The following is a 72,089-nucleotide window of genomic DNA, read 5'->3' on the forward strand; positions in this document are numbered from 1 at the left end:
TGTAAAGTGTTGAACACAAGAGACATTCTGTCTCAAGTTACTAGATTAGGTACCATGTGGGTTGTAGGAACAGTTAATATCACTTCATAATTTTTTAGAGGACTTAAGTTTGTTTCTCAGAATCCACATTGATCAGCTCTCAACTGGCTGCAGTTCTAGGTCAGAGAGATCTAATGTTCTCTTCTAACATCCATGATCTCCTGCACCCACACGACTATGAACACACACACACACACACACACACACACACACACACACACATGATTGATTTTAAAAAATGATTACATGCTAATTTAGGAGAAAGTCTTTTAGTTAACTATTCCTCTGTTCCTAGTATAAAACTTAAAGATGTCTAAACTGAAGGGCATGATTTTTTCAGAATTACTTATGATTTGGATGCAAAATGGATATATTAGTAAACCTGTATGCTAGGAGCCTACTGACATGTAAATATCAATGAATTTATTTTTACCACACTTAGGTGGTGCATGTTATTGAATATGATACATTTTTTATTTTGGAAGGAGAAGAAATTCAATTCTATTAATGGATCCTCAGCCTGATAATATAACTCACCAAATTATGAATTTGGAGGCTTCCTAAAATTCAAACATTATCATTTATAGATTAAATGTAATTATGATTATAAATATAATCAATTTTATATGTAATTTTTAAATGAAAAGATATAAATACACAGTAGGTAAGAACTGATTTTATCTAAGTGAAAGGAGGCATTCCTTGCTTTGTTAATGATAAGAAAGGTAGAACATTCCGCTAAGTTTCCAGCTGTGTACTCCAGATCTCTCTTTGGCTTTACCTAGTTTAAGCACAGGACTTGGTTCTTTAGGCCAGGGGAACAAAGTTACAGATGAATGTTCTCTCAGAATTGCTTAAGATCCTCTTTACCTTGACTCAACCTCATATGAGCAACTTCTTCAGCTGTAATATCATCTAGGGGGATCATCAGTCTCTTTCCTTAGGGTATTGCTTCAAAATACTTGTAATTGAAATTCTTTTCCTTCTTTTGTATGAATCTTTTAAAAACTAACTGGCAAAGTTTTGTGATATGAAGTTATCTTTCCTGGGAACTTAGATGTTATTACTTTGGAAAGTAACCATCAAAAAATTCGGAAACACTACTTGCTTGTTTTTATTGGAGAACAGGAGTCTAACACTTCTCAGTGTCTATAATCACATTGGAAAGTTCTGTTGTATATTAAAGATACAAAAAGGTTTAATTTTCTCCTAAGTAAGACAATGTAGAACATGGTATGTTCTCATGCCCTTGCTCTTGATGTGAAGAATCCTTATCTTTGTTATATAACTAAAGGGTCTGGAAATGGAGAAGAAATTCCACTCTTCTTCTTCTTCTTCTTCTTTTTTTTTAATCTACTGGCTTATATGACTACATTTCATATCTAAATAGCATGCTGTATCATTCACTATATAAATTTTTTCTTAAGTAAATAAGTGGAACCACTACAAGTACACTGCATCATTTGGATATACATGCATTTCTGTCCTTTAAAGTGGAAGTACATGACTTTTAGAAATATATCTTATACATGAAAATTAACCAGTGGGTTCAAATCTACGACAACTAATTCCATTATAAAAAAAAAGAAAGAATGCATCTATTTACAAATCCGTGCTGAGACGTTGACCTTTAATAGCAGAACAGTGAAGAAATTAATATCTGGTACATGATCCCTTAAATTCTCCATTAACTTGTAAGGCAGCATTACTTTATACATTGTAGAATTTTAATAGACTGTTGTGTGATTAAATACACTCAAGAAATCACCATTCTTTTATTTACCAAGTCAAAGTATATAAAGAGGTTAAATACTCTTGATCTTGGTGGATGCATTTAACTTATGGTAGCTACACAACAGATGGAATACAGAGAATAAACAGATGTATTTATACATGGGTGCATTGATAGATGTTGGTTGTAGGCACCACTGTGGAGAGAGACCGTCACCAAGATATAAGCCCATTTTTTCCAAAGAAGCACTGAGGTTCAGCGTTCTTGTCAAAGACTTAAACCCAGCTATCTCACTTCAGCTACTTTATTCAAACATTATAAAAGGTTTATTTGGACTGGGAATGGTTCCAGCTACCAAAGTTATCTTGCCCTTGATAGCTGTGAGAGCAGACAATCCACAGGAATCTCAGTAAATTCTGACCATGGCTTGCCATAATTAAAAATAAGAATTCCAGGTTTGCCAGGAGTGTCTTAAGAACAAGATTGATGAAGCTGCAAACTCTCACATAACAGCGAGTGCAGATTCTCCAGAGAGATAGCATAAAGCTAGACACAAAGGCTTTACCATACATTTCACTTCACAAGTAAAAAACAGAATGATAGTTTTAAAGGTTTGTTCAAAATTTCTTTCTTTCTTTCTTTTTTTCTTTCTTTCTTTCTTTCTTTCTCTTTTTTCTTTTGTGTTTTTTGTTTGTTTGTTTGTTTTGAGACAGGGTCTCTCTGTGTAGCCTTGGCTGTCCTGGACTCACTTTGTAGACCAGGCTGGCTTTGAACTCATAGCAATCAGCCTTTCTCTGCCTTCTGAGAGCTGGGATAAAAGGCATGTGCCACCACCACCAGGCTATTCAAAATTTCTTCAAGGAAGCTCATGTGTTGAAAGCCTTGCTAGTAACTGGGAAATTAGACATAGTCATAATCAATAGGTATATGAATGACAATGCATCATGTGTGGAAGGTAAGATTAATACAATAAATAAGTGACTGAGGCTGGGATGTCACATGCAGTACTCAGGGAGCAGAGGTAGATGCATCTCTGTGAGTTCATGGCCAGCCTGGCCTAGAGATCAAGTTCCAGGACAGCCAGGGCTACACAGAGAAATCCTTTCTGGTTATACAAACAAACAAACAAACAAACAAAAAAAGTGACTAAATTCTTGTCCTGCAAAACAGAGAGTATCTCAACCCCATCTTATCTTGCCTTCCTTCTCTTTCTTAGATTCTGGGAATCTAAAAATATGAGCAAATTTCTCTGCTGCACAGTTATGTCACCATTAATTCTCACCAGAGAATCATAGAAGAACAAACATACTGAGGATTAAAACCTCAGAGACTATGTACAAAAGTACTTCTTTCCTCCATTGCTTATTATATCCCGTTTGTCACAATTCTGAAAAAATATTGCTAAGCTAGATTAGACAGTACATATAGACACATAAATAAAATAATTAGTTGACAAGTATCCTAGAGAGGTATATTGGGTAATCTTATAAGGTCTCCATATTCAAATTTCTAATAATCTTAGTATAATGAAACATAACTCTCACATACAAAGCTTAGAAATAGACATTATGAGAAGTATATTCTTCTTGAAAATAAACATTTGTATCAGTACATTTCAAATTTCCTAAACAATGTAAGCAATCATCATGTGACAGAGGAAGTGGTAAGTTTTGCTTACTCTATTGCAGATTGATTATAAGTGACTCATTGATTGTATTCTAAGTCCTATAAAATTTCAAATATTTCATAATACAATACTTTAATCCTACATATTTCTTCTATCTAAATTCACTTGAATATATATATATATATATGCATATAGATACTACCTAAATACAGAGACCCACTTCAATAAAAAGCTTTTATATGCCACAATTACAATAATAAGTGATTGAGACAATTATTTTGTTATTGAAGAATTATTATTGGTTCAGTGTAGAATATTACTGAGGGTCTACAAAGAAATTTGTGTTTTAATACATGAGTCTTTCACTCAATTATTAGCTGGTTGTAACTGCCCTCAGTGCCAAACTAGAAGATAATACATGTAAAATCTCCTCTCATCTGACTTATGCCATTTTATTATGAATTTAATCTTTATAATACTAGCTACCATGTATATATATATATATATATATATATATATATATATATCACATACACGCAAATATGTAGGCATATACATACAATACACATACATACACGGAGCATGGAGCATAGCGGTCCCAAATTGAACATTATTGCCGTTTTTATCATCCTCCTCCTTAATTTTAGAAATCAGTTCTCACAGTGAACCTAGAATCAATTTATTTGGCTACACTGGCTGGCCAACAATCCAAATCAGTTCTTCTCTTTCTGTTCGCACAGGATTGTAGTTATTGGTGAGTGATGCCATGCTTGCCTTTGTATGTAATAACTGCTTTACTCACTAATACATGTTGTCAGCTTAGCGAGAGGTCATAGCTTTAAATACTGCAAATACTAGCACTGGACAGTGGAGGGTGACTTACACAATTATCATATATAAAGAATCATACTGCAAAATATACAACTAGATCTGGGTAAGGGTTTGAAGTTTACGGACTGTATTGTCCTTGGCTGGAGCCATAGTTTGAGCGGGACCCCTGGGCCCAAATCTGCCTATCATAATGTTCTTCTTGTAGGTTTCTAGGACCCCCAGGATCCTTCTACTTTGCCATTCTCCCATGCGTCTCTCATCTAGAGTCCCAATAGGATGTCCTCCCCTCTGTCCCACTTTCCTGGTAAGTGAAGATTTTCATGTGACATGCCCCTTAGGCTAGTATGCAGATATAAGTGAGTATATACCATTTGAGTCTTTCTGCTTCTGGGTTAAGTCAATCATTATGATCATTTCTAGTTCAATCCATCTGTCCACAAATTTTGGGAATTCCTTGTTTTTAAAGCTGAGTAGTATTCCATAGTGTAAATGTACCACAGTTTTTTTTATCCGTTCTCCTACTAAGGGACACTTAGGCTGTTTCCATGACCTGGCTATGGCTCCAGCCAAGGAAAATACAGGCCATAAACTTCAAACCCCTACCCAGATCTAGCCAATAGACAGGACATTCACCACAGTAGAGTGGAAAGTGGGGTATGACTTTCACACGTACTCTGGTGCCTCATATCTGACCACATCTCCTGAATGAGGAGACCTGGTGGCACTCAGAGGAAGGATAGCAGGTTACCAAGAAGAGACTTGATACCCTGTGAGCATATAAAGGGGGAGGAAGTCCCCCTTAGTCACAGTGATAGGGGAGGGGAGTAAGGGGAATATGGGAGGGAGGGAGGAATTGGAGGATACAAGGGATGGGATAACCATTGAGATGTAATAAGAATAAATTAATAAAATAAAATTAAAAAAATAAAAAATAAAAACATAATTACTTTAAGTGAAAAAAAGTATACAACTAGAGTTCATATCATAGGTCTCTCCACAAAGGTGGCTCTAATGTAGAAACTACAGATAACTTGTTATAATTCACAGTCTGTACCTCTGCCAGTGTCCTCCAGACACAACTTGCCCTTTACCCTGGGAGCTGTGACTAGCACTTTTTCTACTATTGCATTAAGAACTTAAATTTGTGACAAGAAGAAGAGCCCAGCATTGCAGCTGCTATCTCTCTTGACCATGAGATCTTAAATATAAATCCAGAGCATGTTAATTCCAAGCACTCATATCAGACAGTTTATAACTGTAATTCCTTGACACATTTCTAAATATTACATTATCACTAGATAGCATCCCCCACCAAAAAGGACTCTGTTTATAGCAAAAGGAAAGCAACCCATAAAACTTCAACTGGACACAATGTAGAATCAACAAAAAATGGAAAACCCCACCCAAACAGATGTATCTATGTCCCAGCTGCTTCACCAATTAGATCAGAGAATGCTGCAAAACTGATGGCAGGAAGATGGTAAGAACCAGAAAACCAAGATGTCTATGATGAAGCAGTCTTTTTTAGTAATGGCAGATTTGATATGTCAATGCTAGTGTGCATGTTAATGTGGGAGTGGGAAATTTTTCAGAGTTCCACCCCTAGGAAAAGAACTATAGGCAAGTTATTGCTCCTAGGAAAGGATAATTATCCTTTTCAAGGAATGAGCCTCGCTACTCTTGTCCACTGCAGAGTGGTCAGCCTTAAAATAATATGAACCACCAACAAAAGCGTACTCAGAAGAATGTTTGTGTGTGTGTGTGTGTGTGTGTGTGTGTGTGTGTAGGTGTGTGTAAAAAGGCTATAAGCTTGAGAATTGGGGATCATAGAAGCAGTTTGAGAAGAGATAGCTAAAAGGAACATACTTAAGAAATAAAATTAACAAAAATAATTTAAATGTACAGTGTCTAATGATTTTACAAAATTAGAAATTCTGGATGTAAAGAAAGAGGATATAACCATTAGGAAATATTACTTTGTGGTAATTACCACAATCAAAATTGTTAGAATATTTCATCTTTAATTATATACACATTGATTTTACATTTTTGTTTTATATACTCTAAAACATACATTTTATATATTCTAAAGCATATTTATATACTCTAGAACATATTTACACATTGTTATGTGTGTCAATTATATATACAGCATTTGTATGTTTTATAAAAATAACAACCTGGGTACAATATCCTACATAAGTATGAAGATAAATAAAAGAATTGCTGACCCTATTTGTTAACATGAAATAATCTAAGTGTCGTTAATAAAAGTATTAGTTAACTGGGATCCAGCAGAAGTAACTATCAGAAAATGAACATGATCACACTTAAAAAGAAGCAAATAATAAAAAAAGCTCCACCCTAAACAAGCAAAAACACTTGTAGATTCTAAGTCTCATTAGGTAGGTCAATTTGGTTTTATATTTTCAAAGGTGAAATTTATTCTTTTTCTTACTGTTTTCAAACTGTTGCCAATAGCAGTGTGTGAAAAACCTGTAATTTCACAGTGTATGTGGATTCTCCCACATTCAAGACAGTGTTTTTGAACAAATGGTTCACTGAGTAATATTGGTAGAAAGGGCAACCATTTCAAGATTAAATTAATGCCCCTAAGAAGTGGTTGAATAAAATGAGATCCTTAGTAAATAAAATGTGTTTTTTCAGAATTCATTCATATTTTAAATACTACAATATAAAATAAAATATGGAATATTTCTTGAAATTCAGAAACTCAAAATGAATAATACAGATTCAGAAGTTTTGTATGTATATCACACACACACACACACATACACACACACACACACACACACACACACACACACACACACACATATATATATATATATATATATATATATATATATATACATACTAATACTTCCATGTGGTATATGTTAATAAGTAATGCATCAAGTAATTGAAATAATGCAGTATTGTCTGAGACATGTCTTCATAAGTAATAAAATAGAGATCAAAGCAACATATTAATGGGTCATGATAAAATGGGTCACTGATGGAATATTTCTCTTTTTCAATCATATAATTGAATAATTTATTTGTGTATTAAGCCATGGGCCAGACTGAAATCCTTCTGTCACTCAAACAAAATGTTGTATTTCTACCCTTCCCATATTGCAGTAGTAACAAGGAGGGTTGGGTAAATAGCCTGGCAGCTGTGAGGAAATGAGTCTGTGGCTTCGAGATATTTCAGTACAGCAAGATATTCCCTGAAGCTTTTAAATGAACAGATGTGAACTTTGAAAGATCAGGTTCCATTCCGAATAGAACCTTTTACTAACTAGGTTATATCTTGGGAATCTCATTATTTAATTTCGTGTAGGCGTTTTGAGACTGTCTGCTGAGTGGATATATATATATATGCTTGCCCAGGAAGCTCATAAAAACATGACAGCTTCTGTAGTTTATCACACTGTGTGGGTGAGGGTTAACGTAATGGCAGGAAATCTGAAATGAAATAAAATGATCATTTCCTTCAATTAAATTCTTGAGGTAATATTCACCGACTGAGGGATCAGTAATTTATAAAGTCAATAAAAAGCAGGTTTTAATACTACATTTTGTTATCTTAGCCAAACACAGCATCAATAAAAACGGCTAAAATTTCTTTGTCTGAGGCATGCATTTGAGAAGAGTTAACATACATTTTTCACTTCATTTTACAAATTACTTTTGAAAGTAATATCCATGGTGCACCTTGAAAAAAGGCCTAGGCTGTAAACTTTAATGGCTGCCTGAGTTGGCAATCATTTCATAGAGACAAGACACTGCAGTTGAAATTGCTCTATAAATAAGATCCCTTACAGAAAAATTAAAATGGAATTCATATTATTGATGTTCACTAGCAGCTTTAGGAAACACAAGGGGACTAAGAAATGGACCTTGTTCCAAATCGCTCTGTGAGGCACCTGAAGGACATCCTCAAAGTCAGCTGTTATCAATTGCAGCGACTGCCTGTCCAATATTTGGGGTGGTCTGTAATGTGTTTAGAAGCCTTGAAGAATTTACTTACTGAATAGAAATGATGCTGGCATTAGAAACACACAACATTTTTTTTTCCTCATCTATACTGGCTTCTAATTCATCACTACCTCAATTTCTAATAAAATTACACTTCTTTATTGTCCTCTCCAATGCTCTACGTCATGCAGCCCCATTCTTACTGGATAGTCTTTGCATTTCCACTCACCTTATTCCCTCTCTTTTTTACAATGTTCTGAACATTGTACTAGAGGAAGGGAGACCTGTATTGTATTGTTACGTTCTCTCTACATAGACATATAAAAAACTTACCCCATAAATACATGAAAATATAGGTAACTGACTGGAACAATAAGAAGGTGGGAGATGACGAAAGGCAATGACATAATTATACAGGACAGAGTAGTAAATGCAGTAACTAAATTGAAAAGACAAAACAACTGGTAAAGGAATGCCTTCTAGAAATATACAAAGAAATTATCATCTTTGACAAATAGCACCTGGAAATTGTTGAAAAGTGAAATTAATTAGTAAGTGCAACATACAGAACTAATGTAATGTCAGAAACTAACTTTAATACCACCAGAGGCTCAGACAATATTTTCCTCTTCTACAACAAATAGAAAACAATTCATATAAAATCAAAATTAATGTTAAATGCTGGGTTTATTACAGACTTAAGAATTCAGCTCGTTTTTCCCTCTTACAAGCTGTTTCCATCTGAAAATACATGCCAATGTGAACTGAAACTTCAGCAAAGAATCCGTACCTACCGTGAACACTATACAAAGACTAACTGAATAAAAAGTATTCATTCTCTACGAAGTGGGTAAAATGTGGCAGATTGAGAGCTAAATTAATTTATACTGTTTTAGTCTGTTTTTAATAGCTATGAACCTCAATATAAGACTTAACCATTCTGTGGAAAGCAGATAAAGTTTTTAGACTGTATGATAGGACTCAATCACTTTCACCATTCCAAAAGTTCACAGAGTGGGTAAATCCATATCTGAGATCCATAGTAACTATGTCTCCCTGTGGCTATACCCTGTCCACATGAGGATTACACCAATGTGTTTAAAACATGATTTATGATTTTGCCTGTTCTATTACTGTAAAAACCTCAAGAAACTGTTTCTACTTTGGGATCAGGAGCTTGGAGTATCGCATATCTGTGTCCTGGGCAAAGGATATTCACATTTGGCCATAAAAAACTATATCTTATCCTGTGTGAGGGGAGGGTCATGTTTGTTATTATTATTAGTTTGCTTTTTATTTGCTGCTTGTTGTTTCTGTATCCTTCCACACCATGGTAAACATATTAATTTCAGAAATTGTATGCCAAATACACAATGCAATATTTTTAAAGTAGTAAAGACCATTATTAATTTTTATCAGTATTAATGATGTAATTTAAATTCTAGTAGATTTTAATTTAGGATTCACTTCTTTTATAAAGGTTAAGAGACATATATAAAGATTAGAATGGACTGAATTTATAACAGAAATATGACCCAATCGAGAATTCACTTATCATAAAAATAAGTAATATATAATTTCTGAAGGAAATACATTTCTTTGGTACTCATATATTTCTTCTTCGGAAAAGTATTGAATTCACTCTCAGTGTATGATGAAATGAATAACAGAATACAAAATATAGAAAGTTATAAGGGGTTTATGTTTATCTTCATAAAAATCACAAATGGTTATAAATTCATTTCAGTGATACTGTGGACCATGTCCAGAGAATTCCACACACCAGGCAAGTACCCTACAACTGCACTACAGCTTCAGCTCTATAAATCAGATTTTCTTCCAAGAGTCATAAAGTTTACCACCTTGGGACTGTAAAAGTATGTGAAGTATAAAGTAGGAATCACATTCAATGAACAACAGAGCTTCATGGTATAACTCTAGGGAATCTTTTGGCATCTTTTTAGTCTGACATAATTATGGAACAAGTTTTATTTGTGACACAAGTTCCACAATTTACGTGTGTGTGTGTTGTACTTATTTATGTGTGTTTATGTGTGGGAACATGCATTAGTTTGAATTCATTAACAATCACAGTATCACCAGTAATGTGTGGGTACTACATAAAGAAATGAAGTCTAGTTTTTATTTTTGTCACTTAACTGAGGGATCATAGATTTTCTTCATTTCATTGTCCCTGTGGCTTCCATCATCCTGTTCTGTCTGTTACATAATTTGAATCCCTGCATACAGGAAGGCTGTCTTGCTACTCTGTCCTGTTTCTGTGTCTGTCCTTAACAAGGCTTCTACTCTTCTTTCTTTTGACCGGCACAGAATCACACCAAGAGACAAGGGATGTTTTACAAAAATCATTGACAGAATTTTGCAAGATATTTAAGTCACTGATTCCAGCTGAGCCACAAAACAAACAGCACTACAAGCCCTACTGTTTATCAACTAATATCTTTGTGGTACTTTCAGCATTCATGATATATATTTATTTTCATAAAGTTATGATAAAAAGGGATACTTCCTGCCAGGTAGTGATGGCACATGCTTTAGTCCTAACATTAGGGAGAGAGAAGAAGACAGGTCTCTGATGGTTATGCCACCCTGGTCTTCAAGGGAGTTACAGGACATCCACGGCAGGCAAAGAAACCCTGCACTGAAAAACAAAACCAAAAATGTCCCAGTCCCTTAGGTGATAACAGGTATTCCCACTCCTCCTCCTTCCCTTCACCCTCCCTCCTTCTTTCCTTCCCTCTCTCTCATTAACTTCTGAATTCTCAGAATATTAATTTTGAAAAATTATACCTGAAACTATTTCATTAACTCAGGAATGATGGAAGGATGTTTTTTCCCCTTTAATTCAACTCAGGATTCTAGAAAAGCCAATATTCCATCTTTGAAAGACATAATCTTCCATCTTATTTATTCATCTCTCATCTAGAAGATGCCTATATTTACTGTTATTCAATTGTGAGATATATTTTCCTATTCATACTTAGTTACAGGTATAATGTAGTATGAAGCCTAAAAACAGTATCTTTGTTTACTCACTGTATTCCAGTAAAACGTGTTCTTTTAATGTTGCATAGCACTAACTGAACTCAGTGATATATGTATGAATATTTTACACACACACATACACATATATACATATATATAAAAAGAAATAATATGACATTGGAAAGAAGATATTACAGTGGTTAGGAGAGTTGGATACAGAAATTGGGAATAGATATTTATCAACAGACATTGAACATATATTCAGAATGTTTAATGAATACATAAAATACTATTTAAAAGGACAAAATTAAAGAGTAATATTTTTATTTTTAATACTTTTATTTTATTACACATGGGTAAAACAAACTACATACAGGAGGGAGAACCATGTGAAAACTATGAGAATAATGAATTCTACACCTGTTACATTCATAGTGAATTGACCATCTGCATTCGTCCCATTTGTAGTAGTGATTTTCCTGTCTTGTTGGGTCTAAATTTGGGAGGAGATTCAATATCTATCCTATCTCAACTCTAATAGCTTAACTTCTTTATCTTGATCTAAAATGATCTTGTCCCCTAACACACTAAACTTGGTTATAAAACTATACTATCTTGTATTCAATGCCCCTCAGAGACTTGAGACAGAATAAAACAAATTCCTGAGTGAACCAGCATTGTGGGTTAGCAGCTTCCAAAATGCACAAATTGGCTTAAGACAGTTTACTGCCTGACCATTCACCCAATACACTTAATAACTTTGGAGCCTCACCTTCAGCCCTCTGGCCTAATATCTCTGCCAGAACTGTTCAAAGGGCAGGAACTGTTGAGGACGTGCTTACCCTGACTTGGCAGAGTGCGGCCTTCGAATCTGCCTGCATCTAAGTTGCACATTTTTAGACAGATTCTGTTTGTGGGAGGAATGAGGATATTTTGCCCAGTGGCTGGTTTGCCACCTTTGAAGCCTTCTCCATAAGGAGGTTCTTTGATGCTCATCATCTTCTTTGAGGCAGGCTGGGTTGTTGCATACATAGGCAAGGAGATGGGAGCTGAAAGGAAAGAAAGGGCGATTTAGGAACACAGAGTGAGGATAGAACAACAGCTAGATGTTTGAACCTACTCCTTAACTCAAGGCTTTAATTGTTACTTATAATGAAGGTTATGTCTAACTCATTGCTATACAATTTGGTATACTGATACAAACATGGGCATGTAAATATTTGGCAGATTTTAACACAAGAAAATGTATCCTGATTCCAATAGATAGATATGACACTATCAATATATGTTGTAAATTAGTTGAATGTGGTCTTCAAAAGCCTCAGAGACACACATAAAATGGTATTTAAAGTTGATCTTACAATTCTAACTTTCTTCGACAACAACACAAGTTAACTCCTGACAACACCCAGCCAACTTCAAAGAAGGTGATGAGTAATATTTTTAAATAAATATGACTTTTATGTGTAAAAATTAGGATGAACAACTCATGTTTTTAGGTGATATAATCAAAAGAAGTATAATTTTCCCTCTATAAACATATAATAATTATCTTAAGCCAGTATTTAGCCTTAAGTAGAATTCATATCAGTCTTTTATCTCTATGATATTTATGTGTAGCCTCTTACTACATTGAGAATTAAATTTATTTGCTTGGCTATAAACATATTGACAAAGTAAAACATTTAACATAATTTCTGCTATATATAATTATAAATACAGGTACATCATTATTCCGTAGTAGAAAGTAAGTAAAATCATTAAAAATATTGCCTTAATCTTGTATAGTTTGGGGATGTAGAATTCTAGAGTTTCTCATTATAGGAAAATTATGAAATTATTTGTAGATGTAAATCTGTTCTTCTGGGAAGTCGCAATCCTGTGTCTTGGCAATACTAGACAGTTTACAAGCAGTGGGAGATAATGTTCTAAAGAAAAAAAGTATAAAAGAAGATTCACCCAGTGTAGCTGGAAATGAAGATGAAATGAATATTCATCTGAGAGATGTCACTTCCCTAAAAGCAGCAATTTAAATTCTATTTTCAATATAATACTTATATAGCATTGCAAAACATTGTTTATTGCATAAATGTTATAACATCAAACATACTTGGAGACTTAACTTACATAACCCCAAAATATTTTGTTTAGTTTTGTTTAACTAAAGTACAGAAATGCCTCCCCCAAATCAGCATGCCACTATTAGTTGCAAATAAGAGGATCAAAACAAACGGGTTAAAACTCTACATCTTTCTGCAGTGAGAATTCTTTTTTTTTTAATTTTTTAATTAATTTATTTTTGTTACATATCAATGGTTATCCCATTCCTTGTATCCTCCCATTTTTCCCTCCCTCCCATTTTCCCCTTATTCCCCTCCCCTATGGCTGTTCCTGAGGGGGATTACCTCTCCCTGTATATGCTCATAGGGTATCAAGTCTCTTCTTGGTAACCTGCTGTCTTTCCTCTGAGTGCCACCAGGTCTCCTCCTCCAGGGGACATGGTCAAATGTGAGAGGATTCTTTTTTTAAAAATATATTTTATTAATTTATTCATATTACATCTCAATTGTTATTCCCATCCCTTGTATCCTCCAATTCCTCCCTCCCTCCCATTTTCCCATTACTCCCTTCCCCTATGACTGTGATTGAGGGGGACCTCCTCCCCCTGTATATGCTCATAGGGTATCAAGTCTCTTCTTGGCAGCCTGCTATCCTTCCTCTGAGTGTCACCAGGCCTCCCTATCCAGGGGACATGCTCAAATATGGGGCACCAGAGTTCGTGTGAATGTCAGACCCCACTTTTCACTCAACTGTGAAGAATGTCCTGACCATTGGGTAGATCTGGGTAGGGTTCTAAGTTTACTTTATCCACAACCACTGCTGCTCTACACATCAATGGAAACAGCCTAGATGTTCATAAATTGAGTAAGTAATAGACAAATAACAGATAATTGGAAAAATGGTACATTTACATAATATATGTTACTCAACCCCTGAGGAAATGGAAATCATGAAATATGTGATTAAATGGATGCAACTGGAAACAATCATCTTGAATGGGCTAAATCAAAACCAGAAACACAATGATCACCTCTTCTCTTTCACATGTAAATTTTTAGGTGTAATATTTTTTGGCTTTTGCTATTGTGTGTGTATGAGTATCTGCCTGCATGTATGCATGTGTGTTGTATGGTGCCTGCATTATTGAGAAGGAAATGTTAGGTACCATAAAACAAGAGTTATAGACAGCTGTGAAACTGTCATGTGGATGCTGGAAAACAAACCACCATCTTTTGGAAGAACAATAAGTACTCATAACTCCTGAGCAATCTCTCCGGCCTTCATATACAGCTTTTAAGCTTTAAGTATGTGTGTTTCGTTTATTAGTCGGGGTTAGGGACATGGTTAGATAAGTATCCATAGAAAAGATGGCACTCTTTCATTGCCAAAGAGATAGAATATAGTGTTATAAAGGGAGAAAGGGGAAAAACTCAATGAAAAGATTAAATGGGATGGTGGAGGAAGGAATATGAGGTGTAACTAGTACTAAAGACTTTTTGAAAAGTCACTGTGGAGATTTAGTGCTGTAAAAATCTTCCTAAAATTTTTCCATATAAAGAGTTTAAGTAGTTGTCCTACAATGGATGACAAGACCCCAAGTAGACATCAAGCACAACAGAATAAAATCCCCAGGACAAGAAATGGGTAACTTCTTTTGGAATCAGTGGACAGTATGAAGGCATAGATCCATGAATATTACAATATCTTTTCAAAGTTCTTTGTTAATCCCCAGAACTTGTCAGTAGAACTTTAGAAAAAGAAACACCATACCAGTTGATATACAGAACCTGGAGAATCTTGCTGCTTGTCAACTTGACTCATCCCTTCTGGCTATCTTTTCTAGTGCTGGAAGATTCTATTAATGCTGCCAGAGGAGAAAAGTAATCATTGTTCTGTTCTCTCCTAGTGATGAACCAGGAGATCTGCAATATGAACAACCTGTTAAGATATGCCCAATGATACAATAGTGGAACAAATATTATTAGAGTTTGCTGGTTAGTTTTTTTTTTTTTTTTTTTTTATCAAAATGATGCAAGGTATGGTCATCTGGGAAGAAGAAATGTCACATGATGAATTGCTTCTATCATATTCTCTTTTAGGAAAGTTGGTGGGTCAATTCCTTGATTTGTGTTTGATGTAGGAGTGCCTAGCCCTCTGTAGGCAGTGCCATCCCTGGAAAGGAGGTCTTGAGCTGTACATAAGATGTAATTGAGGAAACTGGGCGAGCAAACCATTAAGCAAAATGCATCCTTTGTTTCTGATTCACTTAGTCCCTCCAGGTTTCTGCTTTAACTCCTCTTCTGCTTTTCTCATCAATGTGGTATGATGAGAGAATGTAAGCCAAATAAATAATGATTTTTTTTTTGGTATTTGTTATCTTAATAATAAAAATCAAACTAATGTGAGGGCAACCAACAATTTTCTTGTTAGATTTATATCCCACTTCTACACATGGATCCTATACCTAATACTGTCAACAAAGCCAAGAACATGTGGATCATATGACATGGGTTCCAGAGGAGAAATTACTACCATCATACTGCTAAAAGGACATGGAGATAAAATGACTCTTATATGACTCATTGCTATACCCATGCATTTGTGTGTCTCTCAACCCTCATCAGAGACACTTGTACAGCAGATGAACTTAATACAGAGCTCTATTGCTTGTCAGCATGCAGCAACTGACTTGGGGTGCTTATCACTAAATATGCAGTTCACAGCACAGCCACACTCTCAAACCTCAGAGAGCAGAAAGATTGAGAAAGCCATGGTTGCAGGAGGTTTTCAAGGGAAAGTGATTTCAGGGAAAAACCAGGATGACAGTATATATGATCTCACAAAGGTTATGGAAGCACACACAAGGCCTCTTAAGCTAAAGTCAGAAAAAATAAAACTCCCAGTGAGGATAAGGGGAAGTCGACACAAATTCCCACATTTAGATGATAAAGAGGAGATATAGCTGGCCTATCAAGAGTCATTTCTCTTTAAGAGTGTGCTTTCTGGTATATCACCACAGTCACGATCCAGGATAGGTTTCACACCCAGTGTTGGGCAAAACAGCAGAACTGGATGAGTTTAAGTGAGAGGTTGAGGGAGAGAACACAGAATGTGAGAGGGAAGTGCAGTGGGGAGGGGTTCAGGAGCATTTAGATAAGATTGATAAATATAATCATATTTTTTTAAAGTTAACAATAGAGGAAATGCCTGGAATTGATTCTTGTTCTGTATACACATGTGTGTGCAAATCCACATACATTAACAAACATATACACATGCATACACACATTAAAAACAACAAGTAACAAATCTTTATTTTACCGAAATACAAATAACCTGGTTGCACACTAAAACATGTATAATTATACTATATTTATCCACATCCATTCTTCCTTTTCTCTTGGAAGTAACATTTTAAAGGAAATTTACTGAATCCTTGATAATTTTTATTGTGTAAAGATTAAAAAATCTTAGAAATTATTTTTGAGAGGAGTTAATAGTAGTAAATGGCAAAGTTTATTAGGACATAAAAATTGAAAAGAACTTAAAACTACCAATCACTTTTGCTACAGTAGTTCTTGGCTTCACTCTTTACCAGATATATAGAGAAGGGATCCCAGATCGTATTCAAATTAAAATATAAGTAAATAACTTTCTACTTCCCTTTCCTCCTCCAATCTTTCCCCTATACACCTCATCCCCTCAAACTCTTCATCTATATTTCATGGTTACTGTTACATACACATAAATGCATAAATCTATAATTACAGCCTGCTGAGTCATTTTAGTGTTATTTACAAATGATTCATGGGTGATCACTTCATATTGGATAAGCAATTAAGGGACTCGTGCCTTGGGAAGATTAATTTTCCCTTTCTCAGCAGTTGCCTGTTGCCTGTAGCTTTCCATCCAGGGATGGAGCCCCAGTACATCACTTCCCTCCTTGGTAGCATGTCTATTGCTGCTATTATCCTTCTGATCTTGTTTAGGCACCTGCTAATCACCAGCAGGATGGTCACAGAAGGTGTGGCGCTCAGAAGTGACTAAATAATGAAGCCCGAGTCTTTGTTTAGGGTATCAAGGTGTTTATGAAAAAGAATCAAAGATATATATTTTCTCTTCTCTAACAAAATGAATCATTGAGAAGCTGCCATCTAATGGTCATAACACAGTCCTTTGTGAGATTCCTTATTTGTGCCTTAACCTGTGATTCTTTGGCCTGCTTATCTCCAAGAATTCAGCTTCCATTTATACAATTTTTAACAAGATAATTTATAGAATTTTGTAAATGTTCTATATTTTAGATATTAATACAATATATAATTATGTTAGTATATAAAATATACATTATATATAATCATTGAGACTGATGAGACATAAATTTAAAGCAATTCATGCTTTTTTCATTCTCAGGTATTTTTATCTTCTCAAGTGGACACTCGGAAAATATAAATCTAAGGCCTATACGTAACTAGATTTTCCATTTTTAAAAAGAGACTTGATACCCAGGAATAGGAAAGTATTGATCAACTCCTATCCACACTTAAACATAAAAATCCTTATACTTTTTTTTTGTTTTGTTTTTGTTTTATGGGGTAAAATGGTCTTATATATGTGCATTTATTTCTTTTTATTAATTTTTTATTAATTTTTATACTTTTAAAATATATTTTCTTACTAGGATTCCAATAGTCTATATTTAAAAAGTGATGCTTATTTTCCAAGTAATCAATTTATGATGAAATTGGATTCACTTTTCCTCCCTATAGAATTTCCATCACACATTTTCCACTCATATTGTCAGTTAATCAAATCTGATTTTCCTCAGGGTTAGTCATCAATCTTGAATTTGCCATGGAGTTTTGCATTGCCGCTAAATCTATAAGATTTTTTTTTTCTTTCTAAGTTTCATAAAGCTGGAGAGTACCTTACTTGTTTCATCTGTACAGAGGACCCCACACAATCTTGTTTACCTTTAAATTTTAGTCTGGATTTTGATAAAGAGTGTCCTTGAACGTAATTAAAACAAGATAAATGACATTTCTAGAGTACACACGAAAAATACCGACATGTCATCATTTGCTACAATTGTTGCTACTTCAGCAATTATAACAGTAAATAAATGAACTGTGGTAGACATAACTGTTGTATTATTAAGTAATTTAGTGTTTCAGGAAGGGGATATCATTCTAGAATATTAGGTAGTACTTGAGATTTACCACAATAAGTAAATAAATAAATAAATTACTAATTAATTTATTGCCATTATTTTTAATACTTTTTCTATTTCCATCATGTACCTAATCTCACAGTTGTGAAGTACAGATCCTGCGCATTATGTAGTTGTATATATAAAACCAAACCATGGTAACATCTCAGCACTGTATAGTAATTAATTTGAGTTAATATTTTCCAATTTGTTTGTTAACGATGATCCTTCTGTTTGCCTAAAGGATGAGCTTCCTTAATATTTAAGATTTAAGACTGGCCAATATATTGGCTGTTTCTTCCTTTACTTTATCCAAGGATTTTTAAAAGAGGATCAATAACTTTTAATTGAAATAAAAGTATTTTAAAGGAACATCTAGAAGAAATATCACATGCTAAGAACACAGCCTCTGGGAGGTATTATCAATTACAAAAATTTGAGCAACTATAAGATTATAGTCATGCCAGACAAAATACATTGTAAATATATTGAGATATTTTATAATAAGAAATATATTTTATGTAGAATTGAATAGCTTTTAAGTTGAATAGACTTCATAATTATTTAATATATGAAAGTGACATATTGATAATCGTTAGATTTTAGAAATCATATAAAGAAATTTAGGTTCTATATAGTTGGCCCGTGTTAATTAGATGTACTGTGTATTTTTAAACTTTATATTTTAAAATATTTTCATTACTGCATAACGTATTTAATCATAAAAAGATAAATTTAGTATATATTTGCAACATGATAAAAACAATAATTCTTTTGAGAAGAATCTATCTATTTAAATTACTAACATGAAACATTTTTATTACTATTTCATGCTAATGGAATAAAAATGTGTTTGTAGGATTAATATTAATATTTTACTATGTGAAATAATGTAGGTGTTGTAATCTTAGGAATGCCATTTATTCTCAGTTTGTTTAAATATGATTGTTTCTATCAGTGTTATCAAGCTGTGACAGGACAAGACAAAGCAGAGGTTCCTGTATCTTATATTCTTGCAGAGACCATTTTAGGTTTAACTAGATTTTTATCTCCTTGATGGAGCATCTTGTGGAAATTACCCAACTCTACTTAGAAAAAAGAGTTCAAGATTCCATGCAGCTTATTTTACTTTTGTTAAACTGTCTACTCGTGTAAAACTCCTCCTCCAGCTAAGTGATTATATTAGCTTCTGTTTAACTGCTTGAAACAACCTCAGCTGTAGCTGCTGATCAGGATATCCGGATGTGATTCTTGTCTTTTAAAACCCCTTACCCTAAACTCTCTGTGCTAACCTTGGGTCCAAACCACCAAAGTGTATTCCCAGTCACCTGGAATAAAGATTTTCAATTAGTTCTCACTTACATAAGAACAGTCATCAATGGGAGGGAGGGAGGAATGGGAGGATACAAGGGATGGGATAACCATTGAGATGTAACAAGAATAAATTAATAAAAAAATATTTTAAAAAAGAGTTTATCTGAGAAAGGATGGTAACATAATTTGTGTATTATTCAATTACAATTATTGAGAGATATTTAAACATCCTTTCAATGTGTTCCAAATTAGAAGAAACATCTAGCTGTGTCATACACCTCTGTCTCTGGGCCCTCTGATTATCATAAGGCTTTTCTTAGAGAGAAATTTCATTTGAAACTATGGCTCTTCCGTTAAAAAAACAAAAAAACAAAAAACAAAATAAAAATAAGAAAGGAAGAACAGTCATCTCTGGCAGTATCTCTGTCACAAGGAAGCACCAAATTTGGTCTTTATTACGCTTAAAAGTAAACTAAGTTGGTGGAACTATAAATATATCCAAGCTGCTATGGGAAGAGGCTATCTATCACTATTAATAGATATTTTTTCTTTTCATCTAGATACTTCATCCTTTCCCAATTTCATAGTTTAGAAATAAATGTAAGATTTTGAAATTTAAAAGAATGATATATTTGACTATTAACCTGCTATTTTAACCTCATCCTTTCAGGTGGTCACTCCAGGAACATAAAATGAGACAAGCCGCTTCAGCAAACACTTGAAAGTGTGTGTGTGTGTGTGTGTGTGTGTGTGTGTGTGTGTGTGTGTGTGTTATATAAATTACATTATATATGTATGTATACATTATGTATGTATATATGTATGTATACATCATATATATGTATGTATACATTATATATGTATGTATATGTATATAGCTTTATAGCTCCCTCACCCTCTGTTTTTCTTTTACTTTTTTGAATTAACAGTAGAACAAGCAGCCCAAAATATTGGCAGGTAAAAATCCCTCCTGTAATTTTATATTTAGAATTGCTTAGGAAACCACCATGCAAAATACACTTTGATTCCCTATAAAGGAAAAAAGGAAAGATAAATGCATTCCATCATCTCAATAGAGTTACCCAAAGAATGTTTACTTTAGATTTCGATGTGTTTATGTGCATGTGCTTTGTAAGCCTTTCAGCATTTCCACAAACTCTAAATGACAAAGTAAACAAAGCCCTGAGGACAACATGGTGCAGAAAGGCTTAATGCCCTCTCCTCAGACTCTTAAAAGCACAGGTGTGTGAGCTGTGATTTAGATCCAAACTATACGAAGAACAGCAAGTATTCTCGGAGGGAGATTTAGAGCACTCATTTCTCTACGACATGGAGATTCAATTATCATTAGAGTCATGTGGAAAGGGACTTTCATTTACCTCTAGATGGTGTAATTTAAAATGTTTATCATATTTGTAACATTTCACACACTTTGTTTTGTTTATAGACTCTCATACAACAACATTTTGGTAAATATAAAAATTTTAAAACAAAAATACTGTGAAACAGAAGCAGTAAGCAGAAGCTGAAAAAAGCACAGTATACTCTATTAATTTTATTTTCAATACTTCCTAATTTCTTTATTTATTCAAGTTAAGCAAACAGTGTCCACTTAGTTAAATGTAAGGTGGGGTTGGGGGAGAAAGATGTTTACTTGTGCTCCTGTTTCCAAAATGACTCTTTTTTTTTTTAAAGATTTATTTACTTATTATGTATACAAATCTTGTTATAGATGGTTGTGAGCCAACATGTGGTTGCTGGGAATTGAACTCCTGACCTTTAGAAGAGCAGCCAGTGCTCTTAACCTCTGAGCCATCACTCCAGCCCTCCAAAATGACTCTTTTAGTAGGACATACAACATTATTCCATAGGCTGAAATAAGTAAGGCTATCTTAGGTAGGAACTATATCAAGATTAATTTTAAAATCTGTGTGTGTGTGTGTGTGTGTGTGTGTGTGTGTGTGTGTGTGGGCACATGCATGTTGTGTGCACACACACAGAGAATTGCATGGAGGCCTGTGCGTACCATGTTGAAAGAAGAAAGATGACTAAGAAATGAGGTGAGTATGCACCATTCCCCTACTACACTTATCACTTGTCTCTTCTATTCTTTCTCTATATGGTGATTTACTCCATCTCACATTCCTTTCGAAATTATTCGTCTACTGTATTCATACTCTATTTCTTGAGAAAAAATTGTGCTGTAGTCACATCAGCACATAGAAGGCACACAACGTCCTCAGCAACAGGTGAGTGTACAGAGGACACATACACATGTAGTTCTACATGATCCTTTGTCTTTGTCTTCTAAAACAACATGTGTAATTTAATAGACCCTGGAACAAATAATCCCACATAAACATTTTTAGTAGTTATATCTGATGATACCAGTTGTATATTAATAAAGTGCTAATCGCTAGTTTGTTTGAATCCTATCTTCTAGTTACACGTCACTTAATAATTTAAAAATGATTTTTGTTTGCATGTATTCTCTCACTACATAATAATTAGACTAGAAATAAATTGAAGCAGTAGTATTGTCATCTAAATGTTTCCCTCACATCATTTGTAGGAAAAAATTTAAAACAATTAAGTGAGTTCTTATTTTAAATCTTATTAATGTACACTTGTTTTTTAAGTAAATGAGAAAAACGGTGGCAACTTGCCTCAATATCATGCATTACCATTAAAAGAAACACATTTGCAATCACCAGGCGAAGTCAATTTTAAAAATTTTGGACTGAATTCATATCTCTCCTTCATACGAAATCTTCCTTGCCATGTAGGAATACTCCTTTTTTCCCTCTCATTTTAAAATGACAGTGGCACACACTGTAGGTACACCTCTGTGAGTTCAAGGCCAGCCTTTTCCACAAAGTGAGTCCAGGACAGCCAAAGCTATATATAGACACCCTGTCTCAAAAAAACAAAAAAAAAAACCTATTAAGAAAAAAAAATGTAGCTCAAAATCCAAATTTGTCCCTCAACCATCTCTTGTCCCTTTACCGTGACTGGTAACTTCTAGAGAATTGATTGAATTCCTCCTCATGTTCTTTCTATATTTGGAGAAAAATCTATGGAGCATAATGGATAGACTGATGAAACTTAAAAGTAAGTGATAAGATATACATGCATTTATTAGGTGTAACCGTCCATTTGGTGAGATACCAGGGTTATTCTGATTCTATATTCCATGGCTCTTGTATCCTTAATCTTAATGAGAATGGGATCAAATACGGATAGCATGCTGGGGGAAAGTGGTAATAAGTCTTACTTTACTCATACTTTCTTATACTCTACTCACACCAAAGGCTAAAATTAAAACACAAGGTCATGCCCATCACAAAAGAAGGTAAAAATTATTCTCAAGTATCAGAACATGGAAAAGAAAACAGAAAAGTCCAAATGCTTTATTAATAACTTGTTAAGCATACCTGTCTCGTTGTATGTTCAACTGAAAAGAATAAGTGTCTGGCTTGCATTGACTATGCAAGTGTGACTCACTGGACAGCAATATGGAACCAACTTTCCATTCATAATCAAATCAGTTCCTCCAATTTGTTTTCTCCAGCAAATAAAGCTGGCAACACACCTCAGCATAGATCTTAACTATTGTGAAATTAAGCCATTGTCATAACTTCAATATGGACTTTAAAATTGTCAGTGGTTAATATAACCACCAATGTGCCTGCTGCTTTGTTTATCCTCACATGTGAAATTATTTTATGCCTTTCTCTATTTTATTTGCAGCCTAAATGCACTAAAGCTGACATAGCCACAGATGAGACTATGCATATTTGCACACTGTACTGTCTAAGATTTCTTCTACTCATTTCTTTCCAGTCCCTGATTATAGTGCAAATATTTCTCATTTAAGGGGACTCTATTTTTCTTTTCGTATTCTGGATTAGATGCACTTTGTAATTTCTGAAAGTGCCTAGTGCAAAAGTTTCCTTCAGTCTACATGCTGTTTGCAAATTTCATCATAGATCCTATAAAAATAAGCACAGATAATAAGGAAAAAATGTAATTCTCTCACAGATCTGGAAGAGAAAACAAATTCTAGGAGCTTCCTGAAGGCTCTGAAGGCTCTTGGCAAAGGTCTTTCCCAGAAATTGAGTCCAAATTCTTGAGATGCTTTTGCCTTTATTTCATTTTTACAGTCTCTGCTATTTTACATGGACAGTAGGTGTAAATGTTGAACTCATCCAAAACTATTAGGAATCACCCAATGAAAAGTGTTGAATAACAGAAACTGATCATCACATTTGAACTTTAATGAAATTACATAGACTATGCACATGTATTCTTAACTGTTCTCATAATAATAACTTGCAAACATTTCTTGTATTCTGTTTTCTAATTCCACTGTTTTTTAGCAAATAAAGTTCCGTAGTAAAATGATAGCCAAGCCTACACTGTGACCCATAGTGTATACAAATTATTTTAATTTCCATTTTGAAATTACTTGAACTGTAATTGAATTGAGAATACATGTTAACTGAGGAAATGAATATGCTATATGTCAACACTGTATGACATTTTCATAATAGTAGTATGTAATAAACAGCCCTATCATCTGACAAATCCATGGGCTTGATATCTGGAAATGAGAGCACAGTGACAGGATTAGACACTGTCTGTGTAGAGGTATTTTACTTTTATGTCTCAGATTTATTCTTTAATGAATGGAATAGGAAATAATAAAAACAATCATCAAACAGTGCTAAAGTCTTTGTAAAATTATTTCACACCAGGTCTTTTTGTTTTGTTTTGTTTCTTAGTTTTCTTGTTGTTATTTTTGTTTGATTGTTTACTCTTCTTGTTTGCTTGTTTTTTAAAATAGGGCTTCATTATATGGCTGTCTTAAAACTCACTGTGCAATCATGCTGGCCTGGGACCCAGAGATATCCTCCTGTCTCTTCCTCCCAAAAGTTGGGATTAAAGACATAAGTCATTACATCCTGCTTTTCTGTTTTCTTTTCTTTCTTTCTTTCTTTCTTTCTTTCTTTCTTTCTTTCTTTCTTTCTTTCTCTGTCACTGGCCAACTGGCCACCCTCAGAAAGAGACATATTTTGTCCACAGAACATATTTAAGTTACTATTTAATTAATTATTTAACTATTTAGATAACATTTAACATACTAATGTTAGTATTAACTCTATTTCTTTGTACTCAGATGTGCTATTATATGATACATTTCTTCTCTCATTTCATGTTATACCCTCCATCTCTATATCACTAGGAAGGGAAAACAACAAAAGTCTTCTGTCTTATCACGAAATAGATGGTAAATAGATCAACCATGCTTTGGTCTGAATTAAATGCATTTAAATTATATTCAGTGTAACAGATAAGTCTTTAAATACCATAGACCTATAGTGTGTTTAAGTGTTTTTTATAAATCAGGGTTTTTTTGGTTTTTTTTTAAATTAATTTATTCTTGTTACATCTCAATGATTAATCCATCCCTTGTATCCTCCCATTTTTCCCTCCCTCCCATTTTCCCCTTATTCTCCTCCCCTATGACTGTTCCTGAGGTGGATTACCTTCCCCTGTATATGCTCATAGGGTATCAAGTCTCTTCTTGGTAACCTGCTGTCCTTCCTCTGAGTGCCACCAGGTCTCCCTCTCCAGGGGACATGGTCAAATGTGAGGCACCAGAGTACGTGAGAAAGTCATATCCCACTATCCACTCAACTGTGGAGAATGTTCTGACCATTGGCTAGATCTGGGTAGGGGTTTAAAGTTGACCGCTTGTATTGTCCTTGGCTAGTGCCTTAGTTTGAGCCGGACCCCTGGGCCCAAATCTGCCTATCATAATGTTCTATTTGTAGGTTTCTAGGACCCTCTGGATCCTTCTACTTTGCTATTCTCCCATGCTTCTCTCATCTAGAGTCCCAATAGGATGTCCTCCCCTCTGTCCCAGTTTCCTGGTAAGTGAAGGCTTTGGTGGGACATGCCCCTTGGGCTAGTATGCAGATATAAATGAGTATATACCATTTAAGTCTTTCTGCTTCTGGGTTAACTCACTCATTATGATCATTTCTAGCTCAATCCATTCATCCACAAATTTCGGGAATTTCTTGTTTTTAATAGCTGAGTAGTATTCCATAGTGTATATGTACCACAGTTTCTTTATCCATTCTTCTACTGATGGACACTTAGGCTGCTTCCGTGTTCTGGCTATTATGAATAAGGCTGCTATGAACATGGTTGAGCAAATTTTCTTATTGTGTGCTGGAGCATCTTCTGGGTATATTCCAAGGAGTGGAATAGCTGGGTCTTGAGGAAGCCCCATTCCCATTTTTCTGAGATAGCACCAGATAGATTTCCCAAGTGGCTGTGCTAATTTGCATTCCCACCAGCAATGAAGGAGTGTTCCTCTCTCCCCACATCCTCGCCAGCATGTGGTGTCACTTGAATTTTTGATCTTAGCCAATCTGATGGGTGTAAGATGGAATCCCAGAGTTGTTTTGATTTGCGTTTTCCTGATGACTAAGGAGGTTGAGCATTTCTTTCAGTGTTTCTCAGGCAATAAATCAGGATTTTGGGTGACTGTTCAGGCAGCAAACTGTCTCTGCCATCTTCTCATTTTCGAAGCTGCTAACTTGCACTTCATGTTTACTCAGATAATTATATCATATTCCTTTTTATGTCTCTGATAGGGTTGAAGGAGAGATAATTTAGTTTTACAATTAAGCTTAGTTGTTTAGAGATTAAGATGTTTTAACGTTGATAAAGATGCAATATGGCCGAAATGGATTTACATTCAGAATTTTAGACACTTCAAGATAGGATTGTTTCATGCTTCTTCTTGCTGTATATATGTGTAATAATATAAATGTGAAAAACAAAACAAAACACAAATCCCTTCCTTTGGTACAATCGAGTGAGAAGGACATTAACAGAGGTCATGTGACAGAAGTCACAAAGTCACATAGCCCTGAGGCCACAACACCATGATGGAGTTGCATAACCAACCCCTGCATCACCCAATCTCAGCTGGAGTTGCGTGCAACTCCCCAAGCCCAGGCTAGGTAATCCAAGTTAGGGTCACTTAGACACAGATAATATTCCCCTAAAAGCATTTAAAAGAGCCTGCAAGGTCGAACTTGGGATGGTCACAGCCATTTTGTATGGGTGGTATTGACCTCCACATGCAGGCTGTTTCTGCAGAATAAATGGTCTTTGCTTTTGTGTACTATTTGAATCTTGGGTCTTCCTTCAGTGATTTTCGAACCCTTAAAATCAATGAAATTTTTAAGGTGTCAGTAACCATGCTATTTATGCAAAATTTATTATTATTTATTATTATTATTATTTTGCAAATTGAAAATTTCAATTTTACTGCCATTAGAGTGACATTTAAAAAAGGTTGGTATTTATAGATAACAAGAAAAATTCAATAAATACTTTGAGGAAAGCTACATTAACATTGCAAAGTTTTTTACATAACAATCTATCAGAAGATAATGTACTAAAGAAATCAGAATTATTGTTTTTCATTAAATAGAAAAAGTACTCATTTTCAGAAAACAGCAAAAGAAAACATTCCAAAATATTACACAAATAATAAAGACCCATGAATTCAACAGGAGGAAGTTGTTCGCATCGCATGGTTTGGCATTGTCTAAGTCTTTTTATATAAGGAAATATAAAAAGAGGTAAACAGTGTTATGACTGAGACAGAGTAACAGCATTTTGCAGGTGGGGACAGGTACCATACATTCTCTCAGACAAAAGCTTTTGTGGGAAAAACTCTTTGACTAATACTGAAATTTATATGACTAGCCAAGCATTTGAACAGGAATTATAAATTGAGATGAAGATAATACCAAAAAATGGGAACAACTGATGATAGGAAATTAAATGCCATAGTAAATGTTGGGCATTTTCGATTAACATGAAGCAAGCTGAATTTCTACAAGGAAAAAAAATGAGAATTACATCACTTGCTTTGACACAATAAATATTGGCTCTGGTCATTACAACAGTGGACTTAGTTCAAATTTTAAGAGACAATTTCTGAACAGATAAATACCCCAAATAAGAGGTTTTGTTTACAGTTTTGTGGACCTCAGTGCCAACTGTAGTTCTGGTAAATTCTCCAGTAATCATTGTTGTGACACAGCCATGCATAACGCCACTTCCTTAAAAAAATTCTATGCTTAACTTATTTTCGGCCATTGCCATAGTTGACATATGATTAAGCATTTTTTACATTTTTTGTCTGCCCACCAAATGGAGCATTCCATACTTAACCCTTGCCAAGCTTCCATCTGTGCATTTATCTGGATTCATTCAGATCCGGTGTTATAATTCTTGAAGACAGGAACTCACTTTATGAGGAAGAGTATCTACAAAAATGCAAGGAATGTTTTTAAAAGGAATTCTTAAATAAGTTGTTGTTTCGGAAAACTAGAAATGAAAACCAAAGCCCAAAGCAAAAAGCAACCCCACAGATACATGAATTTAATGAATTTAAAGTGAGATAGAAAAGAATTAAAATTGAAGTTGAAGCATAGTCATAATATGTAATAACAAAAGTGAAGTTCCACGAGGCCAAGCGAATAACTACAGCTTATAAATAATTGTACTTATGAAAAAAAATTCATGATGCTCAAACTGAATAGAACTTTGGGGATATGCTAAGTATTCATCCATGAGAAATAATAAGTGTTAATTAGTTGAGTTAGAGAACAAGTTTCCATTTAAGCTTGCATAGTTCTTACAATTGGATGTATTTATTTTTAAATGGCAAACACTAAAGTATGCAAGGCTTATTTCACAGAATGGAAATTAATGTCATCAAATCCCTGTTGTCCATGTAAACTTTACAGTTCAAAGATTTCCTCAAATGTTGTTTAATCATATCTGACCTGCAAAACTGACATTTGAAAACAAGAATTTATGTATTGGCAGGTTGAAGGGCATTCTAGCTAAATGAAATACTTAGCTCGGGTTCAGATGGATCTATTATCACAATTATAGTGTCAATGATTTTAAGTATTTCCTTACTTGAAAAGCAGCATTGTCATAAGTAGAAACTCATATCACAAATTTATGAATATTAAATATTTAATGTTACATTTTCAGGATGGAAAATAGTCGACACTTTAATTTCTACTATATAGATATGGAATCCTATTTTATAAAAATTATTCTAAGACTTAAGGATGAGAGGACTGTTTTAGGCTTTTCCTAGAAGAATATGAAACAAAAATTAAGGAAATTTTTTATAGAGATATACGTAAAACACACTTTGATATTTATTAATTTACTACTTCCATTTTGTTTCTCAAACTTACAAAGATCCTGAAACTTAGTAGGTGTTTAAAAGAACATTTGGATTTTAGCAAGTCTTTCAACTATGACTTTGCTCAGTTGAATCCTAAATAAGGTACTTGAAGTCTAATTTTATCTAATCCTCTGGGTTGATCTATAGCACTTAACACAGCAGTGGCTATAGCTGAAGCATCTGTGAGCTGGCATGATGTTTCTTTGCATATTGTTCAGGAAGAAGGACATAATTCACCACACTGAAGCCCAGTGCATGTGAAAGACTTTTCTCATTAGGATACTATAGAAGAAGTGTAGGTATAATACACTTACCTCAGTTTGTGTGATCTCTGAAGTCTTTTCCTAGCGCTGAATTCCTTTTGGGATATCCTGGATCCTGTGTTGCAAGGCCACAAGAGATGCAGTTCAGTCTTATCCTGTATCCTTTATAGGTAGTGTTCTCCTTCTAGTGATCATGTGCATGAAATTGCTCAACTTTCAGTCACTTTCTAGAACATATAAGTAATGAAAATTTAAAGCTCAAAGAAACTGAGATGTCTATTGACATAGCAAAGGGGATTAGCCATTCAAATTAGATTTCTGTGAACTAGAGCTCTTAGCCACATTCTAGTAGCATGATGGTTAAAGAACACAAGTAATCAAATGCAAAAGCAAATACAGCAGGGTAGGAACTTTTGGGCCATCTCTCATAATATGTATAATTGGGTTTAGTTGTGGATAAATGGATTGAGCTAGAAATGATCATAATGAGTGAGTTAACCCAGAAGCAGAAAGAATCAAATGGTATATACTCACTTATATCTGCATACTAGCCCAAGGGGCAGGTCCCACGAAAGCCTTCACTTACCAGGAAAACTGGGACAGAGGGGAAGGCCATCCTATTGGGACTCTAAATGAGAGGACGCATGGGAGAACAGCAAAATAAAAAGGATCCAGAGGGTCCTAGAAATCTACAAGTAGAACAATATGATAGGCAGATTTGGGCCAGGGGTCCCGCTCAAACTAAGGCACCAGCCAAGGACAATACAGGAGGTAAACTTTAAACCCCTTCCCAGATCTAGCCAATGGTCAGAATATTCTCCACAGTTGAGTGGAGAGGGGGATACGACTTCTCACATACTCTGGTGCCTCACATTTGACCATGTCCCCTGGAGGGGGAGACCTGGTGGCACTCAGAGGAAGGACAGCAAGTAGCCAAGAAGAGACTTGATACCCTATGAGAATATATAGGGGGACGTAATCCCCCTCAGGAACAGTCCTAGGGGAGGGGAATAATGGGAAAAGGGGGGGAGGAATGGGAGGATACAAGGGATGGGATAAACATTGAGATGTAACAAGAATAAATTAATAAAAAAAAAAAAAAAAAAACAGAACAGGTCCAAAGGAGACATGAAGGTATCTGTGTTAAACATCTATGGATACATACACCTTTACTATGGGCTTTTTAAAATGACTAATATACTTTGTTATGTAAGTATAACATGTAGATAGATTATCATGATAGATGATAGATTTAAGATGTAATATGAATAAATTAATAAAATATATTTTAAAAAGATAATAGATAGATGATACATGATTAATAGATAGCTAGAGATGTATAGATAGGTGATTGATGAAAATAGATAGATAGATAGACTGATGATGGTAGATATGATTATATACCTTGTTTATTTTCAAAACTTCTCCACTTCCTCCTGTCTCCCTTCTTCCTAGTTTGTTTCCAATTTCCAAATTAGTCACTTTTGTTTTCATGATAAGTGAAAAAGAAGGGGCCTCTTTTACACCTTGACTATTATCATAAACTCTGTCTTGCTCTTGCTTTCACGCTCTCTGTGTCCTTTCAACTTTTCTTTTTCTTTCTTTTTTTTTTCTGTTGTTGCTGTGACAAAATACCCAAAACAAGCAACTGAGGAAGGGTTTATTTAGGCTCAGGGTGTTAAAACAGTTTCATTGAGGGGACGATTTGGTGGTAGGAACTTGAAGCAGGTTGAACTTTCATGTTCATAATCGGAACAGAGAAAAGTGGATGCTTCCTCTTGTCTTATTTCCCTTTCAGTCTTGGACTTGTGCGAATTCATTTCTGTGCTCTATATTCTGCTTTATTGAAGTGTGTACTCTCTCTCTCTGTCTCTCTCTCTCTCTCTCTCTCTCTCTCTCTCTCTCTCTGTCTCTCTCTCTCTCTCTCTCTCGCGCGCGCGCGCGCGCGCGCGCGCGTGTGTGATACCGTGCTGGTTTGCTTATTTTCTATAGTAAAATTGAATTTAGCAACTATGATGCTTCTAAATTGCCGCTTGTGCTTTGCATTGCTTTGGCTACTTGGAGACTTTTTGTGTTTAAATATATATCTTACTATTTATTTTCTAGTATTATAAAGAAAGCTATTGGGACTTTGATTGAGATTATCCTCGGTTGTATGATTATTAACTCTGAAAAATCTCTGAACAGGGGAGGCCTCTTCATTGTCTAGTGTATCATTCAATATTTTAAATCATTTTAAAGCTTTTATTGTAGAACAGCATTTACTTTCTTGGTAATTATACTCTGAACCTTATTTATTCTACAACAAAACTGTAAAGTATATTTTTTCCCGATGTCATACCTGCAATTTTGTCAATGGTATATGGAAAACCTATCGATCTTTCCATATAGAGATTTTTCACTTACCTGGTATGTCTTTAGAAGGTTTTAAACTCTCTCTCTCTCTCTCTCTCTCTCTCTCTCTCTCTCTCTCTCTCTCTCTCTCTCTCTCTCTTTCTCTCTCTCTTTGATGTGACTGCCTGTGATCTCTGCATTCAACCTGTTCTTGTCTACAGCAGAAAGAAGTTTCTCTGATGATAACTGAATAAGGCACTCATCTATGAGTGTAGCAGAATAGCAGTATAAGTCATTTCATTGATAAATATTTTTTAGACCATTAGAGTTTAGTTTTACATGATGTCTCTGAGCTACCTAGACTCAGGTTCTTGCTCAATGAAGGAATGTCGGGTATGAGTTCCAACTTGTGGAGTGGGCCTTACATCAGATCACAAACTAGAAGTAGAAAGTCGGATGAAGATTCCATGTAGACACCAGCTTGACTTCTCAGTTCAATGAGTCATGTGGGTTTGATTCTCAGCAATGGAGCCTACCTTTCAGTTTGCAGAAGACAGTATATTGTCTTACCAACAGCTTGGCTTGTTTAGGAATCCCATTGGGATCCCCTTGGCTAACAACTCAATTGAATGCATTTCAGTCTTTCTACTGGAAAACTGTTTGGTGACAAAAGACAGCCTGTTTCGATCATGTCTCCCCCACTATTAAACCCACATTACGGTTGCCTTCATACCTTTAAGAATTTTCCACTGGATAGGTGTTACAATCGTCCCTTAATTTCAGCTGTGTCTCCCAGCATTCTCTCCCTCAGCCCTCTCACCCTTCCCCATTCCCACCTGAATCATCTTGTTTCTTTCTCCTTTGGTACAGTTTCTGTCACTGTATCTCTAGATAGCTATTTCTGCTGAACCGACAGGTCAAAGAGCCCCTGGGATCTGGCTGTCTCCCTAGCTCTCCAGTTCTGCACATATGAATTAAAACTCCATCTTGCACAGCTAGCACTTTACCCCCAGAAGTTTCTCCACAGTGCTTTCTTTCTCTCTTTTTTCTCTTTGGCTATTTCTATATTGTTGCTTTCCAGTATGAGCATATAATGAAAATTCTTAGCTTGCTTGAATCCTCACAAAGGCCAATGGAGCATTTTTAAAATTGTATTTGTTAGTTTCTTTTTAACTGAGAAACCTCAGAATTTCATAACATTTCAAGTATTTTCAATCCACATCTAGTTGTATTATCTACTTTTGAACATGTAAATTGAATCATAAAGATCCCTTCTGACATTTCTTACTAGTTATGAGATGACAGTATGACAAACTTATAAGGTGCTATTATATAATTTTAAAACCAATTCAAAGACTAATGTGGCTAATTTTACAGTATGATTGCTGGTATTTACAAACCACTAGCCTGGCTGGAAGTCAATGAGCTAGAGATATTTGACTGGCCTCTGTACATGTGCAAAATGTACACACCTGCAACATACATGTCTATACACACACACATACATGCACACACACACAAACACACACATACAGAGAGAGAGAGAGAGAGAGAGAGAGAGAGAGAGAGAGAGAGAGAGAGAGAAAGAGAGAGAGAGAGAGAGAGGAAGGGAGAGAGAGATGTATTAAAGAAAGCAGAAAAATAATAAGACATTTTCTGGTTAATTTTTTTATAATAATTTTGAAACTATAATATAATTACGGCATCCAGACTTTCTTCACCTGTCCATTCACACCCTTATACCTGTTTATTCTCTTCCAAATTAATGACCTCTTTTTCTTTAACTTTTGTTACGTGTGTGTGTGTGTGTGTGTGTGTGTGTGTCTGTTCCTTCGTGTGTTCTTAAATACAGGAACAGTTTGTATGATATTGCCTGCATGCATGTATGTTTTCAGGGTGACCATTTTTTATTGAAGAGTCAATTGCTATGATCTTCCCTGGAGAAGACTATTTACCCCACTCTCAGTATTTCTTAGTTTCCTTTACCACTTATGTTGCTGTTATTTCTGTTCAGGTTATGTTTAGGCAGCCATGTTGGTGAGACTTCATGTTTATAGTTCCTTTGATATCTAGGAGACACAAATCACAACAAACATCCTGTGTCTCTGGCTCTTACAATATTGCTGTTCCTCTATGTCATAATGATCCTCAAGTCTTAGGAACTGTAACGTGGATGTAGCAGATAGAACTGAGCTCCATCACTCCACATGTTGATCAGTTATGGTTTTCTGTAATGATCTTTGTCTCTGGTAAAAAGAAGATTTACCTCGCTGCCTCCACTCCACGAAGGGTGAAGACTACACTTCTCTGTGTGTCTAAAAATATATATTCTGAGTATTGTAATGGATTATATGGCTTTAGTGTAGTTATATGTTCTCTTCCAAGATCTATGACTTCACGAGTCCTGGGTACTTGGTTAAGTTTCCACATTAGAAGTGCTTTTCTTTTTGTTGAGCTGGCTTATATCCACCTGGAAACATTTTGGTTACCTACAATGTAACAATACCATAGTTTTATCCTTTGTGTTATCTACAAATACTGTTGTTTTGTTCTCAGGTGTCATATCTTGGGTAGGAAGGGAAATAATAGTTATGGCAGAGTTTAAAAAGAAGAGGACAGGATAGGAATCAGAACTTACCTGTTTCCCTGTGAATTCAGAACTTCCCTGTCATATTTTTGGAATGGAATGAAAATTAAATTATTTCTGTCGTGTACACCTTTATTCTTTTTCATGTATTGCATACAGATGTCTTTGAGGATAATGATTTGTATAGTTTATTGAGTTTTCATTCCATTCATTTCTAGATCTATCCGATTATATTTTGTCTTAAAGGCATATTTTCTTCATATACTGTTGTTTTTGCAGCATCTAAAATGAAATTACATCACAGAGGAAATATACTCATATCTCAAAGAGGAATAATAAATGACTATCAAGCGACAGAAGGCATGTATTATCCATAGACAGTGGGAATGTTGGAACACACTGTGGGCTCTTCCATTTGATATATATTGATGGAGAATCTGCCTTCATCCAGATTTCTCAGTGCTGGAAATAAAGATTCTCAGTAATAAGGTGAGCTGCTGCTGTAGGCTGTGGTCAATGTGGCTGCTTCCTCCCACCCTCATACACATATGTCATGAATACTATACAATGTCCTTACAACACTAAGATGGAATATAGAATTCCAACACTTGTGAAGGCAGCATGATAGGTGTTCTATTACTCTTAAAGACAGAAATTAGAACACACACACACACACCACACACACACACACCACACACACACACACACACTTTTTCCTATTTAACTCACTGGAGGGGACAGAGTATGATTTTGAACAAAGAAAAACATCCGTACTAGAAAATAATATATTTATTAAGTATAACCCTAATCCTATATGTCCTTCACTGTCTATACAAGAAAAGGTAAATGGGTTCAAGACATGTTTCTCATAAAAATAACAGTATAGGGTCACTGAGAAAGAAAGCCTGGATTCATTGAGTGATACGTGTATTCTTTATAGCTCTTGGCTGTGAGAAAGAGAGACACTTGTAGCGGTGCACAGCTAGTCTAGTTGCTCAACAATGAACTAAATCATTGTATTCATTTTCCTGACCTTGCAAAGAGCAGAGATTTTAGTCTTATTTCAGAATGTTAGAGTGTAACAACTTCTTCTCTGTTTTCTATAAAGGTTAACCTCGCTGCCTCCACTGCAGCGGAAGTTTGGACTAGCTAATTGTACATAAAAAGCACTTATCTGGACACTAGCCCAAGGGATATGCCCCATGAAAGTCTTCACTTACCAGGAAAGTGGGACAGAGGAGAAGACATCCTATTATGACTCTAGGTGAGAGAAGCATGAGAAATGGGGAACTAGAAAGATCCAGAGGGTCCTAGAAACCTACAAGAAGAACATTATGATGGGCAGATCTGGGCCCAGGGGTCCTGCTCAAACTAGGGCACTATCCAAGGACAATACAGGCGGTAAACTTTGAATCCCTACCCAGATCTATCCAATGGACAGGACATTCTCGACAGTTGAGTGGAGAGTGGGGTCTGACTGTCACACAAACTCTGATGCCCCATATTTGACCATATCCCCTGGATGGGGAGACCTGGTGGCATTCAGAGGAAGGATAGCAGGCTACCAAGAAGAGACTTGATACCCTATGAGCATATACAGGGGGAGGAGGTCCCCTCAATCACAGTCATAGGGGAGGAGAGTAAGGGGTAAATTGGATGGAAGGAGGTATGGGAGGATACAAGGCATGGGGTAACAATTGAGATGTAATATGAAGATATCGATAAAATATATTTTAAAAAAAGCTTCTTCACTCATCAACTTTCTTTCTGACTGGGTCACAATCAATCATTGTGAAGGTAAAATTTCTCTGAATCATTTAGAGGAGGTTGAGTCAAATGTATTCTCCTAAATTTTCTGACACTGAAGTTAACTTTAATGGAAACTTTGTTAATGTTTACTTATCTTAAAATTAACTCAATGTATTGAAGCAACAGAATATTTAAAGATTTTGGTTTAAATTTTAATATTGCTATTATGAAGACAATGCTGGGATATATGAATAGATAAAATTAATACATGTGACCTTCTATCATGCTGTAGATTTTGGGCTTTCATTACCAACCACTGCTTTCTCTTTTTGAATACAGAAGTTCCTGCCTTGTATGCAAGCATTACCTGCATCTGTCTCTTAGAACATTTTTTTCTGTATAACAGAGGAAATTGTGGTGGGAAATGAAAGCCTTAAAAACAACTGGAAGAAGAATTTTATAAATTTGTATAAATTAATTACTCTTTCTGTAATGGTGCTTTTTAGAAGTTAAGAAAATGAAAGCATTAATGTCCTACTTTGATTCGTTATATGTTACATTTTACATAAAGAAGACTCTGAAAAAGAAAATGGGTATAAGCTCAAGAGACGGGACAACAGTTAAGACTTCTCGCTGCTCTTCCAGTGAATACAAATTCACTTCCTATTATCCATGACACATGACTCACAAACAAGTCCAGATCTGAACACTGCACTCTGTTAAGGACTCCCTGGGGACCTGCACACATGTGGATTAAATTCACTTAAAGCCCAAAGCATGAACATAAATAAAACAGAAATGTAAGTTTTTTTTTAAACATCCATATAATTTATTTTAAAACCTTGTATCATACTTTCTGTATTTTTAATTTTTACCTATAACAACATATTTGCAGTTGACAAGTATATTTTTTGAGAATTCAATGAAAAAACAAAAGATATGCATGCTAATAAATTTGGTCCAAATTGAGAACGTATGAAAGATCATAATTTCTACATCACCTATTATGATGATTATATGTTTAGAAATAAAGTTACAACCTTTAAATGCCCCTTAATTATTTTTTGAGATATTCACATGTAGTGTTTATTGTGCTATTAATCGCAATTGCAGTATTACAGAACCAAGTGAGATATGCACCAACAGAGTAGTGGATGAAGAAAATGTCACATGTAGGCACAGTTGACTTATTTTCAGTCATGGAGAAGAGTGAAATCTGATCATTTGTAGGACAATTGGTAGAAGTGGAGACTATCATATGAAGAAAACTAGGCCAAGCTCAACTTAAAATACTAACAGGAACAAAGTTTTAAATGGATATGTGGTTTAGTTGCATCATCACAACAGCATAATATATGGGATCTTCATTTAGTGTTAAAAAACTTTGTAAAATTTTACAAATTGGAATATTACAACACCATAACAACTGGAGAAATTTGACAATTCTCAAGCCTATGTCTGTAGACAATATAATAAAGCATTTTAAATAGTTCATGAGTAAATACACATTGTAAACATTTTTGTGCATATGTTTCTCATATTTTAGCACTAGATTAATACTTAATATGTAATTCTAAGAAGAATTTCTGCTAAATAACCTACACAAAATATTTGATATTAACCTAAGTCAAAAGAAAATTTTCACATTCTTATCCAGGATTTGTATAAAAATGAAAACTGAGACTATCAGATATAGGACTATAAATATAGTATCATAATATTAAAAATAGAATAATTATAGAATCCATTTTTTCTAACATGTTCAATTATTAATAATTTACATTAATATTTAACAGTTTGTACTAATTATGCCAAACACAAAGTATGACATCTCCACACCTGACCTTTATAAAAAATCATCCATATATGTCAAATTCTGTTGTACTATACTTTTTTCTGAAGATATGTCATCTTTTTTTTCACAAATGCCACACCTTCTTATTTAACATTCTTTCAATGTGTTGTTTTAAATTTAATACATTTGTTTAATACTGAATAGGTTTACCAAGCTATTACAATTAAGAAATGAATCTTAAATGAAAATTCCAATACACCTATATACAATAATAATAAGAGAGAAGATGGTATGTTGTAGACATATGTTCCTATGTCTATGTTTGTTTAGTTTTAATTTTAAAAAGCCTATTCCACTGTCATCAATGCAATAATAGACACTTTATTGTGTCTAATCTACGTATCTATAATGGGGTCATGTTTAATGTATTACATCATACAATGTAATTATTCTTTTTTCTTAGGCTGAGTGGGTGTCTGTATTAAAGACAAAGAATGAAGGAACAAAACTTCTATGGTAAGATGTGGCAATGATTATTAACAATCAGAAAAGAATGTGTATAGGTATTGTGCAACATTGAGAATGTTATTAATCAGAATAAGATAGGTTAGTTTGCCTAGTTTTCCCAACTGAAGTAGTGAGTAAATTATAAAATTATCATTCTTGATAAATATGATATTTTGGGTTGCTCCTAAAGAGATGTCAAGATTTAGTTTTGTAGCCACATCTGATAAAATTAGTATCATTAACATATATTACAGAAAATTATGGATAAGGAAATTATACACTGCATATATTTACTAAATGAAAATTAGATTTTAGGATAAAGTCATGTTGACTATATTTTCATAATGGAGTGTATTATGTTTATATCCATTAGGAAGTCACACAATAAGGAATATTTTGTTCCTGTAGTTAAACTGTGATCACAGTAGATGGCCTATAAATCCACTGAGAGAGATTTTGCCAAGACATTCCATTGGGATAGAGAAGGAATCACATAGCCAACAAAACTCTACTTCACTAATCTAGAAACTTCTGTTGGCTAAAGTGTGCTAGGGAAGAGAAGAGCCAAAGAGAAGGGGCTTGAGATGGATTCTTAAGCTGTGTTAATGGCCCTATCTTAATGTCAAAGTGAATGTCTTTTTTCTTACACCATGAGGCTCTGGTACAAGTGTAAAATAGTAGCCACTAAAGTTGATGTCCTATTTCTTCAGGAACTGACATGGCAGAATTACTCCATGATTGTGTGCATTTCAAAGAGACAATTCCCAAATCATCTTAGAAGAGTTTGAAGATAATGGGTTTATATCTCAAAGAGTTAAAGGCATTACATATAAACTTTCTGAAGTAACATTACTAAACAATATTTAAAGGCTATTCTTTCCATATCCATGTTCTGTCAAGAAGGAAAAGTGAATCTCCAAGTAAGTAAATGTGTGTTGTGAAGCTTCAACTCTTAATATATGTAGAAGAATTTTAATCTGGAAACATGACTTCGACTAGAGAACACATCCAAGTCTAAATCTGTGTGATCTGGATTAGATACAGACAAGCCCATAATACAGAACTTTAATCCCCACGGTTGTACTATAGACACACATTTAGTATACACTCTTAATCCTAAGTAATGATGTCTAATTGAGGGATAGATAAAAATATATATCAAAGAAAAACTTGACCGAATGAGTCAGAGTTAGGATATTCCCAACTCTCATGAGAACAGACAGGAAAGAATTTCCTTTAGAACAGTGCAAAGACAGTACATAACAGTAGAGTTGAGTACAGTGTAGCCTTACAGTAAAGTTCATGCAATCAGGCTGAGTTCTGTAGAGGCAGTTTGGTGTAATCTACTTCATAGAGTCCAGAGGCACTTTGTCAAACAAAGCAATTAATTGTGAAGTCAAGAGAAGCTAATTTGAAAAGTCAGCTTGGAGATGAGTTTTGAAGGAGAACAACTGAATTGAACCAGTCAGTGTGAGTTCAGAAGGAACTGGAAAGGATAAATATATTCATCAATAAGTCTCATGGGCTAAAAACATTCCAGACCTTGATTCTCAGATGGAGGCTGGATGCTGAAGCCTTCAATGTCTGTGCTTGCATAAGATTAGATTATATGTAAGATAGATTAGAAGCTTTCAGGCTTAGGCATAGGGATATTTAGATAGAACTGCTCCAGGTATAGCCTAAGCTGTATATTAATAACGCTGCATGAGTATGGTTCTCATTTCATCCCATCACCTGAGGTAATAAAAACAATAATTATATCTGGCACCCAACCCGGTTGGAAAAAAGGAACCAACATTTTTGCATAAGGAAAAAGCTGGCCAAAGTTGCTGAAAGTAGAGGAAATCTGGCAAATGCATTGTACAGAACAGGAGACTTCTGGCAGAAAACCACAAAGAAGGTATTCACCTGGGATTGACTCCAGAGGAAGCCTTCAGTATTTCTAGCTCAACTGAATGCCTAGAGAGATTTGGGAGAAGGCAAAGTCACAGGATCATTGAGCAAGGATCATCTCCAGAGGAAGCATCAATTCTTTGATTTTGCCTGGAAAGCCAGAGAGATTATAGAGCCTCCAGAGCCACAAAATCCTCAAACCCAGAGCAAAAAATGACACAGAAGCCTATTAGAAAAAAATCACAGAAATAAAATCAACAAGGAACAAGGAAGCAACCATTGTACAGTGAATTACAGTAAGCCATGCTACAGAAAATTTTAATTATATAGTCAGATGTTTCATGCATTTAAAAAGTGGAAAATATCACCCAAGACTGGAGAGATTTAGCAGCAACTGTCCTGGAAGCTGGCTCTCAATTACAATGGCAGACATGGTGGTACAAAAAATATGCAAATTATAGAAAATAATAATAATAGGTAGAAAGGTGATAATATCATAAAATTACAATTGTCAATTAAAGGCCAATATGTTGATTTAGAAAAGTAGGTGCCTTGGTCGGGAGGCTTGGTGGCACCCAGAGAAAGAATAAGTAGGCTACCAATATGAGACTTGATAGCCTATGACCATAAAGTGGGGGAGCAGGTCCTGCTTTCATAGACCTAGGGGAGGAGAATAGGGTGAAAGAAGGAGGGAGGGTGAAATGGGAGGGGGAGAATACAGGTGATGAGATAACAACTGAGTTGTATTCTGAATAAATTAATTAAATAAAAGTTTTAAGAAAGAACATTTAATAAAAAAAAAAGAAAAGAAAAGCAGGTGCAATTTGATGACTTTATTATTATACAATGTACTTTAGTAGCTTTAGGAGAATGAGAGAATGTGGAGGATCAAAGAAAAAGGTCTATGTAATTATGCAATACCCCAGAGATAATTTTACTGACTTCTTACAGTGATTATCATCTGCTATGAACAAGGCAATATCAGATTCAGAGGCAAGATGGGTATTAATTGAAACTTTAACTTTTGAAAATGCAAATGCAGAATGGAAAAAGTTCTCAGACCTTTAAAAGATGGATTAACATCCTTGGTTATATAGATTAGAACCATTGCTGATATTAACCCCAATGACTATGTAATGGCTGGTCAGTGGCCAATCATCCCAGATACCAAAATGTCCATTTTTTTTTTTCTGTTGTAGATAAAGACATATGAAAAGGGATTGAAGACAAGGCATTCCAAGAGACTTCTCTAAAAGACCTCAGCCTTCTGGGATTTGTTTACTGAATGCCTTTTCCAAACTGATTACAATTAGGGCTACAGAAAGGTATCAAGAGTCTAACTGTGACAATGACCTGTTTCCCAGAGCCAGTTTATAAAATTAAAAACCACAATTAGTTTATACTGGAGGGCAGATGGTGGAACAGGGTGATCAGCTCTGACTTAAGTTATTTTGTTTACTAGACAAGCAGTTCTAGCTAACTTTGAAATTGTGCCAGGTATTTTGGGCCAGTTGTGAATATGATAGGGAAATTTCTAGAAACCACAAGGCTGCAGAGTTTCTCATTGAACATAAACAGTCTTATGGTCAACCTAACCTTGTATAGAGATTTTTTTTTACATCAACAACAAGCTGAGATGGTGTAGGCTGGTGGGCTATAGTTATACCAAAGGAACAGGTCTCAACAAATGCAAGCCATGGAATGTGTTAAGTTGGGGAAGCGGTTTTGTCTATACTTCCACAGGTGACAGGAGACCTATGAGTTCCCTCAAAATTGATAAAAAATTGAGTAAAGGAATCTTCTACATGAAAGGCATGACTTAAAGAAAGAAGAAACACATAAAGGTAGCAATGCAGCTCATGCAGAAAACTGAGACCCCTGCATGGGGACAGCTCAAGAAACAGGCTGAAAAGGGGACAGATCTTTCATCAAACGGCCAGGCTGGAAAGCCTTGGTGCTGAAAGGGACAGATGCTGAAGAACAGAAAGTCAGGACTGTGGTTATGAAGAAACATGGCATCAACGGGTCTTCATAAGACCTGTTTAGTTTATGGGATTGATAACTGTTTCTGTGGTAATAATTAAACTATGCACATATTTTAAAGAGAAAGAGGGAAGCTATAGAGGACTTTTAATCAGGCAACATGGCTGCTCTGCAAAGTGATCATTTCCAAAGACCAAGGTCCGTGTGATTTGGCTGGAATACAGACACACCTTTAGTACACACTTAGTCCCTCTGGCTGGAATATAGATAGGGCACCCTTTCAGTACACACCTTAAATCCCAAACAATAGCATCTAATGTTGGGACAGACAAAATGACAAATCAGCAAGAGGTTTGACAGAATGATTTAGAGCTAATACATGCCCAAATCTTAGGAGAACAGACAGGGAAGGGAAGCTACTGCAGCTCAGTACAGAGATAGTACAGTACAGTGAGGTAGAAAACAGTACAGAAATATGGTAAAGTTTGTGCAGTCAGGTTGAGTTTGGGTGCAGGCAGTTTGGGATAGTTTAGTTTGTGGAGGTTAGAGACAGTTTTTTCAAGCAGAGTAAGTCATCTGAAGGCAAGAGAAACATGTTTCAATCGGTCAGAATAGAAAGCAGGTTAGGACAGAAAGATGAGTTGCACCAGCCATGCAGAATTCAGAAACTGGAAAAGGTGAGTTTATTCAGCAATAAGTTTCAGAGAATGAAAATATTCTAGGCCTACATTAGCCCCGATGGAGCCTGGAAGCAGAAGATTAAATCATATGGATACTAGAATCTTCCAGGCCCATGTGTAGAAATATGTAGATAGAAACAATCTGGGCTCAACACAAGCCATGTATTCGTACAGCTTGGCTGTGGCTTTTATCTCATCCTATTATCTGAGGAAACAAAAACAACATTTACAAGTATGTATTCCTCCAATATGATCTTTGCTGTCAAAAGCCATATTAATGTTTAAACAGTCCCTTAGCACAGGAATTTTATTAAAGCCCCAGGAGTTCTGGAAATGTCTTGACTAATACATGTTCAACATTTTGTTATTGCTACATTCTAATGGGCATTGGCTCAGAAAGAAAGTCTTACAAAAATTTTTGAATATCTGATTGCTTTGCAATATATACATCCTGAATATATTAATAGAGTGATAGGCAAAGAATTTTGAATGGTATTACATAATAAGCTTTTGGTTACAATTTGAATATTTCATACCTGAAAATATGTTTGGGAGCTTATTAAAACAGTGAATGAAAGTCAAAAACAATAAGCCAAGAAACAAATAAACAACCAAACCCTACACCTTTCAGCTGAAGAGTTTTACAAGACAAATAGAATGGTCTTTAATAATTCTTAAAGATCATGTGACTGGACTGCCGCAGGTCCACAGCCAAACTCCAACTTTTCCTGGGCTATTGTTAGCCCCCTACTAGGGATTTTTGTCCACCAGCATGTAGGACACAATATCCAGTAACTAATAAATATCTTTGGGACGTATTCTCTTAGTAGACTACTACCTTCCCACACCTCTAAAGCTATGAATGTCTTCACTTAGTAGCTGAGGCCAAAAGTTGAGATGTCTGTGTTTTACTGTCACCTGCCTTTCTGGAGTTTTCACATGTGCACTTGAAAAGTATCTTTATTTATAATATTCTGTTCAATTACTATAATAGACATGAAACTTTCTCCACATTGGAGTGTAGAATCTGAGAACAAATTTCACAAATTGTAGTTGCATACTTCCACTGTGGGTTCAAAGATGAGAACCATAATAGGATCAATCGCATTAAAACAAAATATGCTTTGTTTATTAACACTAAAAGGAATAATATCTTAAATGTGAACCTGATTACATTTCTTCAACTGTCCTATAGATATTCTTTACTTCCAATGTTCTGTGCTTAAAGCATCACAGTGGCATCACTTTAATTAGAATTACTGTGACAAATTTAAAAAATTAGAAATTTTTAGCTTATGAATTTTATTTTTCTATATCCTATAAAAGATTCACTCCACTCCCACATTCTTGAATGTTTTGTGCCTAAGAGTGTTGAATTTTCAGCTGTATGCCACGAAAGTTTTCACACACAACAGCACACATGTAAATCTAAAGGACATTTATTGTAAATTATTCATTAAAAGAATAAACAGACACTGAAAAAATATCATATATGTAGTGAAGAAGTATATGATGAACACTCGTTATACCCCTAGAAAAAGAGGAAAGGACATTTCATGCCCTACTCCCCTCACACACACACACATACACCCTAACTCACTACTTTCAAAATTCACTGGAAGAAAAGCAGGCTATTCATGTCACCAATTTCTTCCATTTGGTAGGAACGGAACGTATGATTTATTGAATTTCATGGGTGGATGTGTTTATAATGATGATTTTACTTCAGGACATGGACTTACATTTGGGGACAATTCAAATTTATAAAATATTTAGCTGGTATTTTGCTCCAGGGGAAAATAAATAATATACTTCTTTTGTTAGCTAGCTAGCTCTTATAAATTAGGTCATATACAGGAGGATATAGTTTCTGAAATGTTTTTCTATTTTGATTCCAGCTATCAAGGTTATGGCAAAGGTAATAGTGGAAAATCTTCAGATATCTTTGTACCACATAATTTTTTTGTTTGTTCATTTGTTTTTTAATGATTTATTCAGATTATATCCCAATTATTATGCCCTCACTTGTATCTTCCTGTTCCTCCTTCCTCATTCAACCTATTTTCCTCCCATAGACCCATGACAGAAGGAGACCTCCTCCCCCAACATATAATCACAGAATATCAGGTCTTACCCAGCTAGCCTGTTTCCGCTTCCTATGAGTGACACAAGGCCTCCCCAGCAAGGGGAAGTGGTCAAATAGGGGGCTCCAGAGTTGATGTCAAAGGCATTCCAAGCTCTCCGCACAGCCATGGAGAATGAGTTGTCCATTGGCTAGATTTGAATAGGGGAGTCTAGGTTTACTGCATGCATTGTACTTGGTTGGTACAACAGTTTGTGCAGGTCCACATAATTTCTTATGGATGCTGCTCTCCTTAGCAAGCTCCTGCATTAGCATAGGATGTTATTTTCCATTCGCTGGCTGGAGTGCATGTGATAGGATTTAAGTTTTTCACCTAAGTGTTTTGAACAAAACAGAGTAATTGAGAAACACATGTATAACGATCTATTAGCTAAAATGGTTTTGATTTCTGAAAACTAATCTAGTAGTTGTTTTCACACAAGTCTAATGTAAGTACCACAGTGCATAGTACACAGATGCTCGTCATTTAATTAGGCTGTTTCATGCCACTAAGACACATGAGAGGTAGCAAACATGTGAGGTTGCAGCCAACACAATATGAAATCACTTATTACTTTTGCTTTTTATGAGGAGATAGAAAACCCAAACTCTGTTGCCTCTAATTTGATTACTTCCCCTTGGTGTTGAGGTTAGGTGGGCACACAGATGAAGGGGAAGCAGGCTATCCAGTTGAGACCTGATAGTCTCTGGTCACATGGTGGGGGAAGAGGTACCTTTCTGTCAGAGGTCTAGGGGAGGGGAACAGGCAGGAAGAGGCAGGGAGGGTGGGAAATGGAAGATGCAAATAAGGGAATAACAATGGGGATGTAATATGAATAAGTTATAATAAATTTAAAAAATAAAATGTATATCATAAAAATATAATCACCACATATATAAGGCATCAACTATTTAAAATAGTCACACACTCACATTTATAGAAATACATGTATGTGCCAGTCATCGAATTAAGTTTGTGTATAACAGTGTCAATCCAAACATGTAATTAATTTGCTATGCTAAGACATTAAGGTTGATAGGAAGACACTAGCTCCCAAGACATTTTCAACTCCTTGATGTTTTCATGGGACCACTGTTATTTTTATGTCATTTGTCATTAGTCTTTCAATAATATTAAACAGATGCTTTATTAAATTACAGATTGCTGAGGTACGTTTTTATAATAGCAATATGATTATAGCCAAGGGATAGTAAATTCTACTTGTCTTACATCAGGTCTTATAATTATTATAACCAAGAATGCCAAATAATAAGTAACTTTCATTGAATCATTTGATACTTTTGCTTTGTTTTAAATTACATTTTGTAAAGAAATTGATTCACTAATTAGCTGCACTTATCTAAGTGCAGGTACCACAGGTATCATACCTGCCTTATTTACTTTTGATTTCTATGCTTTTTCTGAAATGCTATTGCATTAACCTCCTTTTATTTACAATTATCAAAGAGAAATTAAAGAATATGAGTCCATCAGATGCTGCTTGGGTGAGAGGAGAGAAATTGTGGGCTGAAGCCTAGGAACAGTCATTGGGACCTAAACACATTAAATGCATATATGAATATCAAATAAAATATTCAAATAAAAACTATATTGTGCTGAGGATATGGTTCAGTGGTAGAAAAAACAGATTTCTCTCAGTGGTCCTGGGTTCTATTATCAGTACCAGCATGGTGGCCCTCAGTCATCTGTTTCTGCAGTTCTAGGGTACCTGATGTTCTCTCTGATCTCTGTGGATAACAACCACGCACGTAGTGGCACATACAGGAAAAACATTCATACAGTAAAATAAAATGAATAAAGTTTTAATTTGTGGATAAATGGATTGAGCTAGAAATGATCATAATGAGTGAGTTAACCCAGAAGCAGAAAGAATCAAATGGTATATACTCACTTATATCTGCATACTAGCCCAAGGGGCATGTCCCACGAAAGCCTTCACTTACCAGGAAACTGAGACAGAGGGAAAGGCATCCTACTGGGACTCTAAATGAGAGACGCATGGGAGAATAGCAAAATAAAAGGATCCAGAGGGTCCTAGAAATCTACAAGTAGAACAATATAATAGTCAGATTTCGGCCCAGGGGCCCCGCTCATACTAAGGCACCAGCCAAGGACAATACAGGAGGTAAACTTTAAACCCCTTCCCAGATCTAGCCAATGGTCAGAATATTCTCCACAGTTGAGTGGAGAGTGGGATATGACTTTCTCACGTACTATGGTGCCTCACATTTGACCATGTCCCCTGGAGGGGGAGACCTGGTGGCACTCAGAGGAAGGACAGCAGGTAGCCAAGAAGAGACTTGATACCCTATGAGAATATATAGGGGGAGGTAATCCCCCTCAGGAACAGTCATAGGGGAGGGGAATAATGGGAAAATGGGGGGGGGAGGAATGGAAGGATACAAGGGATCGGATAAACATTGAGATGTAACAAGAATAAAAAAAAAAGTTTCTACTTAACAATCAAGTTTCTTTTTCCTGTTATTTTGCACTCACAACTGCAGGTACTCTATATTTTTTAATGTTATGCTCTGTATGTACTGGGTTGAAAACTATATACTGGAGATTAAGTAGCTCATCAGGGCCTGCATCTTTTAAGAAAACTGCCTGTCCCTCTCCCACAATCCATCAGACAAGTTTGGCCTTCATGGTCCCCTACTCCATGAATGCTGGAAGTTGGCTGCCTTGATCTTATGTAAGACTCATGAGTTAAGCACTAGATGTTGTGACTTCATGTGTGCACATGAGCTCTCATGTCTAGCAAACTCAAAACAGACATATGCTCCCTCTGACTCTTACAATCTTCCCTCCTCTCTCAGACAATTAGCTATATATCGGTCAGTTAATTAAGCACTCATGGAAAATCTTCACTTCCAGATCCTGTCCTTCACTTCTACCTTCATCCTCACACCCTGTTTTGCTTTGTGTGCATGCTGTATTCACGCCCTGGCTGTACCCACAGCCTTGCTGATCTCTTCCCCAGTGTGCTGTTTCCACCAGGCTGTGTGTGGGAGGGGAGAGCCCATCACTATCAACTTTTCCTTACGTTCACATCTTGTTAGCACCATGATGCAGTTAGATCCCAGCTAAACTACTGCTAGGTCAGAAAAACAGTTACATCTAGACTTAATTCTTTCTTTTCTTCCTTTATGCTGAACCTAGTCTTCAACCACAGTTGTGCCAAGGTAGGTCATAAACCACAGAGTTGCCAAGAATGATAGAGTCTTTCCTTCATTCACCTGTTGTCAGACAGTAAGGTTGATTCCACATATTAGCTACTTTGAAAATTGGTAGAATAAGCATGCCATACATGTTATGTCATAAACTGATTTCCTTACCTTTGAATATTTATGCAATACTGTCATAAGTGGATGATATAAAAGTTCCAATTATATTTATCTGAAGAACTGCCATTGTGCTTCATAGGGGCTATAAGAATTTACTTTAGCACTGATACCACAGAAGGCTGCTCTCTCGCCATATCTCTGCTAGCATGTGGCATGAGGTTCCAGTAATTGCCAATTTTATCTACAGAGAGATAATAGCTCTGTGAAGCTTGATTTGCACAAGCTGGAATTAATGATTGTCAGTATAGTTTTCCCATATTTTGAGGGCAATTCTTTTTTTTTTTTCTTTTGTCCCTATAAATGCTTACTCATACCAATTGTCTTTGATTTGGATTGTTGTTGTTGCTCTTGTTGTTTTTAATTTTACTATGTAATTATTTTACATTCTTGATATTAATCCCTCATGATCCTAATGTCAAATACTTTCTACCAGGCTACTCCTTTCCTCTATGACTGTGTCCCTTGATATGCAAATGCTTTTAAATTTAATGGAATACAATTTGCCTTTTAGTTTTTTTTTGTTGTTGTTGTTTTTGTTTTTGTCTATTGTTCTTTTGATTTTAAAACAAAATCTGTAAATATTGCTATTGTTTCCTCAAAATATGGGATAAGATGAGCGCCATACCCAAGTATTACTAATACATGTCTTGGGGAGAGCCCAGAGCATTTCTATTTAAATAGCCCTAGGCCTAGGCCTGGAAGCTTCTAGCCTCCTTATGATCTTATTTTCCGCAAGGCTCCATCTGGAAGTCTTTGGCTTCCGGCCTCCATCTGCTAACCTAGACCCAGAATGTTTTCAACCTCTAAAACCTACTACTACGTGAGCTCACCATTTCCATTTCTTTCTGAATTTTGCCTGGCTCTGCCAACTCAATTGCTCAGGCTTAAAACTCCTCTTCAAGCTGACTGATTCAAATTGGACTCTCTCAGATTCCCACAAACTTCTCTGCTTAGAAAAACTGCAACTGAGCAGAACCCCTGGTCCCAGATCCGCCCGTCATAATATTCTTCTTGTAGGTTTCTAGGACCCTCTGGATCATTCTATTTACCCATTCTCCCATGCTGCTCTCACCTAAAATCCCAATAGGATGTCCTCCCCTCTGTCCCACTTTCCTGATAAGTGAAAACTTTCATGGGACATGCCCCTTGGGCTAGTGTCCAGATATAAGTGAGTATATACCATTTGACTCTTTCTGCTTCTGGGTGAACTCACTCATTATGATAATTTCTAGTTCAATCCATTTGTCCACAATTTCGGGAATTCCTTGTTTTTAATATCTAAGTAGTATTCCATAGTGTAAATGTACCACAGTTTATTTATCTATTCTTCTACGGAGGGACACTTAGGCTGTTTCCAAGTTCTGGCTATTATGAATAAGGCTACTATGAACATGGTTGAGCATATCTTCTTGTTGAGGTCCTGATCAAACTATGGCACCAGCCAAGGACAATACATGCAGTAAACTTTGAACCTCTACCCAGATATATGCAATGGACAGGACATTCTTTACAGTTGAGTAGAAAAAGGGGTCTGACTTTCACATGAACTCTGGTGCCCCATATTTGACCATGTCCCCTGGATGGGGAGGCCTGGTTGCACTCAGAGAAAGGATAGCAGGCTACCAAGAAGAGACGTGGGAGGATACCAGATATGGGCTAACAATTGAGATGTAATATGAATAAATTAGAAAAATATTTTTTAAAAAAGAAAGAAAAACTGCATCTGACATCTGTATACTGAACTGCAGTGATCTATACTGTATAGACTGCTTAAATTCTATTGGATTCCTTTACTGTCCTCTCTCCTCAACTGTACTATACTATTTCTCTCTCTCTCTCTCTCTCTCTCTCTCTCTCTCTCTCTCTCTCTCTCTCTCTCTCTCTCTCTCTCCTATCTCTGAATCATCCTGTCAAATCTTTCTGTGATTAGTCACTTTCTCTGTTTCTGATTATATGTCATTTTTGTAATTAAAGGTGTGTACTAAATCCATGCCTGTATTATACCCAAAGGGATTAAAAGTGTGTATTCTATCTGGATCACACTGATCTAGAATTTTGGATGTGATCTTTAGCCTGAATAGTCATATTGCTTGATTAAAATTCCTTTACAAATGTCTAAACAGCACTTTTAAATTGATTCCTTTGTTTTCCTTTGGAGATAAAATTTCAGGCCATACCTCAAGGCTTTTGGTCCATTCTGCTTTGTATTTCAGAGTGACAGATAAGAAGCTGGTCACAATATTCCACATTGGCCATTAAATAACACATAATGTAAACATCTGTCATATAATAAAAGCCAAAGGGATTTTTATTTTCATATTTCAGTTACATTTTAGTTTATAGTACATCAGAGGAGTACTATGCTTAAAATGCCAAATAAACTAATAGCTTTACAAAAATGTATGTCAGCCAAGAGTAACTGAATGCTTTTTGTAATCCTAACACTTAGGATAATGTTGCAGAAAGATTATTATGAATTCAAAAACCACCATCGCTGCACAGTGATGATACTTATAAAAAGAACATTTCACACAATTACAGAGAACCAAAGGCAATCAAATACAGAGTTATGGAGACCAGTTCAAATAAATATACATACAAAAGAACTAAAGATTCTAGGGCTCAGGTAAAAATTTGAATACGGTGGGTAGGGGGGAGCTTAGAAGATTGGAGAGTTTGCTGTAAGACGTTTCTCTTTGTATATGAGAACTTTCACCAACATGGCTGCCTAAATGTGAGCTGCAGAAGACCAAAATAAACATATCATGGTGGATGGGGGAAATATCACAATGTCTGAACCCTGAACAAAGAACTAAATCAACTAAAGAACAAAGCAACTAAAATCCTAAGAGAGTGAGAAATAGTCTTACTCAGAGAAGAGTGCACTAATTGATTATCCAACAGCAAATAATCAGTCTTAAAAAATCTCCATACAGGTAACATCATACAGACTGACCAGGTTATATCTATGAATATATGTATATTTGTATAGATATATAAACACCTACACAGGTAGTAATTATTACTGAAAGAAGAGGCTATGACATGAAAGTGAGCATGGATGGCTATATGGGAAGGTTCTGAGAGAGGAAAGGGAAGAGAAAATGGTGCAATTACAGTATAACTTCAAAAATAAAACTATTTTTTTTAAAGTTTCAGTAAAGTCACAAACATCCAAAAATGAAGTAAAATTTTATCTGAATTTTCTAAATAATAGTAATAAATCCTTAAACAACAATAAATAATAATAATAATACTGTTAGAATTTATCTTTTACTTAGAACACACATACCTTATGACCTTATATCCTTGAAATATTTATTTAAAGCTTTTTGTTTCAGTTGAAAAATGTAACTGTGGCATTTTGGATGCAAAAACAGGATTATTTAAATTGTGTAAAACTGACAAATACACAGGAAATATTATCAGAAAAATAAAGAAATTTTCATAGTCAAATAGATTCCAAACATGTCTTTAATTTGATTCCCTGTGCACCATAATGCCTGATGGTACACATGTTGTGGTAGAGTTTTATAATTGTCAGTGATGGTATTTGTCATATGTCTTACATTAGTTGGCAGTGTTTTTTTCTGACAGCTGTCAAATCTCACCCACTATCCAAACTTTTCTGCCTTGTGTTTGGAAAGTAATAATAATAATGGTAAAAATCTTTCTGGATGCAATGGAAATAATTTAGGCAAACAAACTGTAGCAAGTGGAAAAGATTTTCACTTAAGCGCAAGTTCATAGCCACGAAGTACTAGCACAGTTTTACTTCTTTTCCTCATCTCCCAGGTGAATTTTTAACTGCTTGAAAAGTAACACAAAAAGGTCATCTGTGTATTAGATATGTTGTTAGTTTCTTACATGTAGGTGTGAGATCACAAATTGATGTATGAACTAAATCATTTTAGGGTTCATTTTGAATTTGTACACTGACAATCCACATTGGTGTGTCACTGGCTATATTAAACAGGGGTTTCAGTAGGCATGTGGGCTTTCTAGAAGGCAACTTCATGTTTTTGCAAGGTCTGCACTAGGGATAAATCTGGGGAACTCAGAGACTGCTTCCCAGAATTGCTTCCCCCTTGCTGACGCATTTGCTCAACATTTAGAAACTGGACAACAAATGTGATTCCTAGCTTTTTAAACCATTTCTCTAATTTTATTTGGGCTCCTACAAATGTATTATTTGTTTCAAATCAGCCAGAAGAAATCTTAAGAGAATGATGCCCCATTTCCTTTAAGTGGGGGTTTTGGGTTGCTTTCCTGGATTATAGAGGTTTATTTTCAATGGGAGTTGCTTACAAGTTATTATTGGTATTATTTAGAGAGAAAACAAGGTTGGACTCAGAGATGTCTCCACTTTCCTTTTTCTTACATTCTTAGGTATGGAGATAGGGGTTAAAAAGAAGAAGGGGGAATATGGAAATATATAGGGAAGACAGAATAAAAAGTAGATTACTGAATCTACTCCTCAACTGAATTGTCACTCACGAGGTTATTTTTAATTCACTGGTATAGAATGTTGTATATAGATGCAAAATAAGTGTAATTTTAGATACAGTGGTATAGAATTCAAATGTAAGATTACTCTTCATAAACATTATATATATGTACTCTAATATGAAGTATTGTACCCATATAACTCAACTGTAATACAAAGTTTACTTCCAATACATTGAAAATGCTATTGCGGGCTGTTTAGAATAAATAAGATATACAAGTTAATTGTTAGTTGATCAAATCATGGTCATATCAATTACTAGTCTAATTTTATCACATCTTAGATGCAACAGAGAGATATGATTCTATAGAAATATAAGGTAGGATAGTTAGATAAGGTCTTGAAAAACCTCAGAGACTTCTGCGTTTCTTCCATTGCCAGATCTAGCCAATGGACCGGACAATCTCCACAGTTGAGTGGAGAGTGGGGTATGACTTTCACATGTACTCTGGTGGAGGGGGAGGCCTGGTGGCACTCAGAGGAAGGATAACAGGCTACCAAGAAGAGACTTGATACCCTATGAGCATATATAAAGGAGGAGAAAGTCCCCCTCAGTCACAGTCATAGGAGGAATGGGAGGATACCAGGAATGGGATAACCGTTGAGATCTAATAAGAATAAATTAACAAAATAAAATTTTAAAAAACCTCAGAGACATGCAGGCTATAGCATTTAAAATGTTTTTTTTTTTTTTAATAATTTTAAAGATTCACTGACATGAGACAGGTTAACTCCTGGCAACACGCAGCCTACCTCAAAGATTATGATGAGCATCTAATAACTTTCTTATGGAGATTGCTTCAAATGTGGCAAACAAGCCACTGGACAAAATGTCCTTGTTTCTACTGCATACAGAATTCTGCTTAAAAATGACAAGCTTGGATGAGGGAGAGTCAATGGCCAAACTCTGCCAAGACAAGGTAAGCAAGTTTTCAGTAGTTCTTGCCTCACAAATATGTCTGTCAGATATATTGGGTCAGAAGGCTGAAAATGATACTTCTACATTATAGAGTGTTTTGGGTGGCTCTTCATGTAGCAAAATGTCTTTATCATTTTCTCATTTGGAAGGCTACTAACCTGTACCCCTGGTATACTCAGATAATTAAATATTTTCCTTCTCAAGTCTCTGATGGGATTGAAGACAAGATAGTTTAGTTCTACAATTATGCTTAGTAGTTTAGGGGTTAAGATATTTTTAGATCTACATTGATGATTTAGGTTGATAAGGTGAGATATGATATTGATTTACATTCAGAATTTTAGATGTCCCAAGATAAGAAATATGTTTTCTTCAAGGATTCCAAGTATAAATAGCCAAAATACAAAGAATGTAACATATATAAATTCCTGATTGTGTCATGGTTCTTCTTGCTATAGGTAGTTTATTGTATATATGTGTAATAATATAAACGTAAGTGTAAAAAATAAAAAACATCAAAAATAAAAGAATGTAGTAGCAATAGCTGTATAGACTTTACCAAACAAATTATTGTATTTTCCCAATAAAGAAAGAAAACATGCTTAAGGAAAGCAGTTCTGTTTTTAATATTTCTTTTTTCAATGGCTTTGTTTCTTCTTCCCTTCATTTGACTTCTTTGACTTTGTTTGACCCTGGATCAATTTCAGGACAAAATATTTTTTGCATTAGGTTTTCTATTTCTCAAGAAATATATATTGAAGTAGTGTTGGAAGATGGTCCAAGAATGAAGTCATGGGAAAATTTCAAAACGCATATGAGAAAACTCCAAGAAACCAAAATGAGAGTCCAGGGCCACATTTTCTTTAAGAAAACATTACTGGTTTTGGGCCCCTGCAAGGTGTAGTGGATAAGAGTGAGTTTACTTTAAATTACTTGTTACAACATTCTATTGCTATTTGTTTATATGCTTCTATGTAAAAACATATTTTTTGTTACCTGTAGCTTACCTGCTATGTGAAGCTTGTCTGCCACGTATGGCATGCCCTGGTGGTTGTAAACTTTACTCATGTGACTCTTCTTAACCCCTAAATTATACGTTGTCTGATACTCTGAATAAACTTGGGTATTGCATGAGAATTTGTCATTTATTAGATCCCTTTCCCCAGGTCTTATTGTCTCAAGACCAGTGACAAACTAGGTTGTCTGACATGATGATAGATGTCATGATTTTCTAGGTATTAAACTATATTTCTTCACAGCCAATTAAATAATTAATTTAATAGGTAACTTGCTTTGCCAATTTTACTCAAGATTCTGGCTTGAAAAATCTAAATGTTAGATATTTTCTCTTCTATGTCTCTCTTTCTCTTTCTCTGTTTATATCTCTGTTTCTCTCAAACTATCATCCCTTCATTTTTTATTTGATTTCTTCTGTATTTATTTTAGTATATTGGAAATTGTATTAAAAGTCCTTGTATGATTTAAAATTCATTACAAATATGTTTAGGTAAGTGGGTATATAAACAAGAGTTCATTAAAATACCAGCTCTATGGAGCATAGATATGTGCAGTAGGTCCAAGCACTTGCTGCATAAGATGAATACCTGTGTTTGCATTCCCACTAATATAGCATACACATGGCAGTAGGAAAGGGCTTCAGAGTTCATTGTTGAGAAAATCATGACACCACATATGCCTGTATCATCAATAGAATGGAGGATGCAGAAAGAGGATTGCTTGGGTTATCAGGTTAAAATTCTAGTTCCAGGTTCACTTGAAGGTTCACTTGAAGACACTAATTAAAAAAAAATGAGTGGGAAGGGTGATTAAGCAGGACATTTGACCTCTTTCAGCCGCTGCATATTTCAAGACAAAATGTAACTATTCATACATAAACATGCCTACACTACATACATATACATAAAACACAACATTACCAACAACAAAAATTCTAGGTTAGGTTCAATTTCAAAGCAGTTAATATTGTCCTTTTACGTGGATTTATTCATACTTTAATACATAAAGCGATTTATTTAGACTAACTTTCTATATCTCACATAGCGCATCACTTTTATTGTGATGTTATGCCACTATTAAAGATTTTCTGTAATGATCCTACTCTCAATTACCTGATGCTCTTATTTTTCCGGCTCAATTCAGGTATTCACTATTACAACTATCCTTGTATCTTATACACTTGTTCTGTTTTCAATGGTAAAGCACAAATGCATCCAAGGCATAAAGAAAGAGTTTTCTACCTGTGGTGTCCATCTCCTATCTCTGTCTTTATACCATGGCCCTCTTATTTTCAATGTACTTCTTGAATCTTCACAAGTCGATAATCTAATCAAAACATGATGGACTCTGTATTCCAGTTCTAAATCCAATTGTCTACCATTAGAAAAATAAGGAAGTAAAAAATTCACTGGCAAAATTCTTAAAGGGAAATACTTAGGTTTCATATTATTATCTCTTGTACTCTTATGAAGCCATCTCTAAACTATCCCTTTATTTTCACATGCAGTTCTCCGGAGCATTCTGCTCTCTGCAACGTGAAGTGTTGAAGAATGATGTAACCCATTGTAAGGGGTAGCAATGCAAAAAGCATCCTCAGTCTCTGCGCTTTCATTTATACTCTATTCTCATAGTCCACAGAGGATGCTTCAGCTCTCCAAAATCATGCCCTTTGCAGGATACATCTTCCAGAAAAACATCCCATGATGCAACTGATTTTTAAGGAAACTTCCACTTCAGTTCACCATAACACAACAATAACTGATCCACAAATGTTGAGAATATTAACGATCACTGTTTCTTTTTGTTTTCTGGGAAACATTGATTGTTTTATCTTGAAGTTTCAGATAATAGGAACATACATTCACTGAACATTTTCATATGGGGCACCAGGTTTATCATAGCTATTTTATATGCTGACAGAAATAACTAAAATTATTAATAATAATACAAATTATAACAATACATAGTAAACATGTTTTATACATTCAAATGTCATTTTGCTATTCCAAATTCTGTTGATAATCATTATTTTCTATATTTTTGTCTTTTAAATTAAAAAAAAAACTTTTTTTAAGTTTTAGGCAAAAAAAAGTCTAGCTCTTCTAGGAATTGATACTTACTCTTTCACTTTGCTATGATAATAGATTGCACATTGCAATCTTTCACATGGTAGTGTATAATATCAACAAATGAAAACTCCAAAATATTTTTATTATAGCAAACTTTTTGGAGATGTTTTTTAATCTGTGATAGTTTTTTAATGTGTATATAATGCATTTTTATTAATCTCTCATCCTCTTTTATTTCCCTTTCACCTCTACTTTTCTGTTCTGTCTCCCACATAGCTTCCAAGAGTCATGATTTTGGGCTATTTTTGACATACTTACTTTGGCCAGTTCCATCTGCTAGACCAATGAATTGGAAATATTTTTTTTGTAGTTTGGTAGAATCACCAGTAAATAGACAAAGGAGGGCAATGACTTTCCCTCCTTGTGAATCTGTCTGTGAGAGATAGTTCACCATCTAGGGATAGTCCTCCATTCATGCCTGATTATTGGCTGACACATTTCATTAGACCTAGTGCTGACATCCACAGCCACTACATATTCATGCTTGCAGTGGCTTATTTAACCTCTCTTGGTAGCCATCTGCAGTCACCCTATCCTCTGTCTTCTACACTGTTCGGCTCAGTCTTTGGCAATCTTCCCTGAGCAGAGAAGGTACAGTGTAAATGTCTTGTTTAGGAAGTAGCATCTATTTGACACTTATTCTCAGTCTGGTCAACAAAAGTTTTAAATTAGCAAAACTTTGATTACAATCCTTTTTTTTTTTGTTGTTTTTTGTCAGAAATCTTAAATTCCCAGATATTATAAAAAACAAATTGTGTCATCAAGTTATTTTACTGTGATATAAACACTGTAACATGCACCAGTCAGTCCAATCATCCTTAATTGTAAAGCTGAAAAGAGCACTGTCTTAAGGCTTTGGTGTAAGGAGAAAGGTGCCACATTGGATTTTGGCCTATTAAGATACTAGTGTATGGCCGAACTCCGCGATAAAGAGCTGTTGGATATGATAGGTAATCTCCAGGGTCTAGTTGATGCTTAGAGAGTCACTGTTTTCTTATATTGCAAAATTTTATTATGGATTTTTGGTTTTATGAGCCAGGAATACAAGTTATTTATGAAACAAAGCATTGTTATTCCCAGGAAAACATAAACAATCAAATGAGCAGTTCAAGAATTTTATGATATGTGTACACTAAAAGTGGGCTGGCTGTGTGCTTTTATGTGTATGTAATAAAGTATAGTGTATTCATTTTTCTAAAGTAATAATGTCATTTAACAATTCCAGATAATTGAACCAGTTTAGTGTCAACATAAAATCAGAAGTCTCAACATATATTTAATTTGTATTCACACTGAGCTTGGTGATTATGTTGCTAGAATTTGATGACAAATGGCACATTTTATATATTTTTTCTAGAGTAATGTAGCTTTTTAAAATTTTTATGATTAGTTTATATATTTGTGTCCCATTTTTTTATTTTAATATAATTGTTTTGTTTAACTTTTCATAGTTTATATTGTTCTTTTTGCTTTATTTTTCTATATGGTGTTTTAAAGAACTTTGTGAGTTCATTCATGAACAAATATTGACTGTAGGTGACTTATATTAATGAATTATTAAACTTTTATTAAATTTCTGCTGAATCCATGTTTTTCTGAATACATGAAATAGAAAGAATTGCCTTCATCTAAGGACCAATATTTAATCATAGAGATTATATTCATTGTTGATAATAAGAATGACTCTCCGACTCCTTTATGTGCAAAACATTACAAGTATAGTTCTTATTAAGAATATCATTCCTTCAGAATAATATTTCTTTTTATAGTTCTTGCCTATGACAGCACTATTGGTATAGAATATAAATAATGGGTTTGAAACAACATACTATTGTAAGACACAGACCTCATTTAAAAGGAAGTATTTGAAAGAAAATTCCAACAAAACAACACAGTGGCCAGAACAATTACCTAACTGTAAGAGTTTCATTATATGAAATAAAATGAAGAAAAGAAAGAAAAAATAAGTGATGGGAACAGAACCTGAGGTAATTGAGAAATGAAAGAGGAGAGAGAGAGAGAGAGAGAGAGAGAGAGAGAGAGAGAGAGAGAGAGAGGAGGGAAAAGGAAAGAAGGAGAATAAGGGAATGTTTTGAAGTGAGATTCAAGTATAAGATGCTATGGGCAACTGTGAATTATACAAATAATCTGAATGAGCTATGTAGCTATAGAAACCCAACATGATAATATTAGTGCTTTAGAGGAAAGAATAATAGTTCAGTATTACTGAATCTTTTAATATTTGACTACAGGTGTATCATAGCCTTAACTTCAGAAATAAAGTTTAGTTCAAGATAAATCATCTATACATCAAATATATATGTGTAAGCCAATTGAGAAATGTCAGGCATATAGCAACCTCATTTAGAAGGATAAATTAAAAATATAAGAAATTTAATTATAAAAATTATATTAAGTTAGTATATACATAGATATGTATACATGTGTTTATTTTTATTCCAATAATGATGATGAATAAAAGCAAAAATGTTTATATTATATCTTTACAAAAAATTTTATTTCTTGGAGTATATGTGAAAACTGGTGTATGAATGTACTAACTCCTTAACATAAATCTTTTCCTCCTAAACAGGGACTATCTGTTATTTATTTTTATTTGAGCAAGCAATACTATCCTGTTATTTATTTATTTATTTATTCATTCATGTTTTATTCAGTAATTGTTTAATGAAAGAAACAACACAGATTTTTTTCAATGTGTGAAGGACTAAACAATCATACACCTAATGGAAAACTCACCAGCCGTTAGTTTGAATGCATATATGTATATGCATACATATACGAATGTTAAACATGCCTTGCTCAGTGAAACCAATCTCAAAAATCTACCAAGTGTATTATTCTATTTATATGACATATTGGTAAAGGTAACCATTCACATTTTGTGGGATCCACAAAAGACTACAGATATGATTTTCTGGTTTGTCTACAATTTTAACTAATTTCCATGAGCTCAATATACATTGGGATTTTGTTTTTAAGTTTTCCTTGGCTGTTTGCATCATTTGTACATGGGTATGTTCTAAGCGTCTAGTACAGCAGTGTATACATCCAAGGGTAGCTTTCCCCTGGTTGAAAATCAGTCCTGGATTCAGATACTAACACAATAATTTTGTTAATGAAGTACAAAGCAGCTTAAACTTTGGTTCACATGCGGAATGATGATAAATCAGGAAATTTAATGTCTATAATAAGAAGAGAACAGAAGAGAGTTTTAGATAGTGACTAGAGAAGACATAATTGAGGTGACCTAAAAAGTAAGGCTATGATTATTAAAATATATCACAAAGGATTGTTCTAAAATTTCACCATACTTTATGTGTTATTACTCTTTTAGGAACAGTTTTGAATACATTATTCAAACATGAATGAAGAAAAAATTTTAATTAATTAACATTTTTGGGTTGTGTGTGTGTGTGTGTGTGTGTGTCCTTGGAGACAGATTCTCCCTGTCTACAGTTAGCTGTCCTGAACTTGGTTTGTAGACCAGACTGGCCTAAACCCCACAGCAATCAACCTGCTTCTACTTCCCTTAATGCTAGGATTATAGGGATGCAATTTAATTTTCCTTAAATAAAAATATAATTTTAGCACCTCATATCTTTCTTCTAACAACTCATATATCTTCCCCACAACTGACTGTGAGGTTGCAAGTCCAATTTCTTTATCTACTACACAACTGCTATACCTAAGGCTCCAGGAACTTCAGGGAAGAAGGGCCAGAAAGATTGCAAAATTCAGAGGAGAATGACACCTACAGCTTCTGGTTATGACAAGAAAGCTTCACCCATGACACACTGACAATACGGCTGTCTAAAAAAGACTTGTTCAATAACTGCACCAATTTATATGTCACTGTGACTGGGAGAAATCTATTAGGACATACCACTAGGCTGTAAGCACTTCATAGCTGTTGAAATGGGGGAATCTAACTTCCATAGGAACAGTCTAATCAGTTGTCCAATGTAAAATACAAAGTGTTCAAATCAAAACACATATGTACAAAGAATACTAAATGGAATCAAAATGCTGATTTTACAAATTTATGTATATATGTATATTCATAAATTAGTAAACAAGTATATGTATAAAATTAAAGAATAAGATTTTCATAAGTAGGTATGAATAGCATAAATACAAATAGTTGTGATATCTGGAATAATCCCTTAGCATTCAGTTTTCACTGGCTTGATAGTAATAACCAGATGAGAATTCATATTATAGACATACTAAATATAAATGTGAAAAAACCCTAAATCCTATTGTTTCATAGTATTTATATATATAGGGACACCACAATATTGAGAGCAAGAATCATGAAAATCTAATAATCAAGTAGTGAAATAAGGAGTAGAACACAGAATTAAAGATTATAATGGATAAAAACTTAGCAAAGGGCTTATAATACAAGCTCCTGTGGAAACACTAGAACCTGCACTCCGTGAGATAGGAGAATGGATACCATGACAGGAATATATTGTATGAATAAAATCTATTTTACATAAAAAGAAAAGAGAAATAAAAATTTTTTTAAAACCTAGAAGAGTTACATCCTGATATTTCTGTCTGTCTGTCTATCTATCTATCTATCTATCTATCTATCTATCTATCTATCCATCTATCTATCATCTATCTATCTATAGGTGTATACATGTCTACTTACATGTCCATTTTTAATAAATGATGCATGATAGTAACAAGAAAAAAAACAGGTATGGTAGTGTCTACATTTAATTCAACCTGGGAGGCAAAAATGAGAGCATACTTTATGTGCATGGCCAGCTTGACTAGTCAGTCTCTAAATTACAGTTTCTGCGAGAATTAAGTCACTCTTTCAAAAAAGTAGAGGACCAACTATTGAGGGAGTCACCTGATGTTGTTTCTTGGTGCTCAAAAGCACATGTGTGCAAAAAGTATGTAGGTCTGCTAACAAATGTGCACAATTCCACAATGAACATAAACCATACACATACAGAATGTGTGTGTGTGTGTTTGTGTGTGTGTGTGGGGGGGTGAGTGTGTGTGTGTGTGTGTGTGTGTGTGAGAGAGAGAGAGAGAGAGAGAGAGAGAGAGAGAGAGAGAGAGAGAGAATAAGAGAAAGTGAAAAATGAAAGGATGAATGAGAAAGAAAATGAGAAAGAACATGAAAATATGAGTATAAAGGTAAAAAATCTACACATTAAGGTATTCAGTTCATGGGAACAATTAATGCAAATTTTGTATCTGAATTTTCATTTGGATGAGTGAGAGCAAGACAAAAATGAGGGGACCAGAAAAATATACTGCCTTTGGGATCAGGATTCAGTAGGATAAAATGGGTGACTAGCAGAGTGTGGAGGAATGATTGTGATAGGAATGTGCTACGTCTATGCATACAAATTAATGTTCAGTCTAGTGATTTGCATATAATTTAATTTCATCCTCATTATTAATGAATGACTATAAAATGATTAATTATTAAAATTTAAATTCTTAAATAATAGAGCATATATTAAGGTAGAAATTGAGTAAATATTTTTTGTAGTAAGATTATTTACTATTTTTTAATTAATTTATTTATTCAGATTACAACTCAATTGTTCTCCTATCACTTGTATCCTCCCATTCTGCCTTCCATTCCACTCTCACCCTATTGCCCTTCCCTGGGTCCATGATTGAGGTGAATCTCCTCCACCACTTTATGGTCACAGGCTATCAAGACTCATCTTGGCACCCTGCCTATTCTTTCTTTGAGTGCCACCATGGCTCCCCACCAAGGGGAGCTAGTCAAATATGCAGCACCAGAGTTCATGTCAGAGTCAGTCTCTGCTCTCCACATAACTGCGCAGAATGTCCTGTCCATTGGCTCAATCCCAGTAGATGTTTACTACCTGGGTTGTCTTTGGTTGGTGCAATAGTTCGAGCAGACATCCCTGGGCCCTGATCCACCCATTATGCTGTTCCTATCGGTTTCTAGTATTCTCTGATCCACCCATTACGCTGTTCTTCTTTTAGGTTTCTAAGACCCTTGGATCCTTCTATCCTTCTATTTCCCCCATCTCCTATATTTCTCTTACCTAGAGTCCCAGCAGAATGTCCTCACATCTATCCCAGTCTCCTGGTATCTATTCTGCTTGTGAAATTTCAAAGCAAGCATACTCTATGGACATTGTGGACTTCTCCATCTTTTTCTGTTCACAATGGCTTTACTCTCCATCATGGGTTTTTGTTCTCTGACTCATCAATATTTATTCAAGAACTATTCACAATAGTGAAGTTATGGAAACTACTAGATGTCAGACAACAGTGTAAGGAATCAATTATAAAATGGACATTTTTTAACCATAGAGTATAACAGGGTTATGATATTTTGAGACAATTGGATATAACTAAGCAAATTAAGCTAAGGGGAAAAAACAAATGTATGTTAGTTACTTTTTCTAGATTTTCTAGATTCTAGATTTTCATTGATACATAAAAACATGTGTTTATATATGAAATAAAAATAGAAGTATCTTAGGAGAAAAATGACAGTACAAAACAGAAGAGGTAGGACATGTGTGATAGAGAGGACATGTTCAATATATGTTTTGACAAACTGTATTGCTTAGTAACAAATACTAAGAATTTACCAATAGCTACATTCACAAATCTTATTAAATTAAGAAAGGTATAATATATTTTTCATTCACATGTATATATATATATATAATATATATATATATATATATATATTTATATATGCATAGGCATATAAAATATATATTCAGGCTCAAAATTTTAGCTACTCATAAGCAGATGTTAGCCACTTAATACATGTTAACCACATTACAATACAGAGACTGCTGGCAAAGCCAAGATCCATATAGGATGTGGACCTAGACCTTCTGCTCAGACATAGTAGATTGGCAGGACATTCTCATTGTGGTTCCCTCAATATTGGGAATAGGGACTACTTCTCAAATGGACTCCAGGACTCCTAATGTTGTTCACTTCTCCTCTCTCAGGGTGGCCTTGTCAGGCCACAGAGGAAGAGGTTACAGGTAGTGAGTGTAATTGTGATACATAGTATAGAATTCAAATCTAAGATTATTCTTCGCACACAATATATATATATATATATATACACACACACACACACACACACACACACACACACACACACACACACACACACTCTAGTATGAGGTGTTATACCCATCCAAGTCAATTATAATATGTTTACCTCCAATACCTTGAAAGTGGTTCTGAGCCTGTTTAGGATACTTAAGTAATACAAGTTAATTGTTAGTTGAGTATACCATGGTCATGTCAAATACTTGTCTAATTTTATCACAATAATATATATCCTAGGTCTAACAGATAGAAATGAGTCTAGAGATATATAAGGTAAAATAGTTAAATAAGGTCTTCAAAAGCCTCAGAGACCGAGCTACCAAGAAGAGACTTGATACCCTATGAGCATATACAGTCACAGTCATAGTGGAGGGGAGTAAGGAGAGAATGGGAGGGAGGGAGGGAGGAATGAGAGGATATAAGAGATAAGTTAACAATTGAGATGTAATATGAATAAATTAATAAAATATATTTAAAAAAACAGAATATGACATTTAAAGATGTTTTTATGATTGTAAAGATTTTTATTTTGACAACAATCCATCTTAATTTATGGCATCACCCAGGCTACCGCAAAGAAGAGGATGAGCATCAAAGAACCTCTTTATGGAGTTGGCTTCAAATGTGACAAACAAGCCACTGGGTAAAATGGCCTCATTTCTGGTACAACAGAACTCTGCATAAAAATGGGCAAGCTTAGATGCAGAGAGAGTTGATGACTGAACTCTGCCAAGACAGGGTAATCAAGTCCTCAATAGCTCCTGCCTGACACATATGTCTATCATATATATTGGGCTAGAAGGCAGAAGATGATTCTCCAACAATATAGATAGTGTTGGGTGACTGTTCAGGCAGTAAATTTTCTCAGCTATTTCTTCATTTTGGAAACTGCTAACCTGCATTTCCAGTTGACTCAGGTAATTAAGTTTTATTCCTTCTCTAGTCTGTGATGGGGTTGAAGACCAGATAGTTTAGTCTTACAATTAAGCTTAGTTCATTAGGGGTTAAGATGTTTTTAGATCAAGATAAATATCTTAAGTTAATAGAGATGAGATATGGTAGATATTGTTTTTCATTCAGAAGTTTAGATGCAACAAGATAGGAAAGATGTTTACTTTAAGTTTGCCAAATACAAATAGCTAAATCACCATAAATTTAACATTTATATAACTCCTGATTTTCTTGTGGTTCTTCCTGCTTTATGTAGTTTATTTCATTCATGTGTAATAGTATAAATGTATATGTTTTAAAAAGAAACATAATAAAAATAATATCAAAAAAGAAATTACCAATACTTACATTCACAAATCTTATTAAATAAAAATGTATAATATCTTGTTCATTCTCTCATATGTATATATTTATACATATATATATCTCTTACTATATACATATGTATATAAAATATATATTCAGGCTCAAAATTTGAACTACTATTTTGCTTATTTTCTAACCAAGGCTAGGTAAGTACCTGGTAATGCTTTTCAGTGTAAAACTGGATATCAGCAAAGGCAAAATAACACACAACTGATAAGACAGAGTTTATGAGGCAACTAAGCCCATGTCACTATTTCCTCACTATATGTTTTTGTAAAACTATCCTGTTATCTCAAGTGAAGAAGATGATAAAGGCTATTTCCCAAGATATGGAGGAAGAAAAAAGCATACTCAATCATGCTGTCAAAGATTTGTAGAGCTGGAAGCAAAATTTATATTAGAAATTTCATTTTCTTTATTATCTGATCAGACCGAGGAGGCAAAATGTGTAACTAAATTGGTGGGTTATAAATTGGTCAACAATGTCAAACAAATGAAAATTTCAAAGAAATTGTCCTAGATGTACCAGCTGGGAAAATACCTTGTGGCCAACAGAGCTGAATCCATGTGCCTCAATTCTGTGAGCAATGTCAGGCCTTGGTCTATCTCTTCCTACCCTCCTGAAGCATACTGCTTAGATACAGCTGAAACGCAAGGCAAGCAGGCCAAGCAGAGACCTGCTCAGGCCACAGTCCTCATTATCTCCTATTCTACTCTCCTGCCAGCAGATCCTGGCTTTGATCTCACCCCTCCCATCCAAAGCCTATTGGCCTGACTCACCTAGGTCACAGAGCAGAGATCTGTGCAGGCCACACTCCACATTAGCTACTGTTTTGTGAGCAACTTGGGGTGCTAATCTCTCATGGCCTGCTAACACTTACTGGGCTAGCCAAAGCACAGCACAAAGAACTCTCTGGAACACAGCAAATAGACAGAGTCCTGATATCTCAGAAAAGACTCTAGGGTACCTGAGCAACTGTGGGCTTGGACATCTATCATCCCACTCTTCTCCAGTCCTACCCAACTAGGATATAGTCAGGGAACCCAGTAGATCTTAGCTGGGTGCGGGCTCTGACACTCACTGTCCAACATCCTGAGCAAGCCTCTGGGGAAACCTAGCAAAAAATCATTGACTTGGAGTTCTCGTTACTTGCTCCCAAACTGTGTGGCCAAACTGGGACACAGATACCAACCTTATTGGAGAAAACTCTAAGCCTGCTAACACCAGAGACAAACAGATACCTAGAGGACAGCATAGGAAGACTAGCAACAAAACAGAGAGTCATATAACAACACTGGAAACACGGAAAACAATACAGAAAGCCCTGGCAATATGAATACCCATGAAACACTAGGAGAAGGCTTTAAATCAGAGGTGATGAAAATGATGGAAGATTTGAAAGAAAAAAATAAATCACTCAAAGAAACACCGGAAAATACATTAAAACAATGCTGTAATTGATAAATTTCTATAAAGAATGATAGGAAAATACATCCAAACAGGTGAAGGAATTGAATGAATCCAATAAAGAATTACAGGAAAAATCAATAAAATGTGAGAAAGAAATGAATTAGATTATTGAAAACCTAAATAAGGAATTAGAAGCAACAAAGAAAAACACAAGCTGAGGCAATCTTAGAGTTGGAAAATATAGGAAATTGAACAGGAACTATCAACATAAGCCATGCAAACCAAATACAAGAGATGAAAGAGAAAATCTCAAGTGTGGAAGATATGATTGAAGTTATTGATTCATCAGTCAAAGAAAATGTTAAAACTAAAATGTTCCTGACACAAAACATCCAAGAAATCTGGGACACTATAAAAGATAAAACCTAAGAATAATAGGGAAAAAAAAGGAGAAGACTCCAAGCTCCAAGGCCCAGAAAATATTTTCAACAAAATCATAAAAGAAAACTTCCCCAACCTAAGGAAAGAAATGCCTATAGACATACAAGCAGCTTACAGAACTCCAAATAGTTTTGTCCAGAAAAGAAAATCCTCCAGCCACATAATAATCAAAACATTAAATGTAAAAAAACAAAGAAAAAATATTAAAAGCTACAAGAGAAAAAAGCCAAGTCACATGTAAAGTCAAACCTATCAGAATTGCAACTGACTTCTCAACTGAGACTACGAAAGCTAGAAGGGCCTGGACAAAAGTCATACAAACATTAACAGACCACAGATGCCAAGACAGACTACTATACCCTGCAGAACTTTCAATCACCATAGATGGAGAAAACAAGATAATCCATGACAAAACCAACTTTAATCAGTACCTAAACACAAATCCAACCTTATAGAAGTTACTAGAATGAAAATGCCAACCCAAGAAGACTAACTACACACAGGAAAATAAGGAAATAAATAACTCCACAGTCACAATCCAAAACAAAGAAACACACACACTCTACCACCACCAACATCAAAACAAAAAGAACTAACAACCACTGGTCATTAATATCTCTTAACATCAATGGCCTCAACTCCCCAGTAAAAAGACACAGGCTCACAGAATGAATATGAAAACAGGTTACATCATTCTGCTGCATATAAGAAACACACTTCAGCAATAAAGATAAACATTACCTCAGAGTAAAGGGTTAGAAAACTGTATTCCAAGCAAATGGACCCAAGAAGTGAGTTGGAGTAGCAATTCTAGTATCTGATAAAATAGACTTAACAAACAAAACTAATAAAACAGATGGTGAAGGTAACTACACCCTCATCAAAGTAGAAATATGCCAAGATGATGTCTAAATTCTGAACATCTATGTCCCAAATTCAGAAGTGGCCCCATTTATAAAAGAAATGTCACTAAATCTAAGCTACACATTGAAACACACACATTAATAGTGGGAGACTTCAACACCCCTCTCTCTACAATAGACAGATCATCAAGACAAAAACTAAATGGAGAAACAAAGAAACTAATAGACATGATGAAACAGATGTACCTAACTGATATCTACAGAACATTTCACCCAAACCCAAAAGAATACAAAATTTTTAAGAACCTCATGGAAAATTCTCCAAAATTGACCACATACTTAACCACAAAGCAAACCCCAACAGATACAAGAAAATTGAAACAATCCCTTGCATCTTATGAGACCACCATGGAATAAAGATGTAATTCAACAACAAAAGAAACAACTGGAACCCTACAAACTCATGGAAACTGAAGAACTCGCTACTCAGTGACATCTGGGTAAGGGACGAAATAAAAACAGGAATTAAAAACTTCCTAGAATTCATTGAAACTGAAGGCACAACATGTTCAAACCTATGGGACATAATGAAAGCAGTGATAAGAGGAAAATTCATAGCTCTAAATGTGTTTATTAAAAAAAAAAAAAAAAAAAAAACGGAAAGATCCCATACTAGCAACTTACCAGAACACCTGAGAGTTCTATAACAAAAAGAAGCAGATGCACACAAGAGGAGTAGAGAGTTTGAAATCATCAAACTTAGGGCTGAAATCAATAAATTGGGAAGAAAGAAAAAAATTTAAAGAATCAATGAAACCAAGGGCTGGTTCTTTGAGAAAATCAACAAGATTGACAAACCTTTAGCCAAACTAACTAAAAGGCAGAAATGAAAAGGGAGACATAAGAACAAACACTGAGGAAATCCAGAGAATCATCACATCACACTTCAAAAGCCTATATGCCACAAAATTCGAAAAACTAAATGAAATGGACAATTTTCTCAATACCTACTAACTAGAAACATTGAATCAAGATCAGGTAAACAAAATGAATAATCCTATCATACATAAGGAAAGAGATGTAGTCATCAAAAATCTCCCCCCTCCCCTCAAAAAAAGCCCAGAACGAGATGGATTAGGGGCAGAATTCTACCAGGCCTTAGAGAAGAGCTAATACCAATTTTCTTCATGCTATTCTGTAAAATAGAAAGAGAAGGAACATTACCAAACTCATTCCATGAGATCACCTTGATACCAAAACCACAGAAAGACTCAATAAATAAAGATAATTTCAGACCAATTTCTCTGATGAATATTGATGCAAAAATACTCAATAAAATACTTGCAAACCGAATTTAAGAACAAATCAAAACTATCATTATCATGACCAAGTAGGCTTCATCCCAGGCATGCGGGGGTGCTTCAATATGTGGAAACCCATCAATATAATCTGCCATATAAACAAACTGAAAGAAATAACCTCATGATCATCTCCTTAGATGCCTAAAGGGCATTTGAGAAAATCCAATATGCATTCATGTTAAAATCTTGGAGAAAGCAGGAATACAAGGCACATGCTTCAGCATAATATAGGCAATATACAGCAAACCTATAGCCAACATCAAACTAAATGAAGAGAAACTTAAGTCAATTCCACTGAAATCAGGGACAAGACAAGGCTGTTCACTCTCTCCATGTCTCTTCAATATAGTACTTGAAGTTCTAGCTAGACCAATAAGACAACTAAGGGCGATCAAGGGGATACAAATCAGAAAAGAAGTTGAACTATCACTAGTCACTGATAATATGATAGTGTACATAAGTGACCCCAAAAATTCTATCAAGGAACTCCCACAGCTATTAAACACCTTAAGCAAAGTGGCTAGATACAAAATAAACTAAAAAAAAATAGCTTTCCTGTATAAAAGTGGCAAATAGGCTGAGATAGAAGTTAGGAAAACAACACCCTTCACAATAGCCACAAATATTAAAAAGTATCTTGGTGTAACTTTAACCAAGAAAGGAAAAGATTTGTCTGAAAAACACTTCAAATCTTTGAAGAAAGAATTTGAAAAAGATTTCAGAATATAGAAAGATATCCCATGCTCTTGGATCAGGAGAATCAACATAGTAAAAATGGCTATCTTACCAAAAACAATCTACAGATTCAATGCAATTCCCATCAAAATATCCACACAATTCTTTACCAACCTTAAAAGATCAATTCTCAACTTCATATGGAACAACAAAAAAATCCCAGAATAGCTAAAATGATTCTGTATAATAAAAGATCTGTAGGACTCTCCATCCCGGATCTTAAACTGTACTATAGAGCAATGATAATATAAACAGCATGGTAGAGGTATAGAAATAGGCTAGTTGATCAAGGAAATCCAGTTGAAGACCCAGAAATCAACCCAAATACCTAAGGACACTTGAGTTTTGACAAAGAAGCCAAATCCATACAATGAAAAATGGGTAGCATATTCAACAAATGGTGCTGATATAACTGGATGCCAAATGTAGAAAAATAAAAATAGATCCATATCTATAACCCTGCACAAAAGTGAAGTCCAAATGGATTAAAGACTTCAACATAAAACCACACACACTAAATCTGTTAGAAGAAAAAGTGGGGAAGAGCCTTGAGCTCATCAACACAGGAGACAACTTCCTGAACAGAACACCAACAGCTCAGGCCCTAAGATCAGCTATCAATAAATGGGACCTTATGAAACTGAAAAGCTTCTGTAAGGTGAAGGACACTATCAACAGAATAAACCAACAGCCTACAAACTGTGAAAAGATCTTCATCATCCCTACATCTGACAAAAGGCTAATATCTAGAATATATAAATAACTCAAGAAAGTAAACGCCGCCAAACCAAATAATCCATTTAAAAAATGGGGTATAGAACTAAACAGAGAATTCTTAACAGGAATATTGAATCACTGAGACACATTTAAAGAAATGCTCAACACCCCTAATTATCAGGGAAATGTAAATGATAATGGTACTGAGATTTCATCTTACACCTGTGCGAATGGCTAAGGTAAAAAAACAGGTGACAGCAGCACACGCTGGAGAGAATGTGGAGAAAGGGAAACACGCCCCATTGCTGGTGGGAGTGCAAACTTGTACAACTACTTTGGAAATCAATCTGGTGCTTTCTCAAAAAATTGAGAAAACTGTACCTCATAACCTAGCCATACCACTCCTGGGAATATACCCAAAAGATGCCCCACCATACAACACAACTATGTTCATAGCAACTTTATCTGTAATAGCCAGAAGCTGGAAACAACCTTGATGTCCCTTAACTGAAGAATGGATAAAGAAGCTGTGGTACATCTACAAAATGGAATACTACTCATATTTTAAAAATAAGAGGATCTTGAATTTTGTAGGCAAATGGATGGAACTCGATATGTTCATCCTAAGTGAGGTAACCCAGACCCCAAAAGACACACATGGCATATACACACTTAATGTGGAATTTGGCCCAATTTAGACTTCATTTGAGAGACACCACCCAGATTGGGACAGTGAGAGTTACTGAGACTTGAAGCTCGACACTGGGCAGAATGCTGAGAGTGTGGGGTGGCCTTGCCAGGCCACAGAGCAAGAGGTTATATGTAGTACAGGGGACATGTGACAAGCTGAAGGAAGATGGTGGGGTAAGAGAGCTACCCTTTCTAAGGACTAGGGAAGGGAGGAAAAGGGGATGAGAGAGGGGATGTGATGGGGAGGTGTTGAGTGAGGGGGTGGCAATTGCGATGTAAATATTTCAAACTGCAAAACTAGAAAGTAACTAACATTGTTAATCCCACTACATGGGGATAGCTCTGAGACTGGCTGAGACATGAATGTAAATGCATATAGAGGCTTCATGTTGGCCACAGAGTCTCTGTGACTTACTACTAGAGGCCATTCTTAGTATGGCATGAAGGAAGATTTGCAGATGTCTTACTTCTGCTCATACA

This window comes from Acomys russatus, chromosome 9 (genome assembly GCF_903995435.1).
Source record: "Acomys russatus chromosome 9, mAcoRus1.1, whole genome shotgun sequence".
Taxonomy (NCBI): domain Eukaryota; kingdom Metazoa; phylum Chordata; class Mammalia; order Rodentia; family Muridae; genus Acomys; species Acomys russatus.